A 72089-nucleotide genomic window follows, 5' to 3' on the forward strand; every position below is an offset into this window, starting at 1 on the left:
TTTAAATATCTCATAAAAACTCATATTTTTTTATGTATTTTTATCGGATATTTTGAAAAATCTAGTTAAAATCACATGCACTTTTACCGATGATTTTGAAAAGTCTGGTGAAAATGCATACAAGCATACCGAATATTTCAAAATATTAGTTAGAAGAAAATGTTGAGATGGTAACGAAATTAAAAATCCGAGAAAGTCATGTTAATTTTTTTCGGATTTTTAAAAAGTTTGGTAGTTCATGTTCTTTGTTTTTTAGTGAGAACTAGAGGAAAGGACATCACGATTGCTTCTAGGCAGAATGACAGAGCTGAGAGAACAGTTGTAGAGAGCTCTCGTGCGAGGAAGATGACGTCGAAGATTCGCATATACCGAATAAAGTAGTCTTAATTGGTTCTCACAGGAGGAGGATGGTTGAGCAGTCACGCGCACTCCGCATTATTCGACATTGAGGAGGTAGAGCTGAAGGATGAGTCAGATATCTTGTAGATGAGCTCGATGTTGTGGTTGTTGACGATGTTGAGACGATAACTCGGGACGTTACGGGTTAGGATGATGGTAGGTGGTGGCTGAGATAGAGGTGACTGATCATACTAAAACAGAGGCTTCGGCTGATTCCGTGGAAGCCGGAAGGGACTGCTCTGGCTGTTACGAAGGTGACTACTTCGTCTGGTATGGAGGCGACTAATCATGTTGATACGTAGGTGGCTGTTGCAACTGATACAGAGCAATTTGTACACATTAATAAAGGGTTTCATGAAAGGCCCTATGATTATACCGTACAACAAGATATGTCGCTCATGTAGCCTCGAGGTTATGGTAGACAAAAGTATATATATATATATATATATATATATATATATATATATATATATATATATTATTTTTAAGTTATTTTTATTTATTATTGATACGTTGAAAATAACCGATGGTTTTTTACTTTATATATTACAGGCCTGCCTGCCGCTGAAGGTGCTCACCCACTTATCGAAGGTGAAGAAGATCGCAGATGTCTATATTCCTTATGAGGTGAAGGAGATTGTCGATGATTGCGACCTCCTTTTGTTGGTGGATTGTTCGGTGACCATGTTCGACACTCCATTGTTGTTCGCTTTGTCGAGCGATGGCATAAAGAGACACCCTCCTTTCATCTTCCATTTGGTGAGATGATGATTACTTTGGATGTTATCCTATTCGTCTTTCATTTCTCTCTGCCAGCTAGCTTATTCACCGCTCCTCTCATTAACCAGGAAGTTGCATGTATTCTTGTTATACAGCACTTGGAGGTTACTGAGGCAGAGGTTATGAAGGAGATAAGGTTAACATGGGTTACATGTTTAAGGTTCACAAGAGTTTCTGGTGAAGCAGTCTACGTGTGAAGAAACTGCTAGGGTTTATATGCTACATATTGTTGGATGTGCTATCTTAGCGGATAAGTCTCATATTTATAACGATGCCAAGTAGATGTATCAGTTTACTAAGCTTAACCATGTCAATCGGACACGGGGGTCTGTTGCATTCATTGTACTATATAGTGCCCTTAGAGGTGTGTTTGTCTTTGAGACGGTGCAACTTGCCGGTTATATGAGTCTATTTCAGGTATAAAATTTCTTATGTCTTATTAATTTAGTTCCTATTTATGACATTTGTTGATTTGTGTATGTTTTTGTGCAGTGTTGGATATACGAGAATTTCACGTACATTGATAGATGGTTTTTGTCTAACGTTGTCAATTATGCCTATGCTATTACAAATCATGTTGTGGAGGTTCAGTCGTTTAGGCAAAGTGTTAATGGTTACTTAGAGTAGTACCTTATTGTATCACACCCTCACATCATCTCACTTGTTGAGCATGTGGATGATGTTGGACATTCCAATGTTAGGGGACCTTCTAAGGACGTGTCATCACCCCCCTCGCCTCCACCCGGTGTAGCTAACCAGCAGCATCTGCAGATGATAGCAGTACTTACAGATAAACTCATGGGTTTGGTAAATCCAGATGGTGAGGTTTATGCGTTGGCATCGCAGATAGCACACATAGCCCATGGAGGACCTGTGTAGATTTTATTATTTTTGTATTATTCGTATATTGTTTGTATATTACTGACATTTTAATTTTAATGTTTATTAGATAACATTTTATCACTTTCATTATTACAGGATTGACATAACTTAATATATGACAATTAACGTAACTTAACACAGATAATTACATAAATTAACAAACAGATAATTAATAACAAAACGTAGACATTACTATATGATTTTAGACGTTTCAACATTTTGATTATATTGTCGACAGATCTAACAATTATTACATCAAACTCGATCGGTGGCTTTGTTATCCTATGGTGATATGTTCTCCACATAACCTCCAAATCTCTATCAATCTTCAACTCAATGTTGTTGTATTTCACATTTCCTTCACTATCAATCGATGGTGTATGAAATTCGATCATAGCCACCTTTTTATTCTCGGTGTGGGGCAACCAATTATCAAAACAAAGGACTAGTGGTGTCCTCAAGGAGTCAAAAATCAACATGAGGTTTCATGCCGTTGAAGTACATAACTACCATATATGAATACTGAGACATTCTAAGATATTTTTTAACAACATATGATCCTTATTTTCCACACATCACTTTTTATAAATTACCTTACATTTTTAAGCAAAAATTCGTCCAAACTATATCACAGTGGATGCTCTTCATATGCTTTTCATATGCTTTCTCTTGCTCTCACTCTTGCCTTAGCCTCATTTTCCTCTTTTCTTCAAGAAATTCTAGCGGCTAAATCCCTCATTCTAATTTCCTTTTTACACTAAAAACCTAGTATCCTCTTTGGTTATTCCTACTTTTCCCTTACTTTTCTCTCTAATCCCCACTTTCCCTCAATATCTCTACACTTCTATTTTCTTTTTATTTTATTTAAATAATAAAATCAAATCATTATTTTAATTAATAAAATAAATCTAATATATTATATCTTTCTTTAATTACTCTCCACAACCTACCTACCTAGGTAAAGAAAATGGTCACAATTTAGGATAGAACAAAATGGTAATAATTTCACAGAATGGACAAGGCAAAAAGGAAAAGAAAGAAGCATTGGCAAAGATGTAAAGAGGTTCAATCAAGACACATTCTACAATTCAAAGAGAGACACAAACTGACTCAGAAAAGCCAAAGGTCATATGAGTTCATAAAAACCACACAAAATCCTAGAAATCTATAAACAAGTTGCTAATCCTCCTCAAGATTGATCGAGTCTTTGAACTTCCCATACAAAATTTTCTTCAGTTCGGACATCTGAGCAACCACAGATTGTTTCTCCTCCTCAAGTTTTTCCAATTTCTGGCTTGTTGCCTCTTGCATCTGTTCTATCCTGCTCTCAACTTCATCCTTCGGCACATGAGCAAAAACCTCTCCTATTTGAAACCGAACAACCTCTTCATCAGTGAGAATCAACTCATTGCTCGCATCCTCTAAATTATCATTAGCTTCCTGTGACAAACAGAATCTCGCTGCATTCACATCATAATATAAAAAATGATTTGCCATTGCAAAATGCTTTTAGAAGGAAGGGAAGTTAAAACCATGACAGGGTTTGAAAGCATAAGTGCTACTACATCAACAACTAAATATTATAAAGCAAAAACAGACAATTAGAAAGACAAAAACATAGTACATGAATTAATAAACTCTTAAACTTATATGTATATGTAAACACGCATGCACACCCCCAACACACATGAGAAAAGGCTAAGTACTTGCCCCGCAATTGATTTTGGAGGATATAATCATTCAATAGTCTTCAATTTTTTAGTACACACTGAATCTCATCCTTTTCCTCTAATCTAACAATGAACTCAAGGTAGGAAACAGGTTCATCTTATTCCAGGTGAGACAACACTATTCATACCTAATTTATTTTCTGCTTGAGTCAAGTAGATCTGGTGATAGTTCTAAAAAATACACAGACATAAGCCCCTATAGTACTTTCTCATGTGGCTAAGGATCAGATAGGTAGATTTGGGTTGATGAGTTAGATTTGGATTTGGGAGGGGCGAGTATTCGGAAAAAAAAAGCCTACAAAAAATTGACTAGGAAGTCTTCATTAAACATTAACATTTCTTTTCAAAATATTTGAAATTATATGATACCTATGAAAATTTCAGTGTTGGTTTGGGAGACTATTACAAGATAAGCTCCCAACCAAATTCTTCTCCAACGGAATGTGCTAGGACGTGATCAAATTCAGTACACATATGGTTGTGGGGAAGTGGAAGGCAGTGACATGAACACAGACACGAGACAGGTAATAATTTGAAAAAAATGAATCAATTAAACATATGTGTCAGCGTCGTGTCGGACACTGACATGTGTCAGACACAACTTTGTTCAGAGGTGTTGGTGCTGCAAAGTAGCGGCACCTATTCTTTGCATGTCCATTTGTTTGAGTGTGTGGAGCTCAAGTTTGATGTGGCTTGGTGCATTTGAAGGGCAGGCGCATTTAGAACAATTTGAAGGATTGTTGAACTTACGTAAGACATTCAGAATTCGATTCATATCAAATTGGTTAGTGTGTGTCTGGTCTCTTTTGAAAGCAAGGAACAAGACTACTTTCAAAGGCAAATCTGTTGCTCACTTCAAAGTGGCGGAGGAAGTTAAGCTTTAAGTGTAGAGCTGGTTAAAGGCTTAGGTAAAAGTATTCAATCACGGCATTTAGGAGTGGAATGCTAAACCATTAAACTGTCTGAGACCGTACTCATTATTCTGTTTTGCTTGGTCGTGTCGCTGATCGGGTGGAAAGTATTTCTATTTTCTGTCTCTCAAATTAATGTTGTCTGCTCTCTGTATGCTAACAATTTGAACCTGCTTTTTTAGCCATGAGAGTACAATTTTTCTGGTATGTATTCATCTTGACCTCTCAGTTGGCATGGGCTTTGTCAGGTGCACCAGTTTGTTTGGCCTCTCAGTTGGCATGGGTTTGTCTGGTGTCAGTTTGTTCAGCCTCTCAGTTGGCATGGGTTTTGTCTGGTGCGTCAGTTTGTTCAGTGGTTTTTTAGTACTTCAAATGGCTAGCAGGCAAGTGCTTTGAGCTGGTGAGGTCCTAGTTTTTGGTATTCAGGGAGTATAGCTTTCGATGAATAATGTTCTATACATTTTTGGCCTAGATATTAGCTCATTGTAATCTATTTCTTGCATACTATGAAGCACGGACACGGAAACACGACAGCGGCACAAACACGTCAACACTGATAATAATTTGAAAAATGGATAAATTAAGTGTCAGTTTTGGACATAGACACTGACACGGACACACCTTTTTCCAAATGTGTCGGTGGTACATAGCTTGCATATATTTTAAGCTTAGTGGTGTGTAGTAGTATTGTACTCATTTAACAGTTTGGTTTAGTGAGATTAATGAATTTTGACTTTTCAAAAACAAAAATGCACTAAACAAATGAAACACAAATCAAGAAGGATGCACAATAACTGAAGTTTATCTCTTTGAACCCAGCTTTCAACGTGCTTATTCTACTCATGTACAAATAATGCAGAACCTCAAACAATTCCCCTAATTCCCCTGATCCAAAACCTAGAATTTGAATATTAGATAGATTACCTTAGCAAATTTGATCTCATCGTTAAGCTCGTGTAAGCGATTATTCAACCTTCCGAATTTGTTGATATTCTGCTGGTCCTCCCATGTAACTTCCGTTTCAGATCCTCCTCCCTTTAGAGATGGAAAACAGATTAAACTTAGAATGAAACAATGCAAATAAAAATGGTTCAATTTAGGGTTTCGTATTACCTGCTGCATCTTGTTGTTGATTCAAATTCAGTGTAGGGTTTTAGATTCCGGTGCCGCTTCCAGGTTAACCACCTTTCTAGCGAGAATGTATTCTCACGTTCTCTCCGGTGGTTCTGCAATCGAGAAGGAAGTAGTATTGACCGGAAGCTCGATGAGAATCAACGAGTGTGGAAATGGCGTAGATGAGGAGAATGAAGAAGAGGGGACAGAGAGAGAATGATGGGCCTGGCCCAATATTTCTAGACTGGACTTGTAAAAATTCTAAAAATATCCTTCACATATACTCCCTCCGTTTCTTTATAATTGTCAAAGTTTTTTCACATATCAAATGATTATTGTTACTTTTTAAGTAATGATTATTCTTTTTCCAATAATACCCTAAACTTTTTAATACTTTATTTGATTTTTTCTCTCTCTATCATAATGATTAGGGGTAATTTTGACAAAACAATAAAAATACCTTCTTGAACTTTGAAATGTGACACTTAAAAAGAAACAATTTTTTTCCACAAAAGTGACAATTATAAAGGAACGGAGGGAGTACATTTCTGAAAACTACAAAATTACATTGTTATAACTGTATTAACTAAATTTAATATATTTTCATCTGAAAAGTGTAATGGAAATAAAAAGTATTAGACTAAAATAAAATATCAAAATATAATAATTGTTGTTCTGATAAGTGTAAAATGTAGAAATATTAAAATACCAAAAAAAAGTCATAAAACATAGGCTACTATTACTACTGAGTATGTCTAATCCTAACCCCCTGTGACCTCCTCTGCCTCCTATACACCGCTGAACTGACCATCCTCGGCACTATGACAACCGCCTCTACACCGTCCTCCTGAATGATCCCTTTGTCCAATGCCTCATGTCCAATCATCTATATTCACTGGCATATCGGCAGGAGATTAGTGGCATGGTCATCCTCGACCTGCTGATTCTCCAAGAGCTCCTCATGCGTTGGCCTAGGTGGACGCCATGGAGTATCGAGTGTCATGATAGGATGTAACACTTGATAAAACCATGTCACGTATCCATCTACACAGTGCCAGCTCTCGGTGATTCGCATACTCCGATACTCCTCTGGCACCAAATGATGCTTCAAATCCTGAAAGATAGCAGTGAGATCTCGGCGGCTAATAATGTTGGGAGCAGCCGCAAATGGAGACCTAGGTATCATCGACATGCGCCCAAACTGTCTGACCATGGTGTTGGTCCCACATGCCGACCATCCGGAATATAACGAGATGTGGTCGAAGGGGGCAACCTCATGGTAATCACTAGGGGTGTGCAAAAAAACTGGTTCACGAGAACCAATTTCAAAAATATGGTGCACCTATTTTAAAAATCCATATTATTTAGCTTAAAAACTGATCTAGATCCATTTGATTAAAACAAAAAAAAAAACCAATACCCACTTTTTAAAACCAATATATAAATGATTAACCAATGTGCTCTTGCCTCTTATTCATGGTCATAAAATATAAATATCAAAGCAACATTTAACTACACATTAGTGCATTGCCATGAGTTTTACCAGTGGTCTTCATTAATCCTCTCTCAAGTTGAAATCTCTCTTTATAATATAATTTTTTTTATCGTGGCTCTCAATTTCTGACATGCTGGTACTACACATACTAAAATGCTGGTATTTACCATCTATGCCACATTAACACATGTTGCAGTAATTCATATTTGATTATGTAATTTAATTACTATTTCATTCTATGCATTTAAAAAAACAATCTCTAGTAAAAATATTTAGATTTTCAAAATCACCCTGCATTTTTTATTTATTACTATGTTCCTTGCCCTTTCTTATTATTTCTATTGACTTTATATTCTTTCGAAAATTAAACTATTGTTGATCAGATTTCATAAATATCATAATTGAGATTTAAGATCCGCCAACGTTGAGAGGTTATTGATTTCAAAAATGGATTTAAAACGATTCGGTGGCATTTGAAAAAAGTTGTTAGCATTGAAATCTGAATTTTAATCAAAACAAGTTTGAGAAAAATTTGGTTTTAAAACTAGTCCAACCAAAAACTGGTTTTTGGTATAAATCGGTTTTGAACCAAACCAAACCAAATATAAACCAATTTTAAAAAAATAAACCGATTTCATTAAAGTGGTTTTAAGAACCAAATTGAACCATATAATTGGTTCAATTTGGTTTATTTTATGAACCATGCACACCCCTAGTAATCACGGAAGGGCGTCTAGTTAATGTCATCGTGAGCAGTACGATCGAGGTATATCCGATACGACATCACTTTCTGATTCCCCTTTTGGAGGACTTAACGTTCAGCCCTAGGCATTTCGTCGGTGTACAACGGATCAAGATCGTAGCCATGAATGCGGTGGAAGTAAGAGATGATCTAGCTCTGAAACACAAATATGAAAATATGTTAGTACAACTTAACAAATTACAGATTAAATGTGATATAATCAAAAATAAATGTACCGTGAGGAGTGTGCAAGAGCCAATCAACTGTTTGGTCCTCCAGTTGCATGCTTCATTCAGCGTCTAGTATAGGTATACTAGAATGGCGGCCCCCAGTTTCACTCATGAATTGTACTTAAATCCATAAGGTACCGAAGATATGTCACTTCCACGTAAGTTGCACTTTTGTCCACAAAGAGGGACGTGCCAACCAAGAACATGAACCAACACCGCAAAGCACAACCACGGTGGTACTCAACAAAAACCGCATCCCCCTCATCCTCGGCCACAGATGTTGCCACCAAGTGGTGCTCATAAATCTCTTTTAGGGTGGAGAACCAGACATGCACCCCATTCGTTGTTTTACACTCGTAATCGGCCATAAATGGGTTCATATCCATGTAATCCACCATCCATTCGATGATCTCAACCCTCTGTATCCGGGAATGGTCCAGTAACCTCCCTCTGATAGGACTTCTAGAAAAATTAATTGTATTGTACGACTGACAACGATGGTTTCAACTCTAAATTGTTTCGGTTGATAGTAGGGGCAACAATGCTATTATGTGGTTCTTTCTATGACGGGGTAGCATAGAACTTGAGAGGAAGATTTCGTGGTCCTTCGACAATAATAGATTCTAATACTAGAATAGGAGTAATAGGTTCTAGAAGATTGTATCTAATACGATACTCGTTAATTCGGCGTCTTAAGTTAGCAAAATGCTCGATTTCATCAATTGGCTGCTCTAACTTTTCGCCTTGTGAGCGAGTGCTTGGCATACAATTGGTGAGTTAAAAGGAAAAAATAGTTGCCTTAGTCTATACTGCACAACAATTGAATCACAATATTGACTAAATTAGTCTCCAGCAACGACGCCAAAAACTTGATCCCGACTATATATGTGTGTCGATATGTGTAACTGCAAGTATACAGTCTATCATGTAGTTTTAAAAGATTATCGAACCCACAAAGACTAATAATCAAACTAATGTTATCTATATTGCAGTGCATAGCTAAGGCTTAGGATTTTATTGATAAAAATGGTAATTAAGAATGTAACTGCTGAAGGTTTGGAAAATAATGATAGATAGAGTCCGAAGTATGGATTCCAAGTTCCTAAAGGACTTGTAGAATACAGGTGCTAGTTACGTAAAATCTTAATTTTGTAGAAAATATCAACTTAAAGACTCCGTCTCACACTCTCGCGCTATGGACAAGAACCACACTTCCTAACCACAGGATTTTGCTCTCGCTCGCCCGTTAATTAAAAAACATATTTTGAAAGCTGATAAAATTCTAATTGACTCCTAAAGCGCTCTTGATGTTTTTAGGATCGATGCTTAGTTTCCACTATCTAGTACATTCTTCACACTCTCGCACTATCAGACTCAACTTTGATTTGTTCCTCACTCTCGTGTCGAAACAATAAAGCATGCATATTAGAAACTAAAGCCAAAACAAGCATATATTCATAATTTCGCACCTATTGTTTTCTACCGAGTCCTATCGATGACGACGGTCCTCATACGCCAATCTCAAACATGGTATACAATGATGAAAAAACAATATCAAGACATATATTATAAAACGTTAAAAACCTAATAATAAAGGGAAATGCAAACTGGAATTATAATGATGGTAGGCTTGTTCTTGATCCAAGAGTACAACAGAAATGAAAAGTAAACATGTGTGACAATTCCTCGATGAGAGTTATTATCACTTTATAAGTAATTATATGCCTAAAGACTATGAAGTGAATTCGACAACACCTCCGCACAACTCCAAATACTCTGGAAACTGACTCGGAGGTCCTATATATAGAGAAATATGGTCTGGTAACTGCCTCTATTCGTGTCAGCCAGTGAAAGGAAAATGCAAATAGCGGCTCAAAACTGCTCCTTAAATGAAAGCTGTCTTCTGCTAAGCAATGGCGAACGCCATTATGACAATGGTGGACGCCATTTCCTTCTTCCTTAATTGACGTGGCAAGCTGGGGGAATGCGAACGCCATATCAGGAAAATGGGCAAAATCTATTGATTTTTCTGCGCCTTTGCTCTTCTTTCACTCCTTTTTCGGTTTGCTTCTGAATCTGCGACGGATGAACAAAGTAACTGCAAAACAAAAGGAAACAAAGTAAAATGCGATAAAACATGACAAAATGCGAACAAAATAAATGCGCAATGAGCCTAAAAATACGATACGATTTCTCGTTATCATTGCTCATTATTTGTTTGTAATCTTTTGTTCTTAAATTTGTTTCATTTGCTTATCTATAAGCACTATTGGAAATACTTGTATTGTAAATCTTTTGAGATTTGTTTTCCTCAAGTGACTAGATGTTTAGTCTATATACTTGAGAGGGCTAAGGTGTCTTTTTAGACTTCTAGACGTTTGTTTGTAATCTTTCAAGATTAGTGAATAAAATTATTTTTGAAGGCAAAGTCAATTTGACAGGTGGATAAAATTAACCTTATTTAAGGTGAACTTGTATAAATTAAAAATGTCATTCTTCCTTCTTATTCTATCTATCTTGATTGATTGAGTGAATAGTATTTCTAAAAGAAATGTTTTTGAAAACCCAATTCTAAAGAGAAAGCATAATTATGTTTAATTAACTAATGAGTACCCTAGTTAGTCATCTAATTTTTTATTAACCGCCGAGTCCTATTCATAAGGCATAGTCTTTGTGTACATTCCGATACAAATGACCTTTGTTATAGTTTTAAGGATGTTGTCTCATTCCATTCCATAAATAATTAATTCAAGATTTTGGTTTCATTCTTTCAACAAGACAACAATGTCGCTTTTAAGGTCGTTCAGGTACGCTGTTTCTGTTTCAATTCCTAATTCTCATCCTTTTCATTCATCAATTTCAAAACCATACTCTCATTCTCCACAACAGTTTAGTCATGAATTTGATGCTGTTTCCTTGTTCAATCGAATGCTTCATATGAAACCTACCCCTCCCATGATTCAGTTTGGCGAGATTTTAGGTTCCCTTATGAAGACTAAACATTACCCCACTGTTGTTTCCCTTTGTCAACAAATGGAATCAGGCGGACTTTCTCCAGATTTTGTAACTCACAACACCCTCATCAATTCTTTCTGTCAATTAGGTCATCTCACTTTTGCTTTTTCTGTCTTGGCCAAAATTCTCAAGAGGGGTTATCAACTAGATACTATAACTTTGAATATATTACTCAAGGGTTTTTGTCTCAAAGGTCAAGTTCATAAAGCACTGAACATTCATGATAAGGTAGTAGCTCAAGGATTTCATTTAGACCAATTTAGTTATGGGACATTGATCAATGGGTTATGCAAAGTTGGAAAAACAAATGCGGCCCTAAAAGTGCTGAGACAAGTTGATGGGAAACTTGTTCAACCTAATGTGGTCATGTACACTACAATTATTGATAGTTTATGTAAAGATAAAAATCTTATTGATGCATTTGATTTATACTCTGAAATGATTGCCAAAAGAATTTCTCCCAATGTTTTCACTTACAATTCTTTAATCTATGATTTTTGTATTGTTGGTCAATTGAAGGAAGCGATTCGTTTGTTAAATAGAATGAAATTGGAAAACATTATCCCAGATGTGTACATCTTTAGTACATTGATTGATGCTTTTTGTAAAGAAGGTAAAGTGGAAGAAGCTAAAATACTTTTGGCTTTGATGATGAAAAAAGGCGTTGCACTTGATGTTGTTAGTTATAACACTTTAATGGACGGATATTGTCTTGTAAATAAAATGAACAAAGCCATGGATATTCTAAACATTATGTCTCGAAAAGGAGTGGTTGCTAATGTTCGGAGCTACAGCATCATTATTAATGGACTTTGTAAGGTTAAAATGGTTGATGAAGCTATAAAGATCTTTGAAGAAATGCATTGCAAACAAATTTTTCCTAATACGGTAACTTACAATACCCTTATAGATGGTTTGTGCAAATCTGGGAGAATATCACATGCTTTGAAACTTGTCGATAAGATGCATGATAGAGGTCAACCGCCTGATATAGTTACTTACAATTCTATATTGGATGGTTTATGCAAAAACCATCAGGTTGACAAGGCAATTGAATTGGTGACGAAATTTAAAGACCAGGGTATTCAACCAAATTTGTACACATACAGTATTCTTATCAATGAATTGTGCAAAAGTGGAAGACTAAAGGATGCACAAAACATTTTTGAAGATCTTTTGGTTAAAGGCTACCATCTAGATGTCTATACATATAATGCTATGATAAGGGGATTTTGTATCAAGGGCTTGTTTGATGAAGCACTGGCCATGATGTCAAAAATGAAAGATAATGGTTGCATTCCGGATGCTCTAACTTATGAAATGTTGATTTATTCTTTGTTGGGAAAAGATGAAAATGATATGGCAAAGAAACTTCTTCTTGAAATGATTGGGAGAGGTCTGTTGTAAGACTGATACTAGGTAAGATGTTTTTCTACTTATACATTATTACTATTTTGAATTTATGTTTCAGCATTATCTCATCATTTCATTTATGTAAGCAGATGCTTCACCTCTTGGGGAAGAATGTTTTTGTATTAGTGTATCTTTTGGTAAGTGTTTTTATACTTCACTACCTGATAGATTGGTGAGTTCTAACTTGAAGGAAATCAGTAGAATATTAAATTTAGTGGTGTCTTATGAGTGTTGTTGGGTTGGGTTTGTACAAATTGTATTACACCTCTAGCCAGTACTTTCAACAATATCAAATATCCTGACAGTACTATATGTGATAAAATTCCATTTCAATAGAGTTTGAAAGAAACAAGATGAGTTTTAATATCTTTATAATGTCATTTCTATATTGCAATGACAATACTTCAATTAATTCAATGTTCCTTTGAATTCTTTTCCATCAAAATCTCTGCCATCAAGTATCAACTGGAATGGTAAGACACTTTGTAGATGCTATATGTTCTTAGTTGTTTGGTAATGAATAGTTTCTCTATGAATTACCATATCATTGACCATTGTCTTGTTCTTAGTTGATTGGAATTTGTTGATTTCTTGACTCTTTATGTCAAAGACAATGCATACAAGAAAGGATTCAGGTTTAAGATTTTTACCCACGAATTTGTGCAATTGATTTTTGAGTCTGTTTTATTTTCTTTAAGTTGAGAAATGGGAATTATTTTTCCTATCAATCATTTTGTAGAACGTTGCCTACTCTATATTAGTTTGTGTTATTTTATGATAATATTTAGTTGTTGATGAAGCATCTGTTGTTTCAAGTCCTGTATTGGTTTTAATTTCACTTTCTTCTAAGAATTATGCAATGGCAAATCTATTGTTTTTATTATATTATGATATGAATGCTGAGGAAGAGAAACAATACGTGGTTGCTCAGATGTCGATAGAAACTGAAGAAAATTTTGTATGGAAAGTTCAAAGACTCGATCAGTCTCGAGGAGGATTAGTAACTTGTTGACAGATGTATTGGCTTTTTGAGTGGTTAATATGATCCCATAAACTGACTTTTAAGCTGACTGATGCAAGCTGGTTAACTAGTGTATAAAAGTGATTCAATGTTTTATTATACTATAAACAACTGAAATAATAGTTTCAGGTGCAATACTCATCATCTCTCTTAGTTGTTCTTTCCCTGTTTTCTCTCTTTTTTGAGTTGGATCTAAACAAGTCTTTTCTAATACAAATTAAATAAGTATGGATGTAGAAGCAGCTACTGTGTTGCACCGAAATTCAACTGGTTGTTATTAAAATATACATTTTAATTTTAATATAACACATAAAATTTATATATAACATTAATAAATAGTTAAAATACAATTTTATACATGATAATGTGTTAAAAAGATGAGAACTTCTAACCTCACCCCATACATCTCTCACGCACCATCGAATTTGCAAAATGTCCTCCACCTTCCGTAGATACATCTCTGGAAGAACATTTTTTTTACATTTGCATGAAAACGTTCCGAGATGCACATACAGAACACTTCTGTAGATGCATCCACAGAATCAACCCAGAAAACCAGAACAACAACATTTGTAACGATAAAAGAAACATTCATTGGTTAAAATCGGCATTACATCGAAATTTCCAACAGAAAATTAAGGGTGTGTTTGGTTCGGGGTAGATAGAGGGGAGGGGAAATTTCTAACCAAATATGTTTGGTTCAAATTTTAGAAGGGGAAGGGAGGGGAGGGGAGCAAAATCCCTCCAAACCACACTTTTGCGTCTCTCCAAATTGGAGGGATTTAGAGGAGAGGGGAAGGAATTTCAATTTTAATATGTAAAAAATTAGTATAGTTACTAAAATATCCTCAATTTAATTTTAATATTTCAAATTTTTTTTCTTCATGTTACTACTTCTCTTCTATATAACTTTTCTCGATTGTTTCCATCAACTTATTATAACTATTATCTACCTTAAAAAAAATTTCAATTTTTTTTTACTAAATATAAATCATAATCATTGTATTATTTTTATAATTTTTTTTAATGTTTATTTATGTATATTTTTTCTTCTAATATTATTTATTCTATTATATTTTCTTTTATATCAAATTTTAAATCATTCACTTTATTTTAATTTTTATATTCAATTTACTAAAATTTTTAAATTATTAATTTTAATAATAATAATTATTAATTTTACGTATTAAGATCATTCATCACGATTTAAAAATTGTTATTAGCCTATAGTTTTATTTGTGTCGGAGAGTTATAATCTAAATCAAGTGTACTCAATTTATTAATGTTATGATAAATTATAACGTTTTAGTCCCTCAATATTAAAAAAAATTATTAAAAAAAAATATGAATTTTTCATATTTGAATATCAAATCACTTATATAAGATCATAAGGATAAAAATGTAATTTATTAATAAAATCCCTCCCCTCTTGAACCAAACATATTTTTAATTAAAATCCCCCCTCTCTTCTTTTGAACCAAACACTTATCTGATTAAAAAAATCCCTCACATCCCCTCCCCTCCCCTTCTCTCTATTAAAATTCCTCCCACCTCCTCCCCTTCATTTGAACCAAACAGACCCTAAGAAATCTAAAAAATTACAACAGTCAAAATGATATCATCTGATCCATGCATCATTTGAATGGCATCGGTGTCGTTTTCCACCTCATCCCATCAACATTCTGTTTCTCTAATCTCAAACGAGGTCTTTGTTCTAAGCCTCTGAATCCTTCTTATGACTTCGTCAGTTTTGTACTCCCCTCTAACCAAGACATCAGACCCCTTTTAAGTTGGTCCAAGAAATGGATGTGCCAAAATTTCATCGGCATCGGGGGTTTGAGAGGAGAGAAAATAACATGCTCATCCCTTTTGAAAATAATCGGTTCAATAGAGGGACACTTGGATGATGTTCGCTGCCATGAGCATGACCCAGGGGATGCCATTTTTGTGTTTATGTGTTATACAACCCTAGAAACTCAAACTTTATAGAAGCCCTTGGTGAATATGGACCACAGAATCTCTGTCAGAGAATGTTCTTAGGTATATCCACAGAAGGATCACATATTTTTTGCTTCCGTAGATGTACATACGAAAAAAACTCATAAATTTCATAATTAGACCCTTCCATAGATACATCTACGAAAATTTCGTTGTTAGTTTTTTTAACATAACAGAATGCAGTAGCAATAGAAGTAGAAGGAAAAACACATAAACACATAAACTAATACTTGACAAAAAATAATTATATCGCAATGTTAAAGAGTGCATATATTACACTTTGAAACTAGAAAATACATCAAAAAACCGTCGCCGGCTAAATCTATTGGTGGTTCCAATTTTGACTTTTTCGCATTCGATTCTTTTTCGATATTGTTCAATCTTTCGAATTTGTGCATCCTATCCACAAAAAGATTCGACCACGTCTCGACATTCTCGGTATGATGAAGCGCCCATTCCGGTGACGTTGGTGGTATGGGGCATCCCAGTTTCAAGTAAACTTGCATAAAATATTTCGATTTTGCGAGTCATCCAACACACATAATACAATCATTTGGATTTGTAGGAGGTGCGGAGCGGAAAAAAGGTTTCCGAAAAACCATAACGCGTCAAGTCAATGCATACCATGTCATATGCGCATGCAATAAGATGTCTCATTTTCGGGAATCTCATCCATTTTGAAACTGGTGCGTAAGCCCCAACCAAAGAACAAGAGGTTCGTTAAGCGATTCAAATTTAGCTTCCTCTCCAAATGTACGAGTCTTTATGGTTCATCAACTCTTCGATAAGTTCTTGACGAACAAGCTTATGGGCATCCTCTCCCTTACCAAGCAAAGCCGATACGGCCCGAAATTCGCAATTACCATCCCCCGCCACATTGACGATCCGCTCGATGTATTTGTGCATAAAAATCGGCATCTCGTGAATGAATGAAATTTTTGGAGCAACATGTACCTCTCCGATTGATGAAATTTCAGAGCAATAGGCGTCAGAGTCGGAACTTTAGTTGAAATAGGTATTCGGTGAAAGAGTTTGTCGACATGCTCACAATATGAAGAAGACCGTGTAGTCGAGTTGTCATTCGGCATAGGCTTCACTTTCTTCGGAGCACCCTTATGTTATGTGTATTTTATCCCCATTTGTACTAGTTTATTATACTTCCGTAGATGTACCTATGAAAGGTGACAATTTTTAAAAAAAAATGTGCTTTCGGATGTGCATCTACGGAAGCAGGGGACATATTTGGAATTTCACGCAGTGTGTAAGAGAATCATGAGGTGCATTGAGAAATTCTCAAAAAGATTACCAATATTGTCCATCCTGCCACCTCAATCACCCCTCAATATTTTCACAATGTCAAAAATGTTCCTAATAAAAAAGAACAAAATGGTCGAATGAAATTTTTGTAGTCCATTCAAAATTTCTGAAAACATGCATTTCGAAAATTTCCGGTAAAAACACACAAATTTTAAAATTGCTGGCAAAATTTTCATGAGTTTTTACTGGAATTTTTGAAATTTCCAGAAAAAACTTATGGAAACTTCTGTTTTTTTTTAAAAAAAATTTCCGGTATAATTTTGAAAATTTCTGATAAAAATTAATAATTTTTTTGAAATTTTTAGTTTTTTTTTCCAAAATTTCCAATAAAAACTAATTATTTTTAAAATTTGGTAAATTTAGACAAGGGTATAGTGGTAAAATCATACAAAATAAGGGGTGCCAAAAAATAAGTTTGGGGATGGCAAATTAATTCTTTCGATTCCAAGCGGTTTCTCGATTTAATGACCGGTTTGGTGGGGTTCTAGGTGCAAATAGTTTTCAAAATCATTTGGGCGGATTCTCAAGATTAGGATTAGTTAGACCGGATAGAGGACCGATTCACAATCTAACTAGTTGAACCAACCCATCTAATTCAATTTACAAATATTTTAATTAAATTTTAAACCATATTATATTAATGAGACATTTAAGGAGGTTTTGAATATATACAAATGGATTGTTTTTAAGGTTAAAATTCTTACAAATTGAAAGAAATTTTTTTTTGTTAAATATTTGAATTTCAAAATCTAAACAATTTTTTAAACTTTGATTTTACGTAATTATGAGATTAAGTTTGGTGTCTATGTTAAGGATCGTCTAAATTTTAATTTCCTTTTGTTGTTAATCCGAATTGCAAAATTTTGATACATATTTACTTATGATTTAATTATTTTTAAAAAGAGCTCAGAATTTTAAAATTCAAATTTTAAAAATGTTTTGGGAATTTCAATGAGGTGTTTGAATAAGTTACGCGGGTGTTTCTTGTTGAGAGTCGTAAAAAACTTCCTTCCCACCAAAGATAATCTCCTAAAAAAAGGTATTTGTCTTGATTCTGTCTGTTCTCTTTATAATTCTTAGACCAAGACTGCCTACCATCTCATCATGGATTGCGTTTTTGTGAGACAAGCCGTTTCCTCTTCTCCCATGTGCTATCGTGTTAATGTTAACATGGGTTTAATTGACTGGCTTCATGCTATTCTGTCTTGTGGTGATGTTTTTAGTACCCATCTTTTGTGTTCTATTCTCTATAAAATTTAAGAAAATAAAAATCTAAAATCCTGAATTGGACTCTTATGTATTGGCTTTTTCAGCCTCTTTATCTTGAATGAATTTATAGTAAATTCATTTAGAAACAAGTTTTAAATGCAATTTTTCAACGCAATATGTTGTTAGTAGTTGTAGAGAGATAGAAATGGAGACCAACAAATTTATAGTAAATTTAGAATTAATATTACATTATGTTATCACAATTTCAATAAAAATGGGGTTGGATTGGATGCTTGGGTCTAAACTAAGATGCCTAGCATTTCAACAACAATTATTGACACAAGTTCGACTTGAAAAGAGTAGAAAGAAGCAAGGAGTGAAGACCCCAAAAATTCCAAAATAAGACGAACGAAGTAGATTCTTGACCCAAAGGCTATGTTTGGGAGTTTGGAGGGAAAGGGAGGGGAGGGCTTTGAAAAATAAGAAGAATTAGGTGGAAAGGATAAAAAGATTTTGGGTAGGAAGATTTTGGAGGGTTTGAGTTTATTCATAACACCTAAAACCCCATAAAATGGGGGAACTCAAAAATTGTATTGAATGAGGGTTTTGGAGGGTTTTGAAGGGTTTACATAAATTTTCCAAATATCTTTTAGGTTGTTATAGTATTCTGAAAATTAAAAATTTAGTAATGATAATGACTCTTTTATCATTCTAAACAAAATCATTTTTTCAAAATATGTCAAATATTTTCCTATATTTTTTTAAAATTTCTTTTTTGAAAGCCTTCTCCTCCCTTCCCCTCCAAACTCCCAAACATAACCAAAAGGATCGTTGTCTCTCTTGGGTGCATTGCGAATTTCACATATCTTATGTTGCCACAAAATATAGTCTTTGGTGTGTGGCCATGGTTGTATTCTACCCATTTATGTATGTTAAGAGTATTTGTATATAAAATAGTCCCACATCGCTAGCATGTAATTAACTGTAATTTTTCTATATATAACATTAATATTTGTAGTGTTTGTTAAACACACAGTTTATTCAAACATCCATCACTTTTTTATACTTCAATATAATATCCTGAGTTTGTTGAGAGTTAAATGTTCGCTGTGCTTTACCTGGTTGACCTGCGGTCTTTTGGATGATTCATTCTGGTCACAACCATACCTCCGCTCTCCGGCCATAATCGGTACTGCCGCCACTAGCACTATCGCTCCTGGCGTCCTTCAGGAGAGATAACTATACCATCGAAATTGCCTTTTTCATATCGGCGAATCCCCAAAATCTCACCTCCAGCCGCCTTCCAACTCGCCCTTACATGCTACTGCTTTTGCAGGTGCGTCCACCAGCCCTTCCCGTTGCGGTTTTCATCGTTGTCACCATCCTTCCCTTTTTCCAGATTTTTATTTGGTTTCTTGTTTAAAGCCATCAAATCTCACGGGATACACTGATTCATTTGATTTCCAGATGTACTCTACAATTATTGATAGTTTATGTAAAGATAAAAATCTTATTGATGCATTTGATTTATACTCTGAAATGGTTGCCAAAAGAATTTCTCCTGATGTTTTCACTTACAATTCTTTAATCTATGGTTTTTGTATTGTTGGTCGATTGAAAGAAGCAATTCATTTGTTAAATAAAATGAAATTGGAAAACATCATCCCTAATGTGTATACTTTTAGTACATTGATTGATATTTTTTGTAAAGAAGGTAGAGTGGAAGAAGTTAAAATAGTGTTGGCTTAGATGATGAAATAATTTCATAAAATGTTATTGATGCATTTTATTTATACTCTGAAATGATTGCCAAAAGAATTTCTCCTAATGTTGTCACTTACAATACTTTAGTCTATGGTTTTTGTATTGTTGGTCAATTGAAGGAAGCAATTCGTTTGTTAGATAGAATGAAATTGGAAAACATCATCCCAAATGTGCATACCTTTAATACATTGGTTAATGCCTTTTGTAAAGAAGGTAAAGTGGAAGAAGCTAAAATAGTGTTGGCTTTGATGATGAGAAAAGGTGTTGCACTTAATGTTGTTACTTATAACACTTTAATGGACGGATATTGTCTTGTAAATAAAGTGAACAAAGCCATGGATATTCTAAACATTATGTCTCGACAAGGAGTAGTAGCTGATGTTCGGAGCTACAACATCATTATTAATGGCCTTTGTAAGGTTAAAATGGTTGATGAAGCTATGAAGCTCTTGGAAGAAATGCACTGCAAACAAATTTTTCCTAACACAGTAACTTACAATACCCTTATAGATGGTTTGTGCAAATCTAGGAGAATATCACACGCTTTAAAACTTGTCGGTAAGATGCATGATAGAGGTCAACCACCGGATACATTTACTTGCAATTCTATAGTGGATAGTTTATGCAAAAACCATCAACTTGACACGGTAGTTGAATTGTTAACGAAATTTAAAGACCAAGGTATTCAACCAAATGTGCACACATACAATATTCTTATCAATGAATTGTGCAAAAGTGGAAGACATTGATGATCTTTTGGTCAAAGGCTACCATCTAGATGTTGTTAGATATATGGTATGATAATCCTGGATATCTTCAAGAATCGTGTTCGTTCACTTTCCGAACAAAGTATTTCGACCCTATTCTTGTCTGGGTTCACGAAATCTTTGCGGGGATAATTCTTGAAGAACAATCTGTTTCTGACAATGGAGAACAGATCAGAATGTAGAGAGGAAGTATCTAATTTCGTATCTCAAATCGAGACCAAAAGACTCCTTATATAGGAGACCAATAATAGAAACAAACAGACACACCTTTTCGGAAAACAGTTATGTCTGTTGGAACGGGTGCAACTATTCAAACGAATCGTTATGTCCGTTGGGAACGGGTGCAACTATTCAAATGAAACGTTATGCCCGTTTCTATTATTCATATTCAATTACGCGTTTGGCTCAACGAGCGTGCACTCCGCACTACCCTAACTCGTTTCAAACTTAACGCATAATTGCATTGGCCTATAGTAAATCACATTACTACCAAAATGCATTGATGATACTAAAATCACCAACAAACTCCCCCCATTTTAGTATAATCCTTGATTTACTTTTACAGGTATAACGATCAAACAAATGCATAGAAGAAAATGTCTTACGATTGAATTTTCATCTTAGTACAAATACACATTCCAAATATTCGAAAATCGGGGTGTCATAATGATTGAACCCGTCAATCCATTTGAATATCTAAAGATATAGTACACATATGTTTCTTACAATACTCTACTATTCATACTTGACACTTTACAAGCCATGTGTCCTTATCCATTAATAAACATATAGGAAGCCAAGTCCAAGCTTCTTGAAGCGGCAAAACTTCATGCTTACATAGGTGATCCTTTTAATCTTGCACCTGCATTTGCAATTTTTCAAAAGAACCATTAAGAAGATATACTTCAACCTAGCCATCACTTGCAGGTCTGAGCATATACCTTGGGAAGATAAATACAATTGCTCCAATCTTTAACTATGATCTTTCCACATTGAATTCTGCTTCTAACGTTGTATTAGAAGGGAATTGGGTATACCATAACTAATAGATTTAAATGGACTTTAATCCCATCCCAATTACCGACTTCTTCACTAAGTCTCTTGCTAACCCCTTCGTCAAGTGGTCAGCTAAGTTTTGTTGCGACCGAACAAACTCAATAGATATCACCTCATTCTTGATTAATTCCCTAATCATACTATGTCTAATACCCAAATGTCTAGACTTTCCATTGTATATTTGGCTATATGCTTTAGCCAGTGTGGCACTACTATCACAACGGATATAAATTGGTGATATCGGTTTAGGCCATATCGGAATCTTATATACCAAGTTCCTTAGCCATTCTGCTTCTTTACCAGCAGCAGCTAATGCTACAAACTCATATTCCATTGTGGAACTAGTTATACATGTTTTTAACCCCCACTATTTCACTTTGATTTGATCGAAAATGGTGTTTATCATTTCAAGATCTTTTCATCTTGAATGTCGAATCTAGAAACCCTTTTGTTTATAAAGTTCCATTCATCTCATTGATAATGATCAACATATAATTAACATGGAGACAAGAAAATCACAATGTTCTCACACAACTTTGTGTACCAACACTTGTCACAAGAATTAGATGAAGAAATATTTCTAGATAATCATGCATGATGATGCAAGCAGGTTTTCAAATGAAGTGAGAGATGAAATTATGAGCAATTTAAAATAGTAAAATATAAATTGCAACGAGTACCTTGGTTATGTTCAATTCTCGCAAATTTTCACTTGAATTTCTATGTCGAACCTTCCTGGTCAACTTCATCATTGACATGTATGATAAGTTTGATCATTTTCTTCTTTGATAACCTTTGTCTTCATCAAAACTAGATATAAGATATTCTTCACAATCTCCCCCTTTTTGATGATGACAAATTCTTTGAATCCTTGTTTTGATAAGATTGAAAACTCTCCCCCTAACTTGTGTGTCTCCCTTTAATTGGTGAACTTTGCAATGACAAAGTCAAACTTTGTATGTCATTATTTTGGTACATATTTTAATCCTTACAAGGATTTGACAAACTTGCACACCTTTTGTTCATTGCCACGAGGCAAATAACCTTTCGGTTGTTCCATGTAAAATTCCTCATCGAGATTTTCATTTAGGAATCCTGTTTTGACATAATTCAATTCATTTCATCTTGGATAACATTATTCCAAGAGTCCCTTGAAATTACATCTCCATCTTAGGATCATTTTCCACTTGAAGAATAATAGGAATCTTACAAACAAAATTTTCACTATTTTCTTCTACTAGATAAAAGAAATATGTCAACAATCGATTTTGTTTGGTCCTAAATCCTTAGCCTTTTAGACTTTCTTATTCTAAGTTCGATTTGTTTTTCAACAATCATTGACGAACTTTCGATTTATTTTTCAATAAATCCGTAGAGAATCTTCCTCACGAGTTTTTCATTTGTGGGAATCTTGAATTCCTTATCCTCCGCGATAAGATTCTCAAATTCCACATCTCGAAATTCAATAGTTATATTCAACTCCAAATTCATAAATTTATATAAGTCACAATCCATTTAATGTTAGGTGTATAGCCTACAAAAATATAATTGATCCCTCAAGGATCCAACTTATTCCTTTTAGGGTCAGTTCTTATAATAAGTCACACACCCTCACACTTTAATGAATGATAAATTTATAATATAATCATTTTAAAATAATGAAATATATTTAAAGAATAAATAAATTAATAATTATGCATTATTGAAGCAGTAAGTCTACCACTGTTACACAAACTTTGAAATATATGAACATAACACAATATATTAAGGTTTTTCAATTATATACGTAACATGAAAATTAAATAGATCTGTTTAAACTTCTTAACTTTGTAATATATGAAGATGGCTCTGATTTCAAACAAAATGAATCGGTACTATATGAATCGATGCGGCTCTAATTTCAAACTAAATGCACCGGTATCATATAAATCAACATGATGGATCAATATGAGAAGCAATTAGAATATATATGTATAACACAATTCTAATACAGTGCAATATATTTACGTAACTGTGCACTTCTTGTATATACAGATGATGTGTGTATATAACTCCATTAAAGCCAAAACTTAATTACGTAAAAATAACCACTTAATTATGTGAATAAACTACTTGTTATTACACATAATGTGCTTAGTTATACAAATTTTAGTTACTGTATCATTTTTCAAACTTTTAGGATCAATTTATTTTAATACACAATATTTTGGATATTAATGGGAAAATCATACTATGGGTAACCATGTTTTAATATAAATATTTATTTATTTTTATTTAAAATCTTGGTGTTATTTTCACAATACTCTAATTTCTACGAAACAATAAAATGTACCCGGTTTATGATGTAAATTTTCCGTGTGTTCACCATATGTAAGTTGTCCTTGAAACTTATCCAATTTTCCGAAACTTTTAGTCATCTCCTTGACGGTGCTTCCTCCTCCAGCCATGATTATCAGAAAGACTACTTTGTTCGTTTGTTAGATATATGGTATGATAATCCTGGATATCTTCAAGAATCGTGTTCGTTCACTTTCCGAACAAAGTATTTCGACCCTATTCTTGTCTGGGTTCACGAAATCTTTGCGGGGATAATTCTTGAAGAACAATCTGTTTCTGACAATGGAGAACAGATCAGAATGTAGAGAGGAAGTATCTAATTTCGTATCTCAAATCGAGACCAAAAGACTCCTTATATAGGAGACCAATAATAGAAACAAACAGACACACCTTTTCGGAAAACAGTTATGTCTGTTGGAACGGGTGCAACTATTCAAACGAATCGTTATGTCCGTTGGGAACGGGTGCAACTATTCAAATGAAACGTTATGCCCGTTTCTATTATTCATATTCAATTACGCGTTTGGCTCAACGAGCGTGCACTCCGCACTACCCTAACTCGTTTCAAACTTAACGCATAATTGCATTGGCCTATAGTAAATCACATTACTACCAAAATGCATTGATGATACTAAAATCACCAACAGATGTTTATACATATAATGCTATGATCAAGGGATTTTGTATCAATGGCTTGTTTGATGAAGCACTGGCCATGATGTCAAAAATGAAAGATAATGGTTGCATTCCGAATGCTATAACTTATGAAATAATGATTTTTTCTTTGTTCAAGAAAAATGAAAATGATATGGCAAAGAAACTTCTTACTGAAATGATTTCGAGAGGCCTATCATAAGACTGATACTAGGTAAGATGTTTTTATACTCATACTGTCATACATTATTACTATTTTGAATTTATGTTTCAATATTATCTTATCATTTCATTTATGCATGTAGATGCTTCACCTCTTGGGGAAGAATGTTTTTGTTATTATTGTTTTTTTATAAGTGTTTATATACTTTTCAAACTGACAGATTGGTGAGTTCTAAACTTGAGAGAAACTGGTAGAATATTAAAATTACTTTTTTTTTCTTAGGAATGATGTTGGGTGAGTTCTAGTTGGTGGTGGAGCATATATTCTTTCAAATCCTATAATGGTTTTAAATTCACTTCCTTCTAAGAATTATGCATTGGCAAATCTATTGTTCTATTATATCATGATGTGAATGCAGAGACATTCTGTTTGTCACAGGAAACAAATGCAGTTGGCAGCCTGATGTATACGATGATTTGTATTAGATCAGACTTGGCCTATGCAGTGAGTTTGGCTAGTAAGTACATGGAAAATTCTAGTAGATATCACTGGGAAGCATTGAAATGGATATTTAGATATTTGAGAGGGACTTCGTCAGTGGGTTTGAGGTATGTCAAACATGAAAATAGCAAATTTGAGGTGACTGGTTATGTCGACTCGGACGCAAGGTCCTTGATATGATATGTGTTCAAGGTTTGTGGAAACACAGTGAGCTGGAAATGAAACCTTAAACATGTAATTTCCTTGTCCAAAATTAAGGCCAAATATATTAATGTTACATAAGAAATGAATGAGACCATAAGGAGAAGGGAATGGTTAAAAGTTTGGAAGAAAAATAGGTGGTTACCATGATGTTTTATGACAGTGAAAGTGGCATTCACTTGGCAAGAAATCAAACATACAATGAAAGAGCAAATCATATAGACATTCAAGCTGCATTTTGTGAGGGAAGTCATTGCATAAAGAAAGGTAAGCTTGAAGAAGATATGCATCAGTGACAATCCAACTGATGTATTGCCAAAGGCACTTCCTGGACCAAAATTCAATTTGCATGTTGTGTGAGTGAAAGTTAGGCCAAGGTGGAGAGTTGTTAACTATGGCTTAGTTCTATGTGAATTAGGACTTTCTGTTAGTAGTTTTTGAGATTTAATAAGGGTATTTAGAGTTTAAGTTGCATGTCTCTATCTTAAGGATTAAATATTTTGATTGCTTGTCTATCAAGATTTAGGTTTTGTTTATTTAGTCATTGAGTCTCTTCATCGATTACATATTATTGAGTTGATTTTTAAATCCGCTTTTAGCATGCATAAATCAAAGTGAATAGTTTGAGTTTAAGCAGTATACCTCAAGTCAATCTAATGAGTTTTTTTTCCAAAAATTATGGTTAAGAATGGTTCAAGTCACGACTATGTTAGAATATTAAAAATCCCTTTGAAGTTGCAAAATTGTGATTCTGACAGTGTGATTCGAATCACAATGTTCATTTGACTCGAATTAGACTTTTAGGGAACTCGTGGGTTCTTTTCATGTTTTCATGATTGAATCACGAACTTCATGATTCGAATCACACCACTTTGATTTGAATCACAAGAATACTTTATTCGAATCACACTGAACTGAAATTTTTCTTTATTTGCTTTTGGAACTTTGATTCGAATCACCAATTTTCATGAATGGAATCATGTGATTCCATTCACAGATTGTGACTCAAATCACTCAAATGAGTTCTTATATATTTTTGCTTCTTGATTTTAATCACTTGATTTTTTGATTCCAATTATACCTCTTACACAAAATTTGAATCATGCATAATTTTAACCTATTTTTTGTGATAGATCTCCAACACATATAAAAACATTTTCTCTCAAAACCTATCATAATGTTGGAACACAGATTCTTCCACTATTTATTTGAAAACTCACAACTCATGTGTTCTGTCATTTTCAAAAAGGATTTTGAATCTTTCTTAAGTGCTTGCAAACAATTTCTTTAATCTTCTACCTCATTCTACTTCCATTTTAGTTTGGATCTAAATATCATATTTGGAAATTTGTGATTGTTAAGGAGATTTTGTTATTGTGTTTAATATTTATTTAAAAAAATTCTTGAGATTTTAGATATTTGCAAGGTGTGTGGTGTTGTGGCTGGTTTTGATAAGTCCAATGAAAAAGAAGGACTTCTCTTCATATTCACTTGGGTAGTTTTGCATGGAAGCCTACAGACAAGGTGAGAGTTCTTTTAAATTTTGAAACATACCAACGCCCAAGATACCGATGGGATCGATGAAAGATTGTTGCAGAATGAAAATTTTGGAGCAGGATTGTTAGGGTCTGCAAATTCAAGATGATTTCGAGTAAAATTTTCACTAGAATTCATTTGGATACTATGTACAAGTCAAGAGATCTAGATAAAAGATTTTTTTTTAGTTTCAGCATAAATTTGGACATTGTGATTATACTAAACATCGTGTAATTTGTCATAAACTATAGTGGAAGACCAATTTTTCAATGGAAATCATTGGAGAGTGAATTAAGCTTAACGACGACGATAGTTGAACCACTATGAATCTAATTTACACTTTTATCTCTCTATTTTAATTTCGTATAAATTTCATGAAAGGTTAGGTTTACCGTTTTGCAATAATTGTATGTCATTATGTTTGTTTTTTCCTTGGTAGCAATTTATTGGTTACGAGTAAGTTTTGTTAAAATCGACATTTTTGATTTGTCTTGTAGTTGATTAATGGTGAAAACTATGGTGTTAGAATCTATATGTATTGAACTTGTACAAATACATGTCTTATGTAAATTTGATATCAATTAAATACTTTGATTGATTGTTTCTCTTTTGGTTAACTTTTTAGTTCGATCTTTGTCATATTGTGTACCGATTAAGTTGTCATGTGTATATACCGATCGATAAGCATAATCACTTTATACACACTTTGTTTCCACCATGCAAATTACTTTATACACACTTTGTTTCTTATGAAATATCTTGAAAACCTGCATTATTTCTTGGCCTTTAGGTTTATTCAACGTCCAAGGACATGTTTCTCCATCAACACAAGTAGACATGTTTCTCCATCAACACAAGTATGTCACATTTGATTTTTATGGTTGGTCTCTAACCGGACTAATTGTATAGATACTTCTCTTAAGGTCAATGTTAAATATCATGATGATGATATGTTATTTTGCCTAATCACTAAATGTATCGGAAACTCGTGAAGAGCCTTAACTACATTAATACTCACCATGACATATCTTATCGTGTTCAACAAGTCAATTCATGCATTCTTCTTATCATCTTCACTTGGCAGCAGTCCGTTGTATAATTTTCTATTTGAAAGGAACCTCTCACTGTTGCCTATTCTTTTCCACCATTATAACTTCTAAATTGAGTACTTGCAATGACGTCACTTTCTCACTGTTGCCTATTCTTTTCCACCATTATAACTTCTAAATTGAGTACTTGCAATGTCGTCACTTAGGCAGGGTGTCCTAATACTCGATACTTTGTTACTGACAAGTGCATGTTTCTTGATTTTTAATTGATCTAATGAAAATGTAAGAAACAAAATAATTTTTTAAACCTTCTACTAAACCTGAGTATTGTATCATGTCTGCTGCTTGTTCATAAATAATCTAGTTTCACAATTGTTTGGCTGAATCTTAATCTCCTCAAACTGAACCAACATCACTTTTTCACTTTTTGCTAATAGTACAAGTGTCATACAAATAGTTGCAAATTTTTATTTTTCATAAACATACCAAACATATCAAAATTTCAATTGTGACGCTGATAGAAATTAATTGTCATTCAATTGTGACGCCTAAGATGTTCAAATTGCACCAGTAATGGTGCAATTAATTTCAAGTTGAAGATATTCTTATCAAATTTGTTCCTTAATTTCAATAATCTTACCAAATTTGTTACTTAATTTCAATAATCTTACCAAATTTGTTCAGCGCTCACATCATCAATTCCTTGTTAGCATACCAATGTTCATTGACAAGCCAAATCAATTGAAGGGATGCCAATTAGGAAATAATATTCCAGTATAATTATATTTATCATCTTTTCTAGAATGTATTAAACAAAATTAGAAACAAATTGAGAATTCATTTATTCTCCTTAATTGTATTTATTAGAATAGCCAGATTAAAGACAAATCAAGAATTGATTTATTTCCTTAATTTATAATTATTAGCGTTGTAACTAAGAAATATCTATGCAAAATGAATCATATCAAAATTACTTACAATTAGATGTGGCCAGAATGAAGTTATGCAACAGAACCAGTAACAGAAAATATTGAACCAGCAAAACAACCAACCATCTACTTTCTGTTGAAGCAGAAATATAAATGAATTTATATAAATATAGATAAAAAAATTTACCCAAGCATAAGAAATGCTTGAGTATCAAATACAAGATTTAAGACTGACTTTGAGAGTGCATAACACACTCCAAAGCCTACAAAAATCTGAGATAAAGCCAATGCCAATGGCACTCCAAATCAACACTACTGCTCCCAAAAACTTCCTTCTCAGACTTTACATATGCTAAGAAACCACCAAGTTAACAACCCACCATCTATTACAACATTAACAGAGGTCCTCGCTCCCAGAAACTTCCTTCTCAGGCTTTACATATGCTAACAAACCACCAAATAATCAGATTCAATGCCCCATCTCTCTTACTTGTTCTCTCTACAACTATAACATTTATGTTTTTGCTACTACAGCTAGATCCCCTAAAAGTTCATTCCTAAAAGTATATCTTTTTATACACATTATTTTCCAATTCTAAGGAGTCTTGTGTACTCATCATTGCATCAACACGCACCAAACTGCTTATAATCATTGCAACCCATGTTTTGAATACCATCTAAGTAAGCTTCATTATAATATTCTGAGAGGTATGTTTTCGAAACTCTCCTTTTCATCCTTTCTACGCACTTTAATCTTTACCAGGAACATCCAACAATGATAAGATCCAATAGAATCAAAAGAAAAGCCCCCAAGAAAATTGCTACAGAAAGATAATAATTACATAGCTACATGTAATAAAAAAAGGCAAAAACCAATTTAAGTTGCATATACAAGAGCCCCTTGCCAAATTTGAGGAAATTAAAAGGAACTTAAGTTACATAACAAAATTGATCAAAAGTACTGTAACCGCGAAGCACATAGAAATAACATAACAAATTAACAAAAACAGAAGCATTCACAACTGTAATTAGCAGTGGACAAAACAAGGCTGTGAAACAAAATCCCGCAAGTCATCAAATCATATGCAAAAATGGAACTGGTAAACAGAAAATATTGAAAAATTGGACAACTAAAACAGACCCGCCATGACACCATCTACATTAACATACCCTCTTCCATACAAAACTCTCAAATCTATTTCATCAGAGATTAACAAAAAAAACAAACCTAATTCCATTTCAATTCGATCAATTCTTTTGATACACACGAAGATTGTTACAATCTCATCCGAACAGGATAAACTAAGTGACATCAACAGCTCAAATTTTTTCAATACAAAAGAGTCACTGACTACCAAAAACAAATCAACACACTTAATCAATTCATCATTGCAATGACCAACTCAGTTTCGAACTCAACATTCCCTTCTTAACAGAACCATTAACTAGACAATGCAATCCTTCAAAGCTTTCAAAGCAGAGAAACTGAAACTAACCGTGAAACTGAAAACACTCTCTTCATTAAATCCGTGTGTAATTCGTTCTTGTAGGAGGGGGTTGAGTTCCTCCAACAACAGAAAGCAAGCTACTTTCCTCATCAACATACAAATCCTCGATAACCCGAAAAGACGCATGCAAACCCGCAACAACAACACCAACTATCAACGACAACAGCACATTGAGCCCAACGTGAGTCAACACAAGCCCAATCACAGAAACGAGACCCAAAACGCAAAGCACAATCCGATCATCCAACGTTTGGTTGAAGACAACAAGGGGACCATTACGTGAGAAGTAAAGAAAGAACCACGCGACGAGGATGATCAAGAAAACAATCATGGATACTGGGTGCCAGAGGAGGCTGAGGAAGACGATTAGTAGCATTACGGAGGCGTAGTTGAACTGGAAGTAGGTGAGATTTTGGCGGAGACGGAGCATTGCGTCGTCGTAGGAGAGGGGACGGGAGAGGGCGGAGATGTCGAGAAAGTCGCGCCATGAGCGGGGAGTTGGGGTTAGATTGGAGGTTTGTGGGGGTTGGTATGTGGCGGTGGAAGGGGATCCGATGGCGCCGTAGGTGGCGGTGGTTGTGGTCGGCATTGGGGAGGGTTAGATCTGGAAAGTGTGCATGTTTGATTTAGGGTATGGGGATTGATTGAGATTCGGGAATCGGGATAGAAAGGGGATTCTCTCTCTCATTCTTTCCGAAGGGTTTTTTATTTTGGCTTTGCCTTACCTCATTTTCCCGGCAAAATTGCTTTTGGATTATTATTATTATTATTATTATTATTATTATTATTATTATTATTATTATTATTATTATTATTAGAATGAATTAAAACAATAAGTTAAGAGAGAATTCGAATATAATTTAAGTTATGAAATCAAAATGTGATGGAAACATGAAAAAGGTTGTTAGGAAAAAGATCTAAAACCATTCAGAAATGATGATGGTGCATATCTTTTAACTAACCCGAAAATTAAAAAAATAAAAAAGTTTAGGAAACAAGGAAAAATCGTGGCCAAAAATAAATAAAATCGTTATCTACAATATTACAAATCGTAAAACTTGACTGCAAGTTATCCGGTGAAGAAAAATTACAAACCGGAAAAATTGACTGCAAGTTATCCGGTGAAGAAAAATTACAAATTAGAAAATTTGACTGCAAGTTATCCGGTGAAGAAAAATTACAAACCGAAAAACTTAACTGCAAGTTATCCGGTGAAGAAAAATTACTAATCGAAAAACTTGATTGCAAAATGGTCAATATAAAAATAATAAAATTATTTTATAAATTAAAAGGGTAGAATTGAAATATTTTAAAAAATTTAGGAGTAGAGGGATAATTATAGGGGTATGAGGTATAATTTTCGCCTCTTTGCCACCCTTAGTTTTATTGTACTCATCTAATGACTCACTATAAATTATATAAAATAATTGTACATATAACGAACATAATAGAAAAGATTTTGTCTGGTAAATATTAAATCACATATCTCCCCATGATTAGTGATTTTGTAGATAAGCGATGATCTCTTTTGATTCTTCTCATAATGTAGTTATAGTTATTTTATTCTCAATATGATTTTAATTCATCAGGCCGTTATGTTATGTTTTTTATGGTCATTTATAGCCTTGTTCTCTCGTTGTTTGAGATTCAAATGTGTGATTGTTGTTTATATTTGTTACATGAAGATTAAGTCAACTTCCGACCTTAAAGCTGAGTTGAATTCATAACATAATGTCATCATCCAAATGGCAAGGACGTATTAGTTACGATAGATGTCATCCTTCACCTTTTGTGTTTTCTGTAACACACTAAATTCTCCGCTGAATAATACATTAAAAATCAAAGTAAAACATCTCAATATATTAGAATGTCACACACATCACAAAACACAACCTATCATATAACACATTAATTCGAAATTTAAAACATGCAACCCTCTCATCACATGCTCACCTTCACTTAGGGTATCATCGCAGTGGAATTCATCACATAACTAAATATGTAGCATATAAGTCATAACTCAATTACTTTATTAAACTTCTAACAATTGCGGTAACAACTTCGCAGAACAACAAAAGCAAAACCAAACGTTTAGAATATAACATCCAACTCTGCCATAAAACAAATAGAATAAAATAACGTGTGCCCCCATCCAGTGTTACAGAATCAAAGCACGTAAACTAAAATGCAAATGTACTAAAGGAATAGTCTTTCACCATCCTCCATCTCTAAACAGCTACTTAGTTATTTACTTATCTGTACTCCAAAGAGGAGCATATATCAACAATAACAACAAAGGGGGTGATAAATCACATTAATAAAGTAAGTGGTATGTATTGCAAGGTAAGATCTAAAACACATACATACTATACAGATAATTTCATACAACATCACACGATACATTCTTACACCAAACACAACAATCACACACAAATCAACATTATGCATACAATTCAATTATGTAATACAACTTGACTATGCAACTCGATGCATATGCAAGTGGTACCAACTCAACATTTGGTTCTCTCAGGAACCGGGTCCCATCTCTAAACCCATGAGCCCCATATGTAAACTCCAAACCCCTTCTATGAGCTTGGGAAAAGCCACTACTCCCCTCTCTGTCATAAAAGTGGTACCAACTCAGACACAAAATTTTATAATATTATTTTCATCAATCTTGAAGTCAACACGGAATCTGTCATAAAAGTGGTACTCAACACAGACTCTGTCATAAAACTTTATAATAGTATTCTCATCGATCTTGAAGTCACCATCTTGACCTTGATTGATTAATGCTAAATGATCAACCAATTTCAAATCACTCCTCTGACCTTCTCTAATCTCTTCCAGAACACCACTCGTAAGCTTCAACATACCCAAATTTACACTATGCAGTGTGACTTTATAAACCAAACTCAAATCTCTGAATTCTTCTATCAGCTCCAACTCTCTAGCCATCAATGCCGACATATGAAACATCTTTCTACTCGGTGCATCTGCCACGACATTGGCTTCCATAATGGTAATTCAAACCAAAATCATAATCCTTCAACATTTCGAGCCATCTCCCCTGTCTCATATTTAACTCGTTCTGATCGAACAGGTACTGCAAGCTCTTATGATCACCAAGCACTTCAAATCTAGAGCCAAACATATAATTCCTCCAAATCTTAAGTGTGAATATAACCGCAACCAGCTTAAAATCATACATAGGATAATTCTTCTCATGAACCTTAAGTTTCCTCGAAGCATAAGCCACAACTTGTCCATTCTGCATCAACACCCCCCCAATCCATCTCATCACAATACATGACAAAAGATTCAGTTGGACTCGGAAGAATCAACACTGGAGCCAACATCAAACTCTTCTTAAGCTCTTGGAAACTATCTTTACATTTCACATCCCACACATACGCTTGAGCCTTCCTAGTTAGCCGAGTTAACGACAATGCCGATTTAGAAAAAACCTCAATGAATCAATGATAATTACCAGCTAACCCAAGAAAACTTAAGATCTCAGTGATAGACTTTGGAGTCTCTCACTGCAACACAACCTCAACCTTCAAAGGATCAACGATAATACCTCTAGTAGAAATCACATGGCCGAGAAATCCCACTTCTCTTAACCAAAACTTACACTTCGACAACTAAGCATACAATTGCGTCTCTTTCAACAGTTCCAATACAATCCTCAAATGTCCAGCATGCTCATCATCAGTCTTTGAATATATCATAATATCGTCAATAAACACCACCAAAAACTTACCTAAATACGGATGAAAAATTAAGTTCATATACTCCATGAACACACCAGGAGTATTAGACACACCAAACAACATCACCAAATACTCGTAATAACCATACCTAATTTTGAATGCAATCTTCAAAATATCACCATCCTTCACACGAATCAGATGATATTCCAACCTTGAATCAATCTTGTTGAAGACACAATCAACTACTAACTGATCCATAAAATTGTCAATCCTCGGAAGCGGATACTTCTTCTTGATAGTAACTTTATTCATCTGTCAATAGTTAACACATAAACGCATACTACCATCTTTCTTCTTCACTAATAACACTGTGGCACTCCACGGTGAAACACTATGCCGAATGAACTTCTTCTCAAGAAAATCCTCTAGTTGCTTCTTAAACTCATTGAACTCTTCATGAGACATTAGATACGGGGCCATTGACATTGGAATCGTACCAGGTATTAAGTATATGGCAAACTCAACTTCACAATTTGGCGGCAAGTCACAAATATCTTCAGGAAAAACATCAGGGAATTCACACACCAACGACATCTCTCTAACTGCCACATCATTCTCCACTCTAAAAAATTGAACATCGCCAATACTTGATCATTCTCCCTTAAAGACATCTCAACTCAATCGGCAGACAAAAATATCGAATCTGCACTTTCCACGGGTCCGGGAAATAACATCGCCTCACAACACTTGTACTCTTCCAATGAGCGGCACGGTGTGACCCAAATATCCACACCTGTAACACCTCAGAGTAATAAAAGCTTCTCCTCCACTTGTTTCAATCCTACTCCTGCAAGCAAGCGGTTAGAAAAACAAGTAAGCAACGATAGTGTTTGACATATATATCGGATACTAGGGAACAAACAACATACAAAAACCTGGCCAGAAAAAATGACCCGGTCTGATACCGCTAATGTAACTCACTAAATTCCCCGATCAATAATACATTAAAAATCAAAGTAAAACCACTAAACATATTAGGATGTCACACACATCATAAAACACAACTTATCTTGCAACACATTAATTCGAAATTTAAAACATGCAACCCTGTCATCGCATGCTCACCTTCACTTAGGGTATCATCGCAATGGAATTTATCACATAACTCAATATGTAGCATATAATTCATAACTTAATAACTTTATTAAATTTCAAATAATTGTGATAACAACTTCGCAGAACAACAAAATAAAAACAAAACATTTGGAATATAACATCCAACTCTGCGATAAAATAAACAGAATAAAGTAACGTTCTCCCCCACCCAATGTTACAGAATCAGAGCATGTAAACTAAAATGCAAAACGAACTAAAAGAAGAACAACCTCTCACCATCCCCCATCTCTAAGCAACTACTCAGTTACCTGCTTATCTATACTCTAAAGAGAAGTACAAATCACAACAGCAACAAAGGGGTGAAAAATTACATTAATAAAGTAAGCGATATATATATATTGCAAGGTAGGATATAAAATACATACATACTCTATAGATAATTTCATAAAGCATTGCGCGACACATTCTCTCACCTAACTCAACAATCACACACAAATCAAAATTATGCATACAACTCATTTATGTAATGCAACTCAACTATGCAACTCAATGCATATGCATGTGGTACCAACTCAACATTTGTTTCTCTCAGGAATCAGGTCCCCTCTCTGAATCCATGAGCCCTCTCTCTGAGCTTGGGACAAGCCACTAGTCCCCTTTCTAAACTAACGAACATGCCTCTTGACACAAATCAATGATGCATGATCATATCATCAATATCAATGCGTTAAGACCCCTATCTGATCCTAACATAAAGCACTGACAACTCTCGTAATCAACTCTCTGGATTACCACATAGTCACAATCAATCATAACTCAGCATACTCAATATATCACAACATACTTAATATATTACAAATCATCATTTATTCTCAACACAAGATCAAAACAGTCTTAAACAAAAGCTCACAGTAGCCAACAACCAACAAAACTCATAACAATCGACGATTGCAACTTTCATATAAGCAACTTCCATAAAAACAACGAATGCATCTACGACAATCAATGTCTTATTAAATAATTACTACCATTAATTCACACTCAGCCTTTCAAGGTATCACCATGAGATAGCACCACACGTTAGCTTTCCAACACTTCAAACTGTGCATCAAACGGAGTCAAAGAACTCAAGTTATGAAATTTTCCAACAATGTTGTGCTGTCAGTTTCGCTGGCCCAGAATCTTACTCGCCGAGCGAGGTTTCGAACCCACCCCCCCCCCCCCCCTTTCCCCGCATAGCTTGCCAGGAGAGTCTATGGTGTTTCTGGGTGAAAACACTTGAACCTACAAACCTCAAAATGCGATTTTTCACCGTTGAAGGCCTTCTGGACCTCTGATTTTGATTTTATAAAAAGCCTTAGTCTTAGAATTCAATATAAAACAATTATCCCATAATCAAAATAGAAATTAACATATTTAACATTTAAAATATCATGAAATCATCAATTTTCAAGGTTTTGGATTATGTTTTCAAAGTTTTTTCAACACATCAATGGAAAAACATCAACAATCTCCAAAACAGTAAAACCACACATAATTGTGCATGAAAATTCATCATTGAACTAGTCAACAATATTAAACAACATAGAAACTCATAATCAATCAATGTAAAATACCCTATTGGAGGTTAATGACTCCTCTACCATACCCCTTATGGATATACCCTTTATTAAGGTTATTCACCCCTTTCCTTGTGATCTTAGTAGTGTTTAATTCTGGTTTTTGTTGCAATTTCCTCTTTCCTAAGCTCCACTCTTCTTCTTACCCTTTGGTCTCTTTCTAACTTTTCTGTACTACAGTTTTTCCCCTCATTCTATGTTTTTAGTCTTATTTTATAGTTAGGGTAAAATACTCATTATTTCTTATTTTATCCCTCACTAATCATAATTTTACTCCTTCCTCCCCTAACTCTCCTCAATTCACACATTTGCCACAAAACTACTATTTTTCATTTTATTTAAATAACTCACCAAAAATATATTATTTTAATTATTAAAATAAAATCTAGATAAACTCCACTAATTTCTATCCAAGCTCCAGACTCCTACCTAAGGGTCACACACCACCCCAAAATAACTCAATTACGCACATAATAATAAAATAACATACATAAGGATCATAATAAATTCAAAATAAATCAAATAAGATTATAATTAAATTGAAATAAATTAAATAAAATAATTTGTTAAATCTGGGGTGTTACATTTTCTACACAGTTATTATCAAATGAGCCGTATATGAATACATCCATCATATTTTTGATGATAAATTATAAGAAAAACTTAAAGTAAGTCATGGTCATTCACAGATTCTCAAATATAAGACCTGTAAGGACGAAGTGGTTTTTAAGCGAGGTCATGACGATTCACAATCCCTCAAGCACAAGACATGTAAGGACGAACTAATTTACAGGCAAAATTCTTCTTTTTTTCCCTTTATCTTCTATCATTTTCATCTCTTTTCTTATTTATTAATTTTGTGCAAAATCACCTTCATCATCTCACATTCCACTGGCGCCAAGGAAAGTTTGAACTTCACCAATCATTTCTTCATTAGGCTGCGAGTCATAATATTTTTCCACTTCCGTTCAAGAGAACTACTTTAACAACTACTTAAGTGATTGCTCTCTTCTCAAGCCAAATTTGTTGATCAAAATTTCTTCAGAAGATAAATTTTGAGTTAACGAATGTCGTCGATCAAGTCGAGCTAAAATATTTCATCTACAACAAGCTAGAAGCAATGTGCCCAAAATTAATGAAACTTTTATACTCCAATTTGAGATTTCAAAAAAGGGTCATCAAATCATAGGTATGTAAAATCTCCATCTCATTTCCTGTTGAAGATTTTGGGAGTTTTAGGGTCTACCCTATGTGGGAACATTCTACTTTTCTGATTCACCTTATGAATTAGAGGATGACTTCAACATATGCTACTCAATCTATGATGGTTGGTCCCATAACATGTCATAGAGATCCTCCTTCAATTGGATATATGATCATGATTAGTTTTCTTATTTTGTATGTGGTAACATATATACTGATTCCAAGGAAATTCAACCACAGCGAACTATTGAAAACATATGTGATTGTTACTTTGCTCTTAATTAAAAACATCCAATTTTTTTGGAAAATGATATAATCCAACACATTATGAATTGCATAAGAAATGGTTCTTGGATGCCCTATAAGATCTTATCCCAAAGATCTTAATGCATGTTGGAGTAATTTTAGAAAGAGAGGAATGCATCATAGGCTCCTCAAAAATTGGTGTGAAAATTTGAATCAAATAAAGGTTTTAAAAGGAGATGGTGTATGTTGTTAATGCTCTTGTTGAACAAGCTCTTCAAGCTTCTCAAGCTCATCCTACTCCTCAACAACTAGAGAACAAAATGTCAATATTAAACTAGACAAGGGTGACATACCTTATACCTTGCGTTCAATATAGACATGAGGGAAATGGTAATTGTACACATAAACATTGTCACATAAAGGTTTCGGAAAATTGTATGAAATTTTTATGACTAGGGTAGCAATGATATGTTATTAAATACCATTCATTGTTTATTATATTAAATGTGTGACTTAGTAAAACTACCAAAATCACGAGAACCTACAAGGTCACACACATAATGACAAATTGATGAGAGATAAAATAAACAAGTGAAGCTTTGGTTGTATGGTCTTGTTAATCACTATTATTAATTAGAGAAACACAATACACTATAAAAAACAATATACTTGATTGAAATAGGGAGCATCCTAAGGTATGACATACTTTGAATTATAAAACACCTTAGTATGTGATGTACTTAAGTGAAATGCAAGATATCATATGGTATGACGCACTTAATTAGAATACACTACACAGTAAAGTACAATGCCCATAAGTGGGGACTGAGATTGAAGGAACTTTGTTCTTGTGTATTGAATATAAGTGTTATTATGCGTTCATCGCTCGTGGTGCTTCTATGAATTCTACATAAACGGTTAATCACCTTAGGAGGTAACCATTCTATCACTAATCATGTTCATTTGTATGGATTAATTTAAGGAAATTTTTTTGTTTTCCACTGCGTATTTTAATTGTGATTTTCCTTCGTGTAGGTGGCTGGGAATGATCTTATTGAATAATCATATAATGGGTCTAAATCAAAGAAGCTAAAGGATCCATAAGAAGTGTTTGAGTTCAGAAATTATTATAAGTGTCATTCAGCAAGTCATATATTCCAAGTGTTTATTGGTTTTATTATAGGAATTGGGGGACAAGAGCCTTTAGGGGTATAAATGCACGAGGGTGTGGTAATCTTGAGATCAATGATTAATGAAGTACACCAATAAAAATCTATCACCTTCATAAAAGGAATTCAAATCTTTAAGAAGATTAGAGAAGTGGAAATGATTATTTATTTCTTATTGATCTTGTAGATTAAGACAAAATTTTAAGACATTGTCAAAACAAATGATATTCTAGGAAGTTTGGGGTGTTAGGTTCGTATCTAACTATTTTTCACTTTTTAAACATCGTCTTTTTCTTTAATTAAATTTCATTAATTCTCAGCCATTAGATTAAGCACGAAAGAAACAGCCTAAGACAAAGGCAGGAGATGATCGATTTATACAAAATAGAAGTTGAATATAAAATAGAAAAGGGTAATAAATTCATTATATTGAATTAGAATTGACACACAGATGAGTTGTTAATATACAAGGACTAACAATTTAGCAAATTAATCAAAACTCATTAACTAATATAACAAACTCATATATCCAACTAAAAGAAGTTACCGGAGATGATTGACTTATTAAAGTCAGCAAAAATCTCATCCCTTCGTTCTTTTATAATTGCCACTTTTTGACTTTTACACGTATCAAGAAAAGTAATAATTGTTGTTACTTTTTAATAAATAACTTTCATTTTACCTATAATACTCTTAACTATTCATTGTTTTAAGGGACAACTTCTCTACCCATCACAAAAAAATTGGATAATGTACCTTTAACCAATCATATAATGGGCCCGTTTGATTTGACTTTTTTTAAAAATGATTTTTATAGTGTTACCAAATTTTATGAAAAAAATTTTTACAAAGAAACTTTTTATAAAAGCTTCAAATGAAAATTTTGTTTGAATAGTTATTCTTAAAATGTGATTTTAGGTATTTCATCTATTTATGGGAAAAAAATTGGATATCAAAATTTCAAAAAATTACTTAATTTTGAAGCTATTTCAAATAGATTTTCATAAAAATCATTTTTGAAATACAACTTTTTGAAAAAATTATGATTTTGACTAAGTTTTGGTCTTCAATTATGTACGTTTATGTTATATAGGATGTCAAATTATATGTTTCATTTTAGAAAAAACGAATATAAAAAAACTTGTAATATTTTGAAAATCTATTTTCAAAAATACAAAGAAAAAATCTATTTTTTTAAAGCTGAAATAAACTGACCCAATCATACAATATAATAAAGCAAAATGAGAATTTGGGCAAGTTTGCCAAGTGTCAGCATTTAAGAGACCTTACTATTTTAAAATTTTTTATTTTAAGTAATCTTCCTATATTTGATATAATTTATTTTTTAATTATTTTTTATTTTATTTTTGATTTTCGTTAGTATTCCAATTTATTATTAATAATTAATATAATAATTAGCCTAACTAAACCGTTTATAAATCTTATTTTATACCCTTAAATAGTTTCAACTACATAATTATTTTATTATTTAATTAATTCAATCCTCATTAGTCATGATTATTCCAATTTTTTACACTCTCCAACGTAATCAAATCACGCTTCATTTTATCTGTAAATTCCAAAGCTACGTTATTGCTCTTTTACGTATTCCAAACACTCTGATAAATAATCATAATCATCCCTAAACCTTCACGGATCTCCCTAATCTTCCATGCTTACTGATTTTCATCATTTTTTATTACTTTTCACAGAACTTTGGATTCAAGGATCCAATCTTCGAAGATCGTGAAAAGGTCACCATCGTCTGACCGTTATCCTTCTTTCAATCTTCCATTGTCAAAATTCTCAGATTCGCTCAAATCTGATCCCTTCTCTCAATAGCAATAATAGGAAACGATAAGAAATTTGATTTTCGTGAAAAGGAGGTTAGAGATTCAATTAGGGTTTATTAGTTATCATTAGATTTTATATTTAGGTAACTAATGTTTGGGTTTGATTTTATCGCAGGGATTTGTTGAAGGTTAGTGAGAAAAGGATTATGGCTCTCCTTTACACATGAGAATTTTTGTTTATCGTAATTTTTTAATGATTTATTTATACGAATAAAATTGATTTGTGTTAGTGTTGCAGGTTAGTGATTTATGTTGATTATTAATGGTCACTCGATCTTAAGAACATCTCTATATTGCTTCTTCAAAGCAGAGCAACCAAGAACGAAACTCTTTTGGTTAATTAAGTATTTTTTAATGGTTTCTCTTTCAATTTTCAAGAACCTATTGTTGTCATTTCAGATCCATCATTGTTCGATGTCAAACTCTTCAACCACTGAAGCGTTGATATTTTGCAAGTTTATTTCAGATCCATCACAGTTTTTTGTTGTAATTCATTACCTTTTCCACCAGCCTCTGCAAATACAGGGGGTCTAAACTTGAACCTCCTTGAGACAGGTTCTTCTCTCTATTTGAAGTATTTCAAAATTGTTTTAGAAACAACTCATTTTCTTCACTAAACATTATTTGTCTGTGTGTTTTCATGTTTCTTGAATCATCCGAGTTTCTGGAATAAATGATGGGAAGTTGGTTATTGACAACATGAGGTTGCTACACCAGAATTCTTTGGGGCTCTGGAAAAATTACATGTTATTCTCACATTTGTAGTTATTTTGTAAAAAACTGATAAATTTATTTAACAATGTTGACATTAGAATTTGTTATCATTTGTGATATTGATGATACATTTTTTTATTATAATTATAAATTTAATAGTTTTCTCATTTAATTGTGATATTTTACTTAACAAAATCACATTAACAAAATTTTATTTAATAGTTTTCTTATTTGAATGTGATATTTTATTTAATTGTGATATTTTATTTAATTGTGATATAAAAAATAAAATCTTACATACATTAATTTATAATCATCCTAGATTATTATACTATTTCAGTTTTTATTAGAATAATTATGTTGATATATTTTAAATCCCAATTCCCAACTTATATTTCATAGGGCATGAAAAACGCTAATTCCTGTTTGCCATTTTAATATACAAAAATTGTATGATCGGATTAATTATGCATTTACAATAATTACTAAGGGTGAAATAGATATACTATTAAAATTTTAATAAAATTTTACAAGATAATCATATTTCATTAAAATATTACAATATAAAATTTCAATCCTTTTAATTTTTTTATTGATATAATCATATTTCAACATTAAATTTTATTTGATCATTCAATATAATTATACTACAAAATTTAATGTATAACAATTCAAATGAAACCTCTTCTTAATAATAAACATGTTTTTAATTAATTAAATAATAGTATTAAATCTCTATTAATTTATAATTAATGCTGAAATTCCAATTCCATATTCCAACGCATATGAAATATTTGATTAATTTATTGGTAATGATCTATACTATCAATTCACAGTAATGAAGATTCCATTGATTCTGTTTTCAATTTTGCAGTGAAATTTTTTATTCTAATATATTTGTGTTTTTTTGATATGTTCAACGAAGACTCCACCAATTATGAATTTTTTTACTACTACAAAGTATTCTTTAGATTGTTTAATTTTGGATCTCATTTTATATTAAAGATTTTAAATTGCATTAAAAAATTGTTTTCATTTTATTAAATTGCCTCAAGAGATGCTGACCGTTATAAGTGCTTTTGTTTTTCTACTATCATTAGTTACATTGCTACTATCAATGATTTTGAAATTAGTTTATTTTTGGACTTATAATATACTATATTGCTACTGTGATGACATTGCCATTGTTATGTGATTGAGTAGAAAAATTATTCAAAATGTCCTATGAGTTAAAAAAATGGTGTGATTGTTGCCAATGCTTCCGTAAATGGTATGAACATTTTAATGGTTAAAATCAAACTTCTTTAAATTTATGTCAATTCGTCTAATTAATGTTATGTTTGCCCAGGTTAAAAGATGATGCATCAAAAAATTGAAAATGAAAACTCTTACCTAGAGAGAAGAAAGCTAAAGAATACCTATTTGGTCTTGGCACTTATTTTAAATTAGTGATTAGGATGATGTATTTAAAATTATCATGTCATTATAATATAATTGGAATATCAAACTCATTTTGAATAATATCAGTAAAAAATAATTTTTTATTTTAAGATTAATTTGTTTGCACTTCCAACTTACAATGTTTTAACTTCAACCCTTTTTGGTATGTTAATAGATGAATTGAATTGATATAAATTTAACTTCAACCCTGTTGGTATGTTAATAGATGAATTGAACTGATATAAATTGTGGAAAAATTTTAGAATTTCCAAGCTACCTGTTGTAAAATATAGTATAGTATATCTTTATCTTCTAATAATATATTTTTCACTACTAATATTATTGTTAATTTGACCTTCAAATGTCAAATATAAATAATATTTTATATGTATATATAATCATATAAATATAAATATAGTACATATGATGCAAATATATAACATATCATTCTATATATTGCATTTTTTTGTTATATCAAAATAATATGGTGATAGATTAAATTAGAAATAAATAAGAAATTAAAATAATTGGAGAATTAGGGAGACGAACTACTTGAATATAATTGATTCTGTTTATAAAAAAGAAATAAATTATTATAACTTATAATAAATAAATAAATAACATAATAGTTAATATATAATAAAATCATCAATTGATTATAATATAATAGATCATATATAAAATTTTATTTAACTAAAGACACAATCAAATTGATCTCTTATTTATTTTGTTTACTCATAATTAAATATTATTAAAATATTCACTATCAAATATCATATCTAGAGAATAATAATTAAAAAATAAATTAACAAATATATGTAGGAAATGAATAATTTAATTACATATTGAATCACTATAGTAGTATGAACGTCAAATAAAAAACATTAACTTTTGCTTTAAAAAAATTAATGCTTTTATTTTTACCACAAAAATTAATCATAATTGTTTTATTAAATTCTAACAAAAAAATTTGATATAGAAAAACTTAAAATCATTTAAAATTAAATCAATCAACTGTAATAGATAATAACCTCAACTAATCTAGGGTTCTAAAAATACTTTTTTTAAATAAGTATTATTTTGACAAACTAATTTTAAATTAGTTAAAACATTTTATTTGACATTTTAAATGTTAAAATTTATTCCAAACATGAAATAATAAAGGGGACAACTTCTCTTCCCATCACAAAAAGTTGGGTAGCATACATTCCACCAATCACATTGCATCATTTAATTTTGTCATATTTAATTGATTATTAAATAATATATCTTCTGGTTATTTTCAATGCATTTTACACTAAGGATAACTCTACCCAATTTTTTGTGTTGAGTAGATAAGAATTCACCAATAATACAACTAAGTTGTTGTAACACCCCATACATAACTGACTAGTATATTATGCATGAAACGTTAAATTGATACTGAGTACATACAAAAGCTTTAGATATAGAAAGATCCATAATACAATACAACATGAAATTCCAATAAGAATTACAAAACATGTGTCTTCAATGGATCTGCACAGCGGAAAATGAGATTTGACTAGGTCTCCGAGCCATCACCACTTTAAGCCGTCAATCCGAACCTGCTATCTGCCAAAAGCTACTAAACTGCACCTGAAAAAATATAAGTTGATTGGGGTGAGATTACTAAATCTCAGTGAGTCCTCCTATCCTATGGGTCCACTCGGTTCTACAGGGTACATGCATCGACAAAATCGAATCCACCATTGATCCGGGTTTTATCCTCACGTCCGGTACAAGCACGGAGAAAACAAGGAATCATCCACCATTGGACGATTAATGCAGATATACAATTATATAAGCAACCAAGTATGCAAAACCCGCATCCATATACGGGGAATCCAGAAGTACGTTAATACCACTAGACTAAGTTACTAACACACCCTCGGTGGGTTCACCCATGCCTATTTGTCAAGAGACTTACACAAGCACCCTGCAAGAATGATTAAATGGGTTCGCACAAGCCTACATGGCTGCGAGATGACCTTGCCTAAGAGGCGACATCGTCCCATTAACCATCTGTACGCACGTGGTGTTAACAGCAAGTGCAACACGCCGTCTTGACGCATGAGCCCATCCGGATAGGAACCTAATGATGTAGCCTACATGGCATCATTAGAGATGGTTTACCTGTTATGCGTAGGCTTACTTAGCCGCATAACGCCATCATACCGAGCACGCGAGTGTGTATACAGCGAGTGAGTAAACGCCTTCAGGCCCTCACAAGCACACTGCAACGGTAGTTCAGGTATGTGCCTCTAGGATCCATGATCAGGGCAGTCCCACAGACAACTCAAGGACCCACGGTCCGAATCGTAACTTAGTACCGGGTCTACTTCGATTCAGCATACACACACATAAGCAAACGCTAAAGCACGCAAGCAGACAACCCCGATTGTTTAACCGAAACAATGGGCATCAATAGAATGATCATATTTCATCATAATATAGCATTCTTATTCCAGCATAACATAGCAGTTAGAAACAATGAGCTAGTTCAGTCTACTATACACAATTTACATAGTATTAGTGTCGCACTTTAACTAAAAGTATGTCAGATATACCGAAAAATAATATTTAGACACCAAGGATAATTTTCCTAGATAGTACACTTTATTAGCTTTCTAACGGTATATGGTACGCGTCAAACGGGTACACGAAGTGGGAGATATGAATTTTCGAAATTCTGAAAATTCTGCTCAGCATGCAGAGTAACGGGTTACTTCATTTCAAGTAACCGGTTACTTCAGCCCAGAATCCATTTTTTTCACTTTTCGCTCCCAGGTAACCGGTTACCTCATCCAAGTAACCGGTTACTTCACCTGCAGAACCCCAAATTCTGCATTTTAAAGCTTCTAAACCAGTCTCAATACTTCTAATTGATTCTAAACATCACCTATATCATTTCCACGAATTTAACATGCAACACTGATCAAGATATACCAGTCAATGATTAATCAAAAACAACTAACAATCAACACAATTAACATGTTAGTGACATGAATTTATGATTATCTCTCACAAAATCCCTAACCCCAATTATAACCCTAACATGCAAATTCCCCAAGCCACTATCTAAGGACTCACCTTGGATCAATGGAGCTTTAGATGATGAACATGCTGCAATTGAGCTCCTAACTTGACCAAAATTCCAACTCCAAATTCATCAAACCCGTAATCACTCTTGTACCAACTTTCAGCATCACTGACACAATTTCAAGGTCAGTTTTCTCCTTCGAAACGGAAGCTATGAACACGAACCATAGGTGCAAATCGAAGAGAAATTCGTTAGCTTTCCAATGGGACCAGAATCGTTACGATCGGAGTTACGAGTTGAGAGTTATACCTGTTTTAGTGGAGCTGTATCCATAGCTGCGAAAATGGAACTTGCATCATGAGTTTCTTCCTTCTCTTTGCTTCTATGCTCTCTCTCTAATTCCCTTGCATGGATTCTGATTTGCAAGCCAAACAACTCCCTAAGTTCATGCATCAAAATCTAATGTCCTTTATGTCCACATGCAAGCATTAGATAAGTCCATTATGCCCTCCAACTTAACCTTATTTACAACAATGCCATTAGTTCAATTCTAACCCATCATCTTTGTTTCTAATCACTCCACTAATTCTTCTAATATCCATTCTTTAGATTAATAGGTAATAAGACTAATGACCCCTCTCTAATTATCATTTACTCATTTAAATGATAATTATCGGTGTCAAAAGATTGGGATATTACAGTTGTTTTTCAAAAACTAAATCTCTTCAAATCATAACATACTATAAATATTCAAACTTTTAATTTCTATAATTTCTTTGATTGAATTCTAATCTTATCATTTTATTCACAAAAATCTATAAATATATAATTTTTATAAACTAAAATTGATTTCATATAGATTGTTTCTCATAAATGAAGATCATATTTAAAATGAGATCTTATTTATTTATTTCATATCGAGCAATTTTAAAAAATATTTTTTGTTTTAATTTCTTAATTGATATTATATATTTAAAGACTAAATTTTTTTTTGGTAACTTACAAAATAAATCAACAAATTATGTTCTTTTTAAATTAGCATCATAATTTAAAAATTAAAAAAATTTATAGTTAAATAAATTAAATTTTTAAGTAATAAAGATATTTTTATAAATAAAATATAGTTTATTATTAATAAAAAAATTGTGCAACTAATAGCAAAAACAGACTATAATGTTAATATAACTTTATTTGTAAATTTTAAATAATTAAAAAAATATTTTTTAGTATAAGAAATTTTATCCCGTGCCTCGCACGGGTAGAGATACTAGTATCATTTAATTTTTATATATTTAATTATTTATTAAATAGTACAAGTGTGTGATGTTTTCAAGACATTTTACATTAAAGGTAAACTTTATCCAATTTTTTGAGTTGTGTAAATAAGAATTCACCACTAGATCATTATGATGAAATAATCGAACGGCGAACTGTGTCGTAAAATCGTTGAACATAAATACTATAAAATTAAAAAATTATTGGATTGAGTAAAAGAGGGAATGTGAAAGAATCAAGCAAACAATTACATAATGCAAATTTATTATTATTTATAATAAAGTGATATCAAGTCAAATTGTTCTAAGCTAAAGACAAGTAAAACTCATCTAATCACATATGATCAGTAGTACATTACCTTCAAATTTAATCTTCCGTATGTTGAGGAATTAGGCCATAATATGTGCTAACAATATTTCACAGCTCAAAATTTCTAAATCAAGAGACAATTTGAGATTTAAACTATATGAAGAGAAAAGGTTATAAACGAGGAGTAATTTGGTTATTAGACCAATTATCCTCTAACCTAAGTAGAAGCCAAAAAGGCCTCAGAATGAATTTCAAACCGAGACCCTCTTCTTCTTCTTCTTCTTTGTACATTTATTCTCTTCATGTTTTTCTTGTTTCTTTGTCCATATAAACAACATTGATCCTTCGTAGAAAAGAGTTCAACTTTAAGAAGATTGCATTACCGAACATGCAACCGCTTGAGCCCAATGTCTTAACTTGGTCTTCACCAATTCTGGGTCATCACCTACATTGTAAAAAAGTTACAAACTCAATCTCATCAACAAATATAGACAAAATTGTCTTATAGAGTTCCTAATGCAGTTGCAGAGATTATTGCATGCGCGCAACTGTGGTTTTATGTTCTGTTAAGCCAGCTTAGTTGCTAGCTGTACATAGACATATGACATGGGCAAAGACATTGCATGGGTGTGAATGTATAGAGACATCTGACTGCAGTGATACGGATATTCAGAGACATCCGACTTCAAGGGTGCGATACAACCTACTTATTCATATGTGAAATTTCAACTACAAGACTACTGGACAAAAAAATGCAACAAATGTACCTGGGCTACAAATCTTCCATGAATCAGCATCACTCCTAGGGCTTCCAAAGGAAGAAGAACGTGCCCCAAGAGAAGAAGCACGACTCTGAGGCGTAGAAACGGGGCTAGGCGACAAACCTCTATTAACAGCAAAATAAAGATCAAGTGCAGGCAATGTATTACACAATTTCTGACCATCTTCCTCATTGAATCCAAACCCAAGCTCAATGCATCCCTTAAGCTCATGCAAATCATCATCCGTTATATCATCACAAACACATTCATGAGCAATACTACTCCTCCTTCTCTCTTGTCTCCTCTTTCTCTCCCAAGCAATGTCTCTCGGCTTCTCGCACATCGACAGCTGTTTCGATAGCCTCTTCCTGTTGTTCCACGCCAACGGCGCCAATGGCATATGCTGCAACTCTTCCTCCGGTAACGGAGAAGAAGATGAAGAAGATGATGATGACAATGACAATGTGTCACACTTTTGCTCTTCGTCGGTCATAGCTGTAAACAAATCGTTATCAATTTAACAACAATAATAGGTTTGTTGAAGATGGCCGAGGCAGCAAGCGGTGACCGCCGTGCCCGCGGCACCGTTGAAGTGGCGGTAGGGGGTGGAATATAAGAAAAAGGAAGGAATGAAAGTGAGAGGAATTAGACGAAAGGGGTATATGATGATTCTATTAATGGAGGGTTTAATGTTTGGTGTTTCGTATTATACCGTACGTTTGTAACCGTCACAACCAAAATTTTAGGAGCAATATTTAGGAGTGCTATCTATGTATGCTTCAATATTTTAAGATTCAACTATATTCGGGTAAAATATAATATAATAATAATAACAATGATAATAATAAAACAAAAACGTTATGTTTAATTTGTTTTGTGTTTGTTAACTACTAGGGTTTGTAGCAGATTCAGTTGGCTATGATGTGTCATTGCATGTAATGTTTTTTTGTTTTCGAAGTGTAAAATATGGCTTTGGGACTGTCACTAACTGATGTAACTGATATTTGCTTGCAAAAAAGAAGCAACGAAGGGTCCATATTTAGTATACGTAATAACGGCCATTTCGGCTCATGGAATCAACTCAAGCGTTTAGTTAGGATTTATAAACGGAACTAGAAAGATACCAGGCCAAGATTTTTATAAAAATTATTTTTATATGGTTACTTAAGAGTTTAATAGAGATTCATCGATTACATTATCATCTAATGACAATATATTACATTTTTTTATGTCATACAGATAATTTAAAATTTGACTTGAAGGAATAAATAATGGTTAGGGCTTCATCTCTTTTCTTTTTTGTTAAACAATGTTTATAAACATATTTTTAATAAAATCCAAATGAAAAATTAATTAAAAATTCTTTTTAATACTATTTTTATATATTTCATTTTGAATGAATTTTATATTAGTCATTTTTGAGATATAATTTTTCGGAAAATAATGTGATTTTGTTGATGTTAAAATTACTTTTTTTAATTTGTTCTAAATCGGGCGAAAGGCCCAAAGGACTAATACTTAATTCTTCTTAAATTCACCCTATGTGATCCAAGGTATAAAAATCAGTTCACACGCGAAGAAAGATACAATTTCTAATTTCCACTTTTTAATATATTCATTTTGAATCTTGAATTGACTTGGGCGTTGGAGTGCTAACCATGCAGGTCCACCCTACACCACTGTAAAGGAGATCAGAGTCACCGTTCAAGATCATCAGTACACCAATTGTATCCATTTCTTTCTCTCGAACAAAACATTGACATCGTATGTGGGAATCGACATCTGATTCCTGCTAATTTTCATCTTTAGGTCAATCTTGATCTAAAATCATATCTCTACCCGCAATAGGAGAAGCGAAAACCGTAACTCTGGTAACTATGTCTAAAATCTTTAATACATCTCTTGAATCAACTTTTGAGTGAGAATATGAACTATGAACAGTCTAGAGGGAGAGGGGGGGTTGAATCCTCCTAAGTTAAGAAATTTGTTTGAAAATGTTTTTAACACGATTTCAAAAACAGAGTTTATTTGGCGTGGCAGAAGCAAATTTTGCATATAATATATTATGCTTATATTGAAAGATTCACAAATGTGCTTAATGAGTTTATAATTATCAAATCGAACTACTTAATTTCACCAAAGTACAAACTAATCGTATTGTAAAATTGTTCAATTTCACAAGATCCGTTATCGAATAATTTCAGTCACGCACAAGATTCTACTATCAAAGTCTTCAAACTTAATCCACACTAGGTGAGGTAATGAAGGACATTGTTGGGTTATCACGGGGAGCATCCACATTGAGTCAAGAGCAACACACAAGCTAAAGAGACATCACTTATTCACTCAAAACCTTAAGGTGATAGGATCATGAGTTCTCTCACTTATAAAGTGTTCAACCTCCATTATTCCAAGCAATGTGGGACTAAAAACTCACACTTGTACACAACATGACAACATGAAAACCTGTCATTTTTTCCTCCGGTTATTCAAAAATTGAGGAGTAAAGTGGCACTAGTCATGAGTTCGATCCCCAACAACTGCATTTTTTGGATTTTTAAAATTGTGCTACTTTTTATCTTAATTTTTAATAATAACTTATGGGTCTTGATTTTTAATAATAACTGGTGGGTAAAGTCTCGTTTACAAAAAAAATTAACATGTTTTTTTTGTTTTTATCTTCAAAATATTAAATTTGTTGGCAAATTCTAAATCTTCCTCATCAATAACAACAACAAAGACAAAATCAATAAAATCCTTAAATATTAAATCTCAACAACAAAAAAACAACAATAAAATCTATGAATTCTTTAAACATACTACAAAAAAAAAGGGTCACCTGCCATGGCCACGAAATCGCGACTATATGCAAAATAATCGTAGAGAGATCGAGTAGAATCGGTGGATCCGACACCACCCCAGTTCGTAGAGAGACCAAGTAGAATCGATGGAACGAGAGAGAGAGAGAGAGAGAGAGAGAGAGAGAGAGAGAGAGAGAGAGAGAGAGATCGTGGAGAGGATGGAGAGGAGGAAGAGTTTGTTTTGAAAACCCTGGCCAAAGCTTGTATGTGGCCACAGTTTTTGAGTTGTGGAAAAATTTAGCGTGGCTGTAGGCCAAAAATGTTGTAGTGACGTTAAATCTCAACAACAACAACAAATAAACAAAATCAATAGAATTGTTAAATACTAAATTTCAACAACAACAATATTAACCATTTTACTTCATACAACTACAATTAACATTAATAAGTTATTTTCATCCTTTCCTAACTAGAGAAAAGATTAAATATTAAAAAACCAACCTTGAAATATTTTCCTGCTCTTCCTTAGATTATCATTGTTTTCAATATGTTAAGTTTAAATTTAAGCACTTTGCATCCAAGATGAATAGTTGTAGCATTCACGTTTTGATTGGCTAGTGAGAGTTTCACGTAGATCACTAATGTTTCATATGGATTGATGAGTTGACAATGTCTTGACCAATGTTACTTTATAAATGGAAGACAAAGATTCATTACTTGATTTTTTTTATCAAATTGGTCATAAATAAAAAAAATAAAAAAAATACGCTACTTTACCCCTCGATTTTCAGCAAAATTGAGGTAATAGGTCATAAAAAAATTTTAAAAAATTAAAAGATGATAAAATATAGTTACTGGGATTCGAAGACGTGTCCTCTAGCTACTTTACCCCTCGATTTTCAGCAAAACCGAGGTAATAAGTCATAATTTTTTTTACAATTAAAAAGTGATAAAATATAGTTGTTGGGATTCGAAGATGTGTTCTCTAAATATTTTACCCCTCAATTTTCAGCAAAACTGAGGTAATAAGTCTTAAAAGATTAAAAGGTGTTAAATTAAGTTGTCGAGATTCAAAGGCGTGTTCTCTAAATACTTTACCCCCTCAGTTTCCAGCTCAACCGAGGGAATATATGGTATTTTTTTAAAATAAAATAAAACGTGACGCGTCTATGGTTTACACTTCGTTTGTTTTTTAAGTGAGGTGAAATTTCTGTCATAAAATGTATTATTTGTAGTAGTGATGATTTGTAACAATATTTCAAGAGTTTGTACAATCACTTAGTTAAAAAATAAATGCTGAAAAATTGTATTTCTTCTTTTCTAGATCTTGACTAGTACACTGCTTTATGAACTGAACTTTATGCAAACCTTTACTTGAGATTGTTTCTTGAATCTTCCACACAATTTTATTGGTATCTTAAGCGTTGGTTTGTCTGAATATTGAGAAGAACTCTTAACCTGTATGCAGACTTCCACACAACACTACTAAGTTCAACCTGGAAAGAAGAACCTCCTTTTTCACTAGAATTATCAAAAACCAGTCATGACACCACACACACTTGCAAGACTCTGAATTCTTCACAAATCTTCAAAGAAACGTTAAAATCAAAATGAATCTCCTCACTCAATCACAAATATTCAAAGATAAGATTCATATCCATGCAACAATGGAAAAAGAATGAGATGGAAGATGAAATAAATTATTTTCAAGTGTTCAAAAAAGATTCAAAACTCTTTTTTAAAATGAAAGAACAAGTGATCTGTGAATTTTTAAATCATCAAGTGAAGTGTATGTTTTCTAGCATTGTGAAAGGTTAGAGAGTTAAAAATGATTTATAGGTGCTAGAGATGAAACACAAAAGGAAGTGAATAAAATCATGTTTGGTTCAAGTCAATAACATTTGGTGATTTTATTCAAGTAGCAAAGTAATGTAGAACAAGATCTGCACTAAAGAGAGACCCATTTTTTGTGATTTGATTCAAGCTTATAGCATGATTCTACTCACATAGGCTGTAATTTAAGTTTTTATTTAATCATGTATAAACTATGATTCGACTCACATATAATGCATGGTTCGAATCAAGGGCAAGTTGTGATTCGACTCACAAACTTACACAAAATCCTGATTGTTCCCTACCTCGTTTGATTCGACTCAAGGGATTGTGTGATTCAAATCACACATCCAAAATCTAAAAAATTCAAGTTTTCAAGGATATTTTGATATTCTACTTTTGACATGACTTGAACCATTCTCAATTATGGTTCTTGTTCTAAAAACTTGACTAATTGAATCAAAGCATAATATCCATACTAAAATATAAACAATTTTAATTATGCATGCTAAATTATGGATCCAAGAATTGATCCTTAAAGATGCGCATGCAATTAAAGAGGAGACTCAAATATAAAACTTATTTCAAAATAAAGCTTAAGGGACAAGCAACAAAACCACATAGAGGTCTCCCTCTTAATGTATCAGAGACATGCAACTTCATTCTCCCCCTTTTTTATGTTTGGCAAGCTTTCACTTGGAAGTGAGCCGACTTCAAGCAAAAGAAAAACATGATTAACAGTTTCCTTCACTTGTTTGTGCTCCCCCTGAAAATGCATGAACAAATATAATAAAACACAAATGCACATAATTAATAATACACATTTAGAAATATATTAAATGTAAAAAATGAACAATCATGTATCAACTTATGAATGAATGAATGAATGAATGAATGGATGAAGTAAGGAATGTAGAAGTAAGCCAATGAACATATAAACAAAAAATACAAACAATGATATAAGAGAAAATTATAGTGAAAGAAACATACCAATAGCTTTGGTTAGAATAAATTGCTATAAGAGAATGTTAGTGTACAACACCAACATATATCTAATGAAATGAAAATAGGAAACCTAATCTATTTAAAGCACGATGAATCTAGGATTCTCAATACCCTGCGTTGTTATAATTTTGGGTCACAAATGTAATATTACATGTGTTAGGGTCATTATTTAATTATCTAAAACTAAAGTGGTGTAATTGTTATCAAGTCTATGGCTAAGGGCATATATGTCATGAAAGGTTATTATGTAGATACATAAGTCAATATCTAATTTTACGAAAGGTCAAATTATAATATTGAAAACCAAAAAATAACCATACGGTTATTTATATGGGTTATGCTCCCCACTTGTATAGAAATCAACATACACTGTTTATCTAGTTTTCTCTATTCATCCCCTTCATATGAGATTCAAGAAACCTTAAGGAACTATATAAATTGGAAGATCACATACTCGCAACTTCATCGATCCCAAATGACAAACTCAAGTACACTTCCACCTTCATTCTCTTATTGAATTCTGGTATGGGTTTATGGGATATGAGTTGATGGATTATCGACTCATAGGGGTTATTTTAGAGTTTTATTATTTATTTTTATATGGGTATAAATCATTAAGTTACCAAACAGATCTAACAAGTGGTATCAAAGCCACTCAACTTAATTAGGGTTAAATGACTTTTACCATCTGCCATATGAGCGTGTTTTGATTTACCCCCCTTAAAAAATTGTTAAATAGACCTTACTAAATAAAGATTCCATCAAATTTGACCATATATCAAGATTCCAACAGAATCTGCATACGTGACACGCCATGTGGCATTTTTTTTAAATTTCCACGTGAAAATTCATTTTTTTTTTTAAAAAATTTTAAAAAAAATTATATGTTTAAATTTTTTTTTTATTATATATATATTTTTTAAACTTTATTGATTGGTTGTTAAAAGGTTAAATATCAAAAATAAAATATTTTGTCTACAATGAGTACTGAACCTAAGCACAATATATACAAGAGTCACAGTCTACCACTAGGCCCACTGCACCTATTGTTTAATTTCTTGCATTAAAAATATTAAAATAACATATAATTTAAGTCAAAATAAATATAGTTTGAGATTATTCATACTTCTAAATAAAATTATGGGATTAGATGTACTATTTTTCAAGATAAATTGTAAGTAAGAAACTTGTTTAATATAAGATAAATTTTATTAAGAATTACTATATCTTCAATTATATATACTCCAATATCATAAATTTTAGTGGCCTAATATGCCTACTTAGACTCACTAGTCCCAAACCTACCAATCAAGTTTGATGAGTTTGAATTTGAGCCATATAATGGTAGGTGACATAAAAATCTTAATATTCCTCATGGACCATATAATGGTAGGTGACATAAAAATCTTTTCAATTCAATTCAAGTACTACGATATTATATTTTTAAGATTCATTGTAAGAAAAAGGCCAAAGCTACAAAAGAATAATAAGAGTATAAATCATATAATAAAATATAAGAAGTTAAACAATAGAAGCAATTAAAATTTAAGAAATTATTTTCACTCAAACCTATTAGAGTGATAAGTAGGGGGTGACAAATGGATAATGTAATATATATATAATGCAAGAAATTAAACAATAGAAGTAATTGGCCAAGTGGTAGACTGAGGCTCTTGTATATATTGTGTCTTGTGTTCAAAACTAATTGTAGACAATATATTTTAGTTTTGATATTTAACCTTTTAACAACCAATCAATAAATTTTAAAAAATATATATAAAAAAAATATTTAAACATATACTTTTTTTTATAAAAAAAATTAAAAAAAAAATTAAATGCCACATGGCGTGCCACGTATGTAGATTATGTTGGAATCTTGATCTAGGGTCCAATTTATGGAATCTTTATTTGCTAAGGTCTGTTTAACAATTTTTTTAACGGGGGTAAATCAAAATACGTTGATATGACAGGGGTAAAAGTCATTTAATATTTTTTATTTTAGGTTTCAAAATTGGGATCCTTTTAATTTTCCAATTTGTAATACGTTAGTTGTTAGCTACAATATGTGTGATTTAGTATACATGATTTATGTGTACTTTATATAACTTATTTTTGTTTTATAATACATGAATGTTGTCACATATAATTTTGAGAAAGTGATGCTTTGTTCAAACAGTAAGGTGGTTTTCGTAATATTATGGTTTTCGTAACATAATGGTATATTGTTTTCGTAACATAATGGTTTATTATTAAAATGGTAACCATGTTTCAAGTTTCATGAGAATGGCACTAAAAGGTTTCTTAATCCTATATGTGTTGTTAGCTTAGTCCCACATGTGACTCTTAAAGGCTAATTTTACTATAATAATAAAAATACACAAATTGGAACACATAACAGTTGTGTTGGTTTGCATGGTTGTGTCTCTTAGTTGTTTTATCTATTAATTCTTTATACATTTATGTTTAAATTTTGGCTACGGTTTGTAATTATTTATACTAAGTTTGACATTTTGAGTGAGTCAATTAAAATAAAATGTCACCAAAGTGACCTCTTTTTAGGAGATTGCTTATGATAAATGCTCAACGCTTTTCTTTTGTGTGTGTGTGTGTGTTTATCCATTCGAGTATCAATTGACCCAAAGGACAGTTTATGTTTGGCGGAATTTCATGCTCACATGTGATGGTAAACATGTGATAATTATATGGTTTCATATGTTAATTCTAAATCAATCGAAAGAGCGATTTATTATTTGACATGTTTTTACTATCAATGTTTGATCATTACAACAAGAGTATCACTAGTAGTCAATATTAGTGTCCGTAGACTCAATATTGATGGTGCACTAGGTATTTATGTCATTATTTGAACATATGAAATATTCAGTTTAATTTTTTGTGAATACATTTATAGGGTTTATTTTGTCCTCTTTTCAACTATGATTGCTTCAATATCTGCATGTATGAATAAGGTTCAAGTCTTTAATGTGACAAATTTTTATGAATGGAATGAGAACATGGAAAGTGTTCTTGGCTGCATGGATTTTGACCTTGCATTAAGTATGGAGAAACCACAGTCTTCTTTAGAGTCTAGTACCTATAAACAAAGGAAAGATAATGAGAAGTGGGATTGCTCCAAGCGCATAAGTCATGGTTTAGTATGTTTTGAGGTCAATTTAGCTTCAGTACCTAGAAATACTCGATGGTTAAACTTTGGAGCAACTACTAACATTAGTGTTTCAATGAAGGGTGGCATGAACTACCAAAAACCAAATGATGTTTAAAGATACATCTATGTGGGAGATGGCAAGTCAGTGGAGGTGAAAGTTATAGGGCATTTTATATTATGGATGTGTTTAATATTTTATTTGGATTTGAAAGACATTTCTGTGGTTCTGCCATTTAGACGGAATTTAATTTCAATTCTTATTTGGACAAATCAGGTTATTTATGTTCATTTGGAAACAATAAGTTCAAGTTGTATTTAAATTCATATATTGATGAACTGATTTACTTATGAGTCATGATAATCTATATTTGTTTGAAACAATAGCTACATATAGTGACTCCTTGAATATGGAATCACGTGGTAGTAAGCATAAAATTGATAATAAGGATTCATGAGTATTATGGCACAAGCGCCTAGGTCACATCTCTAAAAATAGAGTTGAACGACTAGTGTCTGATAGAATTTTAGATTTCACTGACTTAACACAATTTGAAGTTTGTGTTGAATACGTTAAAAGCAAACATACCAAAATAAAGAAATTTGGTGCACATAGAGCTGCAGATGTCTTAGAATTATTACATACGGACATTTGTGGACCATTTCTCACATCTTCTTGGAATGGTCAACAATGCTTTATATCATTCATATTCGATTACTCTAGATATGCATACATATTTCTTATACATGAAAAGTCTCAATCGTTGGATGAACTCAAATCATTTAAGATTGAAGTTGAGAATAAACTCAATAAAAGAATTAAGAAAGTCAAAACTGATAGTGGCGGTGAATATTACGAAAGATATGATGGTTCAGGTGAACAACATTCAGGGACTTTTGCCAAATACCTAGAGGAATTTGGAATCGTCCTACAATACGCCATGCCAGGGTCACCTTGCATGAATACTGTGGCCGAAAGATGAAACCAAACTCTTAAGGATATGGTAAGGAGTATGATTTGTCATTCTACCTTTTCAAAGTCACTCTAGGGAGACACACTAAAGATTTTAGCTTACATTCTAAATAGAATACCAAGAAAGACAGTTGGCAAAACACCTTATGAGCTTTGGACTATGCAAAATCCTAGTTTGAAACATTTTCATGTGTGGGGATGTCCAGTTGAGGCAAGGTCATATAGGCCAAATGAAAAGAAATTGGAACCCAAATCGATCGTAGCTACTTTGTTGGTTATTTTAAAAGATCTAGAGGCTACAAATTTTATGATCCCAAATTAAACTCAATCTTTGAGACAGGAATGACCAAGTTTTTTGAGGATATTGAGTTTGGGGGGAAGAATAAGTTTAGAAACTTTGTTTTAGAGTAAGAATTGGTAACAATTCTAGAACCGATTCATACAATTGCTTTTGATCAAGAAAGTATGGAACCTCCACAAGGCATTGTTTAAATTCCTCAAGAAGAAAAAACTCAAGATCCTTAAGAACAAATGTTACAAGAACCAATAACTTTGTGGAGATCCACTAGAGAGAGGATAAATGATATTTTGAATGACATAGCCTTTCTCCTAGAACATGAGGAAAATAATGGTATGATGGAAGATGATCCAATCAACTTCTAACAAGACATGCAAGACTCCAAATCGGAAAAGTGGATTGAAGCAATGAAAGAGGAGTATAAGTCCATGCAATACAAAAGGTTTGGGAACTTGTCCCGTTACCAGAAGGTGTGAAACTCATTAGATGCAAATGGATTATTAAGACCAAGCGGGATTCTAACAATGATGTGGAGAGGTATAAGGCTCGTCTTGTGGCTAAGGGTGATATGCAAAAGGAAGGGATTGACTTTAAAGAGACTTTCTCTCTAGTTTCATAGAAATACTCTTTTAGGATAATCATGGCTCTTTTTACACATTATGATTGGGAACTCCATCAAATGGATGTCAAGACGATATTCTTCAATGGCAACGTTGATGATCCTGGTTTGAGTCTGAACTAATATAAATCTTGGTTTGATCTTTCAATTTATTTTCTTTTATATTAGTATAATTTATCTTTAACATGTAATTCTCTTCTTCATCTTAATTAATATAAATCTTGGTTTGATCCCTTAATCTCTTGTTAATAGTCGCCTTTGGGATCGATCTATCCAGCCACACCATCACCTGTTGCCACACCAGACTTGAAAATGAGCACATAAGAAATAGATGGAACACAACTTATGAGTATTCCCCACATACTGAGCACATGTTTTCCTCGTTGGCCTGAATTATATCCCTTCTAATTAATTGGTCTCTTGTTGGCAGTTTATCAATTAACAATCTCCTTACAAATACCTTGATCTTGGAGGGAACCTTGGCTTCCCACATCACCTCAAGGGGCTCCAATATCAGCAAACCCACCGCATCCCCATCATCACCTGCTACCAATTCTCTATATTATAAAAAATATATTATTTTAAAATTATCTAAAATTAAATATTATTAAAAAGAATAAAAATATTTTATTTTAAAATAAAACAGGGTTGAGTTTTGTTTTGACAAGAATTTTTTCAAAATATTCAAATATATTTTTAAAATGTGATTGAATATTTTAAAATATGTTTAAATATTTTAAATGATATTAAAATATATTTTTCAAATGTGATTGAATATTTTAAATATAATATAATTATTAAATAATTGGCAAAATATCTTTTTTGGTCCCTTAACTATACCTCAAGGTCCATTCTGGTCCCTTATCTCTAAAAAGTATCAAAGTGGTCCTTTAATTGTTCAAAAAGGACCACGTTTGTCCTTTCTGTCAGCTTCGTTAGTCAAAGTATGTTAAAAGTCTACGTGGCAGTGACATGTGATCTGACCAAGTACTGTGACGGATTTAGCGTCAGAAAAACAGACGCTAAAAGCTATTTCTGGATTTTAATTATTTTTGTTCATCTTCTTCCCCAAATTTTTCTTTAAAAAATCCATAAATTTAAGGATAACAAAAACCCAGAATTTCTTAATCAAAATAGTTTTGCCTAACTGATTAAAAGTAATCCCCGAAGAATCAATTCAACACAACCATAACCATGATCATTACACCTCATGTACTCCATGCAAACCTGAAATACAGTGAACTGACTTTTTATATTTAAGCAAGCAATGTTGCAGTGAGCAAGAGTCGCCACCGACTTTTATTTTATCCAATTTATAGAAAGGCTAAAAGAACAGAAAAAGACTTTTTAAAAATATTTTGAGTTCGGGGGGTAATGTTGCACCCCAAAATTTGCCCTCTTTCTTGTGCAATAAGTTATCAACGACGTTTATTTCGTCGTTCAGAAATTAAAGAAAAAATAATAAAGAGTTCTGTTATTTCTAGGTCATTAAGTCAAGAAGCTTATGGTATGAATTGCAAGGTATTGAGCCATTATACGAGGTTATGAGCTTGAAGAGGGCATTATGTTCATGGCGACATTATACTTGTGATTTATTAGTGGCTCACCGTGTAATTTTGATTTGAACTAAGGAATTGAGATTGAATTAGGGCCTCATTGATTTGAGGAAGAATTTGATTTGATGAGCTAAATGATTCTATTATTCAAATTCCGTTCAAGATATTTTGTTCAGCAAGGATTTAAGTCAAGCTAAGATCCATGAGTGTTGTTTAAGGTCCATTCAAGTATTATTCATGCATAATTCATAAGAAAATTCTATTCAAAATTCCGAGCTTAGTTTCATTGAATTTCAAAGACCAATTACATCATAATTCAAAGTTCAATTACAGGGAGTTCAATCTACATCACGAAATTCATTACAAATATCTATGCCAAAAGCTTTACAAAGAAACACTCTACAAGCCTTGATTCTTGTCCTTCACTATAATTCAATTTGCATCAAAATGACACTAGCCACTTGCAGCATCCTACTGGCAGCCTAGAAATGAGCCGAACCTGCACACAATCAAATGAATCGATGCAAAAACCAGGTTCAAGAAGTTCAGCCAAAAGACGGAACCGACACGAAGTTAAACCGCAGCAGAAAATATATAATAGAAAAAGAGAACTCAGAACGGGAAGGGGAGGATATTCAGAAAAATAGAAGAAATCCAGAACCGAGAAACAGAATCGTGACAAAACTCTGGATTCTCACCTCATCATCTTTGGATCTTGAATCATCCTAATCTTCATCCATCTTCTTCATCTTCTTCACAAAGTCATTGCCAACCTTGCTCCCAATTTCACCTTGAACCTCTTCATTCTTCAATTTCTCCCTGGATCCATCACCATTCAACAGAAAAACAATCTCAGAACTCATCATCTTCAAACCTCATAATAAACTCAACCAAAAACTCTCACGGAATCTTTATCTTCCCCTTCAATTCACCTTCTTCACAACGCAGAAAATTACCAAAAGAATGTAACAAAACTCAGACTAAACTCTTCACCATCAACCATAACCAGAAAAAGCATAACAGAAATTCAGAATCGAAATTGGAAGAGCATAACAGAATTTTAGAGGAGGATGTAACAAACTTCAGAATCTTGAATCGTCCACCATAACTGTTTTCTCGATCTCTCCATGATTTTCATCTATTCACCATTCACGATCTTCAACAATCATCATCGAAGTCGTTCCATAATTTCATCATCAATCAATCTTCATCATCTCAGAACCTTGATTCACCAACCTTCAACGCGTTCATCACTCATCTCCAATTTCAATCAACACTGCATTATCATCATTGAACCTATCATCGAATCAAGCACCAAAGAGGAACGCCAAGATCGAGGGGAGATTCGTATCTGAAGATTCTGAAACCTTTGCGATTATGATAGAAGAGGCACCGAATGTTCCGGAAGCGAGAGTTTGATTCAGAACGGAGATGCGAGAGGTTGAATCAAAGGAAGACGTCGATGCGTTTTTTGAGAAAGGGAGGACAAGGTAGCTTTTGTGATGACGTTGGAGGTGGTGGCGCGCGGAGAAAAGAGCCTCACGGAGATGATACTATCGCCGTCATTCGTGAGAAGGAGGGAGGCGAGTCTGAACTTCAACCGAATTCCAATTCACATAAACTTTTAACCCTAAACCAATTTTCTTTTGTTAATTCAATTGATTGTAAGTTTTAATGTGATTATTGGTGATTAATTTGAGTTTATGGAATAAATCTGAGAATGATGAATTGATTCAAAGTCTGATTTGGACCCATGGCCATGTTCACACGATTTGCTAACCTCACCTCCATAGAAGCCCAATCATGCCCTCATTCTTGTGCTGAACAAAAAGATGTGACAAAAAGACATACTATTGGGCCTTAGCGCCCAAAGTGCTTTCTGCACCATGTTTTCAACTTCAAACCCCCCTGTGCACATGTTTGTTTGTAGTAGATAAGTTTTTTTAGTTAGTTTAGTTTCTATTATCTTTAGCATATAAAATCAATTGTTTTGTTAGTTTTTTTTTAGCATCGATAAAAAAGAATAATAAAAAACATGTACTATTTTCCGTGTTAGATTTAATATTTTTGTACATAGTTTAGTTCTAATTTTTAGATAAAAATGCCATAAAAAAAAACAATTTAATCTTGTTAGATTTTTGTTTTAGATTTTAATTAGAATTTAATTTCTATTATTTTCTATGGCGGATGCGCGCTTCCTTGTTATTACTGATTTGTTTGCTGAGATGTGCGAGATACTTCGAGAGAGCCTTCAATTGTGATTCGACTTGCTTCGTGTTCCACTTTATTTGTGGGACACGAATTCGCTTCCGGTGCGACTTGACCTGTGTTGTGTTCCACTTTATTTGTGGGACACGAACTTATTTCCGATGTCAGTCACCTGATCTCTCATTCATTGAGATGTATACTCTTGTATTGTCTGGTTGGTGTTCTCTTGCAGGTTGCTTGCGTGGATATGCTCGACGCGTACCACATGTCGCTTGTGATTTATTTTCACGAAGACGCTTTCTGATTGACTTTGCTTGATGATGGCTTACGCAAAGTATTCTGGACTTCTCTGCTTGCGCTTGCTAGCTCATTGCGGATTTGCTATCCGTTCAGTATTGTCTCCTTGTCCCTTTTACCACTTTCCGCATCATCCTTTAACATGAGAAGTAGGACCTAGACATGCATCTGGCCAAGCCCTCGAAAGAGACTCTGTTTTTGTTGGTGTGTTTACATTTGTGCTTTGCGGCAGGGAGTCACGGTGTAATAAGTCCTATATGGCACTCCGTTAAGTCCTCTTGGAAGGCACGCGGGAAGGGTTAGTAATCAACCCCCGCCTAGTCTCATTGAGTCCGTTCGGTATGCGCACGCTACGCGTGGCTCGCTTCTGAACCTGCACAAGATCTTGTTATCGAGTATGTCAGGAAAAGGGTTCATGCAGCCGGACCCCCACCTTTCCTATAGCTCGCGTCGCTCGACGTTGATGCTCGGTGTACGCACGCACCATTTTCCTTTACGATCTGTGACGGCTTGGTTGCTGAGAGGGACTCGCTCCTCTTGTCTATGGCCCGATCATTTTCGCGAGGTCTGATGCTTGGTTGACTTGGGTTGAGCTGCTCCCCTTGGCTATGGCGGGACCGCCTTTCTACCATTCGGCCAGTGCTGTTGGTTTGTTTGCTTTACAAGCGGATGCTCGTTTGTGTGCTATACTTGTTTGCTTTCGTTTCTCCCCGTAGGTTGTTAGTTTAGTTTGGACTGGTACCCTTTGTATGCTAACATTAGGTAGCAAGCTTTCCCCCTTAGCTTAGGTCTTCCTCATGCATTCTTTAAAACACAAACCACACTCTTTGATTTTCTTTTCTTAAGAGCTTGTTATTTCCGCTCCATTCCCAAGCATAAGTCTCCAAAGGTCGAGCAGCGGAGTGTGAATGTAACTCGTTCACCTAAAAAACACAAAACAAACAGAAACTAGTTAGCCAAGCTACGGTAGCTCTGATTCTGCAAAACAGATACGTAGGCAGCGGAGTAGGGCCCGAGCGAGCATAATCCTTTCTTTTCCCTACATTCTGCATTCATTTTAGTCCAGATTAGCGTAGATTTGTTATACACCCATAGTTTTAGACACAAGCGTGGATACCATCGAGTACGATGGGCGCGAGGGGTGCTAACACTTCCCCTCGCGTAACCGACTCCCTTACCCTTTTTCTCTGGTCGTGAGACCGTTGTTTTGTTTCGTGGTTTGCCGGCATTCCCTTCCTTTTCAGGATAAATATGTTAGTGGCGACTCTGTTAATTTTTGCGGGTAGCGACAGCTGGCGACTCTGCTGGGGACGTCTCGACCTATTGCGGGTCCGGACTTAGCGAGTCGATCCTAGCGCTTGTGTGTTTATCTTTAGGTGTTTTATTGCTTTGCATATTTTCCTGTTTGCATTGCATTTTATGTGCGCTTTTACTTTTCTGCATCATATTCTGGACTGTCTGGATTTCTATTTGTGGGTGGGTGTTTCAAGAGGTAAAAGACCCAATACCCAGGTCATGAGTGATACCTTAGGAACTAGGACTAGAGTGGCCGTGACGGACAGAAGGCGTATGCCTGATTGATCTGATCACGTATCCACGGGCAGAGCTTGGTGGAATGAGGCAATATCGTATGATAGCGCCTACATTCGATCCTCTGTTGGCTTTTTGACCTACCTTGGCCTATATTTACCTGTGAGTGGGGCGGGAATCAATCATTGATTAACAGGTACATTGATGGTGACTTTGGATCTTGTTCGTGGGTTACCGCTGTTCTTGTTCGAGGGTTACCTGTTTTTGTTCGAGGGTTACCGTGGTTCTTGTTCGAGGGTTACCGTGGTTCTTGTTCGAGGGTTACTTTGGTTCTTGTTCGAGTGGTAATCTATGTTCTATTCCAGTGTGTTGGTGATTATATGTTCTGGTTCCGATGGTAACTTGTTCCGTTGGTGACTTGTGGTTTGTGTGGTGGTCCGAAACTAGGCCGAACCTTTGAACTTGTGTCGTGTGATGTCTCGGCATCCTAGATATATCCATTATTGTGGTTCCCACCATGTTGCATCATTGCATATTTACTTGTGAAAAAATGATGTACAAAAAATAACTAGCATACATGTTCCTTTCATTTCCAAGGAATCATATCTTTAAGCCTCGTGTTGAGCTTTTCCATCTCTTTCTTTCTAAAAAAATCAAAACACGAGGATTCCTTAGAAATTGAATGAACATTGCATTGCATTCATATCATGCATCCCATACATTTCAAGCATAACAGGTGTTCAGGATTGAGGATTTCTTATTCAGACTTGGTATTCTCACCAGACTCAGAGACTTGATTTGTTCTTATTCATGGAACAACTTTGTGGGGTGACCAAGATGAAAGCTCAGTTTGGGGTTCTCTTTGAAGACTTGTCTTATGCTCACTTGCTTCCATGCTTGCTTTATTTGCAACTGGTTAAGCTCCGTACTGTGTGGATGTCTACAAATACTCTGCTTGATGACGATGACACTAGGTGTGAGTTCTATTCTGGGGCACCTGGTCGTGATGTTAGTATCTACAAGTCTTTGAATTTGCTTGGGGCTCCCGCACGAGGGATAAGCAAGACATTGTCTATCTTGAGCATTGCACCATTCGCATTGCTCGAATCCCTAAAGCATTACAAATTCCATGTGACTTCGCCAGAATCTTCTGCCAGCAATTTTCAAAATTGGTTTACATAGACACCTCTCATTCTCAAGGATCTGCTTCATATCCCGAGTCACCTCTTCTTGGAGTTTCCTGTTCAGTAGCCATCGCTTGTCAACGGAGACAAAATGAGTATAAGAAGAAAGCTAATGTAATCCTAATGCCTTATGATCAGTTGCATCCCTGCTTGTTGGAATTTTAGTTGGTTAAGGTTCATGCTTTGGTTCTTCCTCACCACAGACTGCTCTCTTGATTTCGATGACGATACTCGATGTTTTCCATTCTCGGGGCACCTGATCATAATGTCAAGCCTTACAAGGTGTTGAGGTACAAAGAGTCCAGGACTTGCTCGATACAGAGATGTTTGAGATTATTCATAATGGTTTCTACTGATCAATCTCATTTCATCGACTGTAAGTAGAATGTTTGTTCTTCCTCGAGGAAGTAACTCATGAGAATCACTTGCAACCTGTACTGCCAGAGGCTTCCTTCCTAACAGTTTGTGTGTTCCAAGTAATGACATTGATAGCCAAGCGTCAGATGTTATTGTTGTTCGCCGATAGCAACACAAGGTTCCTCCATTCATGATGGTGATTTCTGTTTCAGCGGCTATATTTAGGGCTCCCGACCGAGGGATAAGCAAGATTCCGTGTTCTTGAGTTCGCATCATTGGCAGCTCAAATCCCTAAAGCATTCACAAACTCCATTCGCTGTTGTTTAGGGCTCCCGACCGATGGATAAGCAAGACGCCTTCTATCTTGAGTTTGTGCACCACTGGCACAGCTCAAATCCCTAAAAGCTGAGCACTTACAACTCTTGTTTGACCTTGCCGAAGTCTTCTTCTAGAAAGTAATCTAAAGTGTTCTACATGAACATATGCAACGCTTGGTGTGTCTTCCGCTCTGGGCCACTTGGTTATCTGATTGAAGGTTGACAAACATTCAAAGACAAGGTACAAGACCTGACTGACTCAAAAGCTATCACATTCGCACCTGAAGTCCAGAATTGAAGATCTCCTCGGACTCAGCGGATCTTCTGAAGCAATAACTCCATGCGGAGAGGATCTCCTCAACATTGGCAGCTCTTAAATCATCATGCATGTTCATGTTTAAGCTTTCTTGCTTTGTTCAATACTTTTGTATGTAAAACTTGTTTATTTTTGAACTATAATCATAATGCATTGGATATGTTTGTCTGGAAAAAATCCATTCGCTTTTGCTCTTATATGTTTTCTATGCTTTTTGTGATACATAACTCTTGTTAACAAAGCATGACAACTCCGTAGGGAGAATGATGAACATAATACCCAATAACCTCAAATGGTATGCTTTTAAGTAGAACCATGTTGATGATGTACAGGAATTGTTTCAAATTTCCAAACACTGGAGATATAAGGGAGTGAAACCCTCGTTAACCCCTCTGATCCTTCGAAGTAGGAGTTTCTTTTATAAAAAAAACCTCACATTTAACCCAGGGGCGGGTAGTATTCAGTTAACCTGATCGAGCGTTCAAAATTCATCAGGAGCACACATCTAAGGATACAACAATGGCTATCTTTCAAAAGATTGGGGAATGTCAAATCCACCACGATTATCCCTCACCTCAGGAGGTCGAGACATCAAATTTATCCCTCACATCAGGAGGTCGAGACCAACATCAAAGCCGCTGTAGATTATCCCTCACATCAGGAGGTCAAAATATGACGATACCACAATGGTAATTCTTCATCAATCAAGGACTCAGGCAGTCACAATCAATTCCAACAAATCAGAGATTCAGGATCACATGATTTGTTCAAAAAAAAGAATGAAAAAAAAAGAAAAAGAAAAAGCCCGCTAAGTCGACAAGTTGAAAGCATGTGACTTAGGCAAAAGGTAGGGCATCCCGCTGGACATCCAAATCAAAATTCAAAAGAATTTGTCCAGGCAAAAATTAGGGAAACAAAAAAAAAAGAAGCAAAGCAAAAGCAAAGCGAGGATTACAAAATAAGAATCCTCATCAATAGAACAAAGTCGTGTGATCAGACACCAAAAACAAAAGGTAAAGTGATTGTCATGTCCAGAAGACCTCATTGACTCCTCAATCATCTCAAACTCCTCTTGAAGGATGAATGCTCGCATCGAGTTAACTGAACATAGGACTGGAGAACATCACGAAGGGGGTGGGCACCAAATAATTTGAGCCTAAAAATCTTTTTTTTCTAAAAACCATGAACCTGGCCACATTACAACCCTTAAAAATCCTAATTGAAGCATGGGTTCATTTGAAAGCAGACTATACACGAGAATACGGTAAACTGACTCCTAAGAGATCCGCTAAACGCTTGAGTTGGTATCACACCATCTTTCTTTAACAAAAAAAATCGATGTTACGACATCCTTTCAAAAAGTTTCTTTTAACTTCGAGACAAACATACTCTTTGCATTAGAATTATATTTCTCATAATAAACATTCTTTGCATATGAACAAGTGCTTAACATCAAGAAAGTTTTCATCATGAACTTCAGATGAAAAAGTTTATTCTTCCAGAAGGACACGTTGTCTTCAGAACTCCGTTGAGTTGGGGCAGCAATATCTCAAAGTCTGATCACCTTCAGGGGCACAAAAGCGTTTGAATACTCTATCGAGTAAGTTTTCACTCAATCTGAGGCAATCAGGTCAAGATTTGAAGAATCTCTTAAAATGCTAATCAATCAGGGGCATTCACCCAAGCACAATCGAAGCTACCTCCAATACAGGTCAGGCAAGGGCATGGTTCCAAAGTCAGGATACTGGGGCAAATTGGCTATGGTAGCACAAATCTTAAGAAGTCCTTACGAGACGAATTTCTTCAAAGTCCCTATCAGCTGAGGCAAGGCACTATGCATTGGCATTTTATCCTAATCAGGAGGTGTTCAGTTTAAGTTCAGGTGTGAGCTAAACAACTTATGAACTCGAAGACCGTCGAGAAGTCAGGGTTGTCATCCTCAGCAGTTATAAGCTGAAAGTCCAATACTTGTTGGCATCTTTACAATCAATACGAATATGCAAAACACTATGAAAGCCAATGCCTGTTTGGTCCCTTTGAAGTCAACACTTGCTTGACCTCTTAAGCTCACTTCTTGGTGGCACTCTCTCGGAAAGTCAATGCCTGTTTGATACTCCGGCCGATACTTGTTTGGTTTTTTAATCGCTGCTTGCCTATCAACTCATTGAATCCATTGCCTGTATGGAAAGTTTCAAGCTCAGATGTATGACAATTTGTTGCTCTTGCATTTTCCCATTATGGATGAGCATCACTATCCTCTATAATGTGAGGAAACCTCGTGAAGATGTCGTGCTATATTCAGGGCATTTTTATCTGTTTATCTCGCAGGTACATCCTTTCGAGTACATCATGTCAGCGCATTGGTGGATCTAGCCAAGTGATTGATCCTCATTCCCCAGCTGAGTGCATTCAGACGAGGTTTTCTCCTGTTCCAAGATTCTCATCTTCTCAGTAAAGCACATCGCAATGCAATCTCCTTACTTCAGAAGTCTTATTCCCCGGTGGAATATCTTCTCCCCAGTTGAATCATGATTAAATGGTATCTGATTCCCCAGCAAGCTCTTAATGAGGTTCCTTGCCCGAATGCCTCTCTTTCCCCAGTAGAGTGCTTCTCTCCCCAACAGATTGACCTGTTTCCCCCAAGAGAGTCATCTTATTCCCCAGTGGAGTTGTCTTAGCAAAAGGTTCTTATGCCGAGTTCCTTATCCCCAGCAGATTTCTTATCTCCTCAGTGGATCGTTATGCATAAGTATTCATCTTCCCTACTGAATTCTTTCCTCAGCAGAGATTCATGTGCATCCTCAGCGGAATTTGCGTCCTTCAAGGATTTCACCAGCGGAATGCTTCATGCACCAGCAAGTTTGTCACTCCCCATCAGAGTTGTCTTCATGACTTGCTCACATCTCCATATCCCCAGTATGTCGAGAATTCGCTTCTCCAAAGAAGTTGCCAGGGTATTCCCCAAGCAAGTAAGTGGGATGTTCTTATCTTCATGCAATATTTATCCCCCAAACAGAGCTCGCGTCTAGATTTGATCGTCTCCCGCAGATTTCTGATCCATCTTTGCCAGCTCGCAGTTTGTGACCTTTGGTCACTCTTCTTGTCCTCCCCGCAAAGTTTCAAACTCTCCTCAGGACTGCTTCAGCAATTCAGTGCTCCTCCGTTGTCTCCCTAAGCAACGTTCGAATCATGCATCAATCGCATTGCATTCTCTAAGCGTGTAGCGTCTTCCTTCTCGAAAACGTTATTCCGTACACATTCATACATGCATCATGCATTAATCATATCATATTTGTTTCTTTCTGCAGAAAAGTTATCCAGATTCAAATGCTCCCTAGAGAGCAATATTCACCTAGTCATTACAGGCGTTTATCCTGATGTTTTGAATCAGAAGAGGATTGTTCTACTTATTTTCTGACGCCGCTCAGATCAGTTCAAAGACATTCCTATTCCCGATGCCCCCAGATCGATGGAAGCTATTTGTTCCTATCCTGATATTCAGTTCAGTTTTGAAGGAACCGCCTCCGGATCTCTATAGATCTTCCGAAAGAGCAAGCCCTCTGATACATCAGATCAGTTGGAAATATCTACTCCCTGACGATTTAGTTCGTTCAGAAGAAGAAATTCGTTTGCCCAGTCCTGATGCCTAACCAACAGTTGAGGACGTTTTCTTTACCCGGCGTACACAGTTCGGAAGAAACATCTGTTCCTATCCTAATATTCAGATTCAGATTAGTTGAAGGAACCGCCTCCGGATCCCTGTGGTCTTACGAAGGAGCAAGCCACTGATATCATCAGATCAGATGGAGATGTTTGCCTGATTGACTTTTTCATTCAGATGAAGATTGTCCTACTTATTTTCTGGCATCATGTCCAGATCAGTTTAAAGGCATTCTTTCCCCGGCGTACACAGTTCGGAAGAGATATTGTTCCTATCCTGATTACCAGTTCAGTTGAAGGAACCGCCTCCGGATCCCCGTGGTCTTACGAAGGAGCTAGCCGCTAATTCCCAGATTAGTTGGAATATCTACCTGATGATTTAATTGCATCAGAAGAGATGTCTGCCCTGATTCCCAAATCATGATTCCCAGATCAGAGATACCTATTACCCGTTGATGTCCTATTCAACCGATGTATCTCCCTCGATTCCCAGATTGATTTAAGACATCTATCCCGATGCATGTTCGGAGACATCTGCTACGCCTGATACTCATATCAGCCGAGATGTTCCTTCTCTTGATAACCAGATCATTTGAAGTGTTTTCCCCTGCCTGTGGGTGCCTGTTCCTTCTTATCACAAGTTGGAGCTTATTTACTTATCCAGATCAATTGAAGTTTTTTCTCCTTGCCTGCGGGGTGGTACATTCCTTCTTATTGCAAGATGGAATCTTCTATTGGTCAAGAGCGCAAATTTTCGAGTTCATTCTAGT

At 34.1% G+C, this 72089-nt stretch overlaps 6 protein-coding genes across 6 annotated transcripts; 2 read left to right on the forward strand and 4 right to left on the reverse strand.

The window, feature by feature from the left end:
* Nucleotides 1-3090: 3090 nt before the first annotated feature.
* Nucleotides 3091-6045, reverse strand: LOC131644156 (probable prefoldin subunit 4). Its single transcript, XM_058914576.1, has 3 exons — nucleotides 5816-6045; nucleotides 5627-5737; nucleotides 3091-3501 (listed from the first exon to the last, which is right to left on the reverse strand). Exons 1-3 carry the CDS (start codon nucleotides 5822-5824, stop codon nucleotides 3241-3243), a joined length of 381 nt encoding a protein of 126 aa, XP_058770559.1. The 5' UTR covers nucleotides 5825-6045; the 3' UTR covers nucleotides 3091-3240.
* A 662-nt stretch (nucleotides 6046-6707) lies between these two features.
* On the reverse strand, nucleotides 6708-7028 carry LOC131653631 (uncharacterized). Its single transcript, XM_058923882.1, has one exon. It carries the CDS (start codon nucleotides 7026-7028, stop codon nucleotides 6708-6710), a length of 321 nt encoding a protein of 106 aa, XP_058779865.1.
* A 3948-nt stretch (nucleotides 7029-10976) lies between these two features.
* Nucleotides 10977-13872, forward strand: LOC131616581 (pentatricopeptide repeat-containing protein At3g22470, mitochondrial-like). The gene is made up of 2 exons (XM_058887950.1): nucleotides 10977-12716; nucleotides 12800-13872. The coding sequence occupies exon 1, from the start codon at nucleotides 11067-11069 to the stop codon at nucleotides 12702-12704; it is 1638 nt and encodes a 545-aa protein (XP_058743933.1). The 5' UTR covers nucleotides 10977-11066; the 3' UTR covers nucleotides 12705-12716; nucleotides 12800-13872.
* A 6185-nt stretch (nucleotides 13873-20057) lies between these two features.
* Nucleotides 20058-20768, forward strand: LOC131653641 (pentatricopeptide repeat-containing protein At3g53700, chloroplastic-like). The gene has a single exon (XM_058923893.1). It carries the CDS (start codon nucleotides 20058-20060, stop codon nucleotides 20766-20768), a length of 711 nt encoding a protein of 236 aa, XP_058779876.1.
* Nucleotides 20769-30428: 9660 nt separating this feature from the next.
* LOC131616592 (PRA1 family protein E) lies at nucleotides 30429-31441 on the reverse strand. The gene has a single exon (XM_058887957.1). It carries the CDS (start codon nucleotides 31307-31309, stop codon nucleotides 30734-30736), a length of 576 nt encoding a protein of 191 aa, XP_058743940.1. The 5' UTR covers nucleotides 31310-31441; the 3' UTR covers nucleotides 30429-30733.
* Nucleotides 31442-48379: 16938 nt separating this feature from the next.
* Nucleotides 48380-49834, reverse strand: LOC131616593 (uncharacterized). Its single transcript, XM_058887959.1, has 2 exons — nucleotides 49209-49834; nucleotides 48380-48886 (listed from the first exon to the last, which is right to left on the reverse strand). Exons 1-2 carry the CDS (start codon nucleotides 49693-49695, stop codon nucleotides 48807-48809), a joined length of 567 nt encoding a protein of 188 aa, XP_058743942.1. The 5' UTR covers nucleotides 49696-49834; the 3' UTR covers nucleotides 48380-48806.
* Nucleotides 49835-72089: the final 22255 nt, after the last annotated feature.

Source organism: Vicia villosa, linkage group LG1 (assembly GCF_029867415.1).
Source record: "Vicia villosa cultivar HV-30 ecotype Madison, WI linkage group LG1, Vvil1.0, whole genome shotgun sequence".
Lineage (NCBI taxonomy): Eukaryota > Viridiplantae > Streptophyta > Magnoliopsida > Fabales > Fabaceae > Vicia > Vicia villosa.

Coding starts and splice junctions, on each gene's coding strand:
- LOC131616592 (XM_058887957.1), bottom strand. CDS start 31,309: ATGCCGACCACAACCACCGCCACCTACGGCGCCATCGGATCCCCTTCC.
- LOC131644156 (XM_058914576.1), bottom strand. Junction 3,502..5,626: donor ATGAGATCAAATTTGCTAAG/GTAATCTATCTA, acceptor TGTTTGTCACAG/GAAGCTAATGATAATTTAGA.
- LOC131616593 (XM_058887959.1), bottom strand. CDS start 49,695: ATGACCGACGAAGAGCAAAAGTGTGACACATTGTCATTGTCATCATCA. Junction 48,887..49,208: donor ATGGAAGATTTGTAGCCCAG/GTACATTTGTTG, acceptor TTTACAATGTAG/GTGATGACCCAGAATTGGTG.
- LOC131653641 (XM_058923893.1), top strand. CDS start 20,058: ATGATTGCCAAAAGAATTTCTCCTAATGTTGTCACTTACAATACTTTA.
- LOC131616581 (XM_058887950.1), top strand. CDS start 11,067: ATGTCGCTTTTAAGGTCGTTCAGGTACGCTGTTTCTGTTTCAATTCCT.
- LOC131653631 (XM_058923882.1), bottom strand. CDS start 7,028: ATGGTCAGACAGTTTGGGCGCATGTCGATGATACCTAGGTCTCCATTT.